The sequence below is a fragment of the Heloderma suspectum genome, chromosome 1, assembly GCF_057233095.1.
Source record: "Heloderma suspectum isolate Gila_16-S chromosome 1, 16-S_ref, whole genome shotgun sequence".
NCBI classification, from domain to species: Eukaryota; Metazoa; Chordata; class Lepidosauria; order Squamata; family Helodermatidae; genus Heloderma; species Heloderma suspectum.
In genome coordinates, this window is record NC_139458.1 from 67328233 (window position 1) to 67400321 (window position 72089).

At 44.2% G+C, this 72089-nt stretch overlaps 1 protein-coding gene and 1 long non-coding RNA gene across 3 annotated transcripts; one reads left to right on the forward strand and one right to left on the reverse strand.

Moving 5' to 3' along the window:
- Window positions 1-3652: 3652 nt before the first annotated feature.
- On the forward strand, window positions 3653-40060 carry LOC146357311 (uncharacterized). The gene is made up of 6 exons (XM_084845714.1): window positions 3653-3685; window positions 14528-14575; window positions 26218-26370; window positions 30147-30196; window positions 37781-37888; window positions 38913-40060. Exons 1-6 carry the CDS (start codon window positions 3653-3655, stop codon window positions 39064-39066), a joined length of 546 nt encoding a protein of 181 aa, XP_084701840.1. The 3' UTR covers window positions 39067-40060.
- A 20356-nt stretch (window positions 40061-60416) lies between these two features.
- On the reverse strand, window positions 60417-69074 carry LOC146357312 (uncharacterized). Of its 2 annotated transcripts, XR_014789284.1 has the most exons (5): window positions 68672-69074; window positions 68392-68498; window positions 67136-67230; window positions 63743-63914; window positions 60417-60802 (listed from the first exon to the last, which is right to left on the reverse strand). It is a non-coding gene; the product is annotated as an uncharacterized LOC146357312 (long non-coding RNA). The 2 variants fall into 2 exon arrangements; XR_014789285.1 differs by lacking the exon at window positions 68392-68498 and having other exon boundaries at window positions 60422-60802; window positions 68672-68986.
- Window positions 69075-72089: the final 3015 nt, after the last annotated feature.

Genomic DNA, 72089 nt, shown 5'->3' on the forward strand with positions numbered 1-72089 from the left:
CTTGGCAGGATTTTACACATGCCAGGACTCATTTTGGCTCAGTCCTGGCATATGTTTTCAATGCAAAGGCTCAACCTGGAATACAGGGAGTAAAAACAGCTAAAAATGCCCCCGAGGAAGATGTAGAGTGAATAACTTTCACTACTGAGTAACTAGAGAGTTCCCACACATTAAGGAATGGGGAGGGGGGAGGCTTTCTGATTAGAAGATGGTGCTTCAATACAGATTTGAGCCCCAGTATCTATTTTTCTAGAAATTAAGCAGTGATGGGAACAGGGAAGGAAAGGGTGGTCCATACCCATCAAGGGGTATAATTTAGGTTAGCAAACATCAGTCGCTGCTGCCCCAATTATATAGACAAGAAAGGGCTGGGGGGGGGGGGGAGAGAAAGAAAGAAAGAATGAATTGTGTCAGGGATATATGTATTTTTAGTTTTTAAGTATTAACCAGAAAGGCTTGTTAAGCATAACAGTTAAGAAAATAAGAAACTGTAATGTAGAGGAGAGGTTTCTTTTAAGCCTTTAGCAACACACAGGTACAAATCCTTTCAGCACAAGTTTCTTCATAAGCGTAGCAGGAAATACTGATTATGTCGAACCTATTTATGCCATTGGCCTCCACCACTTGTCACTCAAGTGATGGTACAAAATGAAAAAATGTATGCTTGAATCCTAATTTGGCTAATGGACAGGGAATGTAGAACCGTCATAAATGGAAAGCATTTAAAGTGAAAAACGTAGCGGTGAGGTATGACAGGAGTCAGTGTTAGGTTCCAGCATTGATATATTTACAGAAATATAATGTATGCAGTGGGATGGAGAGCAGAAGTTTCCAAGTTTGCAGATAACACTTAATTCAGCCAGCTTAGCAAATAATGAGACATCACAGAGCCAGAGAGAGAGAGAGATTTGAAATAAATGAAATGTTGAACTGACAGATGTCAGTTAAAAGTTTTAATTCTTTAATTTTAAGAGTGACAAGTCATCATGGCCAAACTTCAATTTTCTAAGAGTAATAATCATTTTGACAACTTTGAGAAACAATTATTTTCGAAAATAATTTATCTCATTATTAGAACTGCTATAGTAAAGCTACTCATGAAGTGGGAGATCCATCATCTCCTGTAGTTGTTTGTTTGTTCCTTTGTTTACTTGTTACTTCAACTCAGCCACTGGGGACTACTACTCATTTGACTGGGGAAGTGAGGCTTGAGGGGAAAGGATGTTTAACCCTTTCCTCCCATGCCATTTCTCCAACCTAAATTGGTCCTGCTCAAGTGGCTATTACCTCTGTAGGAGTACATCCCCATCACTAGTGAAAAGGAAGGGCTGCAGCTGAGTGGTACAGTACATGTTTTGCACACAAAAGATCCCAGGTTCAATTCATTTCATCTCATTTATTATATTTCTATTTCGGCTTCATAGCCAAAGCTCCCTGGGCAGTTCACAAAAATTGAAAAAACGTTAACATACATTAAAGTATAAAACCATTCGTGTAATGACATAGAACAAATAGCACACACAACAACACCACATATCTAAAACCATTTAAAACTATCAGCCAGAGACAATCAGACTCCTTATATGCTGCCAAATGCCTGAGAGAAGAAGGCAGTTTTAACCTGGTGCCAACAGTGCTGGTGCCAGGCAAGCCTCATCAGGGATATCATTCCACTAATGGGGGGCCACCACCAAGAAGGCCCTCTCCCTTGTTGCCACCCTCTGAGCCTCTCTTGGAGGAAACTCCCAGAGGAGGGCCTTAGATGCAGAGCATAGTGTATGGGTCAGTTCATGTTGGGAAAGGCATTCTGTCAGCTACTGTGGTCCCGAGTCATGTAAGGCAATCCCTGACATCTCCAGGAAAAGCTGGGAAAGACCCTGCCTGAAACCATGGAGAGCTGCTGCCAGTCAGTGTAGACAATATTGAACTTGATGGACCAATGGCCTGACCAAGTATAAGGCAGTTTTCTGTGGTCCTAGGAGCTGACTGGTGAAAGTACAATAAGAGGCTATTCATCAGTAATGTGGCTGCCTGCACAGGAAGCGATAAAAGGGGCAGAAACTGCAGACAGAAGCTAGTAATGAATGGCACAGTAACCTGTCCTCCACACTGAACAGGTTGGGGCTACAGCTGCATTTTTAAATGAATCACCACAAATCAGGTCTGGGGGGAAATGGAAGGTCAGCAAAGAAAACACTGTAACGGCAGTGGCAAGCAGCTGGCAATGACATTGTCTGGCTTCTCTGTAAAAAATAAATCAGTGAACGTACGATTGCAGCCTTAGAGCTATTTCACAATACTGAATGCCCTTCACGGTCTTGTACATAGGCAAAAGGTGAATGTGAACTGGGCTATTGGGACAGAATCCATAAGCCTCTATCATCATAGCTGCACCTTCCCCCCACCCCCCATTTGTAACTCGTGGTTTGCAAATACCTTTCTCCATGTGATCATGTACCCACAAACAGGGACTATGTGAAGGAAGCCAGTAGCATGAATTAAAATAACTCAGTCTTTGATGCAGTAGGGTGACCATCTGGGCTATCTTATAGCCTAATCCTTGGAACTATTTACAGTATTTGGGCAAACCCAATAAATAAAGGAGAACAGTTCCTGTTTGGGCCTTTCATCTCAGCCCGATGGCTCCATCCACCACCCTTATTCTACAAGATCACATGATAAGTAGGTACCTATGTTGAACAGCTGGGTGAAACATTCCACTGAAATACTAATAAGCAGTGTGAACCTTCACCCAGAACTCAAAATGAAACTGTGGACTTTTCTGTTTACATTTGAGAGATAAGCTGCTGCAAGCTTTTGCTTCCCTCAAGTCCTTATTTCATATTGTTCTCTACATTCACTTTATTTCAGAAAATGAAACTTCAAGATAGCTTCAAGGTCTTAGACTACGAGAATGCTGTTTTAAGATGAGCGCTGATTTGGATTGTGCGGGGATGATAAAAGTGAGGAGGGGCCGTAGCTCAGTGGTAGAGCCCGTGCTTTGCATGCAGAAGATCCCAGGTTCAATTTCCAGCATTTTCCGGTAAGGGTGGAAAAACATCAAGGAAGCTTCCTATGTTCCTAAGTGCGTCTGTTGAAATCTCCTCTTCTGAATAAAGATTAGAGGTACAAGAGCCCTGCCCTTCTTTGCATCTGGTCCCCTCAATACTCAACAAAAACCATTCTGTATGGAAGCAGGTTGTCCTTCTGCATTTCTCCTCTTTGCCCTCTCCCAATATACAGGTGTAGGAAGAAGCTCAAATGGCCATAGTAGCGTGAATGCCTGTTTAGGGATGGTGTTGGCACCCATTTCAGTCCAGGAGTCCAGTGGACTGCCCACACCCATGCCCCTGAGCTGTTCCTGCTAGCCCCTGCCCCTGCTCGACCCCCCTCCACGCTCGCCGAGCCTGCACTTACCCAAGCCCCATCCTCCTCCGCCACAATCGCCATGTTGTGAAAAAACATGGTGATCGCCATAATGCGCACATAGACTTATACACAAAATGGCCCTGTGAATCGCCCATATATGCAAGGTTACAGGCAGAAATGGGCTATTTATGCCTGTAATCTTGAGTATACGGGCGATTCATGGAGCCATTTTGCTTATAAGTCTATGTGCGCATTTTGGCAATCGCCATGTTTTTTTCACAGCATGGTGATCGTGGTAGAGGAGGATGGGGCCCGGGTAAGTGCAGGTGGCTCAGTGAGCAGGTGTGGGGCTCAAGCGCAGGTCTGGGAGGGTGCGAGCGAAGGCAGGGACTGGGCGGGTGCCCAGAGAACCCGGGGGGAGGGGATGTCCATCCCTATGCCTTTTATCAGCTGCAGCTGATAGGCCAGATGCAACCATATCTAGATGGAGATAGCTTGCTCATAGTTACTCATGCTCTGGTAACCTCCCATTTAGATTATTGCAATTAAAAATGGTTTGGAGACTGCAGCTGATCCAAAATAAGGCTGGACGATTATTACGTGGGACTGGGTTTTTTGACAGGGTGGCCATGTGTCCTACTTTACAGAGGACAGTCCTCTACTTGAAGGGCTGTCAGAAGAAAGTCATCTATTTGAAGGAGTCCTCTATTGAGGGCTGTCTGGTCCAAGTCCAGTTAAAAGATGAAACACCATAAGGAGAAAGAGTAGCAGGGGCTTTAAAGCTGCCCTTCCACCGTTAGCACCTGGACTGCAGACTGAGCAGACACGTAGGTCACCTGGTCACAGTCTTCCCCACTGAGGTGAATAGTGTATCTTTTTAAATTATTTCTGAATTTGTATATCCACATAGATATTAGCATAGGCAAATTTTATGCAAATGAATACCTTCTTTTGTCCTCTTTTTGGGTGATGTGTTTCCTCTTTTTTGTTTGATGCCTATGTGGCCACCCTACATTTTGAACGTATTTTGCCAGTGCTTTTATCGACTGCAATGGCTCTCAGTCCACTTCTGGGCCCAATTAAAAGTGCTGGTTCTAACCTTTACAGCCATTAGGGAGCAATGCTTTCAGAATAGGCAGCCTGTCTAATGCAGGGTGGGCGGAGCGTGGAGGGGATCTTCTCCGTGCTCCAGCTGCCCTGCATTTGCAGCTAGATGTCCAATTTTGGCCATCTAGCTACGGAACTCTGGAATGGGGGGGAGGCCGGATGACACATAGGAAGTGTTGTACCGGCACTTCTGCACTCCCCACCCCTGAGAACGCCCCCTTTTGCCCTACTCCGTGCTGCTCTTCCAAGCACGGAGTCGGGGGGACAATCCATGCCGCCTATGAGGGGGCAGGGAGGCAGTTTTCCTGGAACTGACCTTGGAGCGCGGGCTCCGACATCGGTTCCTGAAAACTGAACAATCCGCTGTCTAGTGGCCATAGGATTGCACCCTTAATGGCTTGGGACCAGGTTACCTGAAAGACTGCCTTCCCCTGTGTATACCTATTCGAAGCTTAAGGTCCTTGGAAGAGCCTTGATCTCAGTGCTCCTCCTGCCGAGTGAAGTGAGGCAGGTAGCTTCTAGCAAGAGGGTCTTTTTGGTGGTGGCTTGTTTGGTGCCTTCTTATGGTCTCTTTAGCTCCAGATGAAAAGATTTCTATTTGCATGGGCCTTTTAAACAATTGCATTTCAAAACAAAATGAAAATCAGGGCCCTCAGTCTTTGAGTTGTGTTTATTTTAGAATCTGAGCTGTTAACTGTTTTGAAATTTCCTCCACTAGAAAAGATTTTTTAAATGCTGCACTTTATTGCCTTTGGTTTTGCTTTTATTGTATTTTAATATTTTATTGTATTTTTATTTTTTATGTGAGCTGCTCAGAGAACATATGTTGATTGGCAGCCATACACACTCAATAAGCTCCATAAAAAATGTTAATCAAGTTCACGAAACTCCCTGGAAACTGACTAACCTCTAGAGACATCCTAAGCACTCTTACCAGGGAGTAAATTCCATTGAACTCAATGGGCCTTACTTCTAAGTAGCGATGCTGCAAAAACTCAAAATTAGGTGGTTCATTGGTAGAATTTAGAATTTATTATGTTTGTGATGCCTGTATGTGTATCAAGCTTGGACAGCTATCCAATTAACTGTAGTATTTTTGTTATTCAGACTGAGACTAGTTATAAGTGCCTGTCTGGCCTGCATGACTAAGGGAGCAATCCTATGGGGATGGGCGGTCATCTCCAAACTCGGAGGCGAGTGCCTATCCAATGCGCTTTGGAGTGGGGGCGGCGGCCAGATGACACATGGGAAGTATTGTACTGGTTGTCCCTGCCCCTCCCTGCCCCTGGGAACTCCCCCTTTCCTCCTGCTCCAGGCTGCTCTTACAAGCCCAGAGCCTGGGACAATCTGCACCGCCTATGAGGTGGCTGGGGAGGGGGCAGGGAGGCAGTTTTCTGGGACTCGACCTTAGAGTAAATGTGCTTAAGGTTGCTTTATTTTACTGTGATACCTGAGATGATCATAATGATGATTTCATTTATGTATTTATTACATTTCTATGCCACTTTTCAAACAAAGTGATTGAAACTGGTAACACAGTTATAAAAACATGCAATTTCTGTTACATGGCATATGTGTGTGTGTTTAAGTTAGTTAAAGCCATTTTGTAAAAGAAATTGCACTCTGGGAATCATTAGCATGAGGGAGACAAGTCTCGTGTCCATTAAAGGAATGTCATTGACACATTCTTTCATGTCAATTCCAAAGACCAAACTATGCTCTTACTTGCAGTGGTTCAGCGTCTTAGAGGAAAATGGACTGGAACTCATACTAGGCACAAGTCTATTGCCTCTCTCAATATCCGTGCCTCCCTGCTGTGCTGACCAGGGCAAACATTTAACCCGAAGAGTCAGAGATCAACGCAAACCTGCCCTGGCTTGACTCATGTGTACAACAATAGCAGCGTATTTTCAAAAGCCTTCCCCTTAACTACACATCTACAATGATAATTAACAGGCTGTTTTAAAGCTTCATTGAAATCCACACTGTGGCTAAGGAATGTCAGGCGCAAAGCAGCTGTGCTCAGGAATCTCAGACTTTGATTAGTATTTTACCGCATTTCATTCCTCTTTGTCTACGGTCTTATTCTCTCGACGCCAAATTCAAATGGATTGATTGACCTAGAAAAACACGCCTTGCTTGCACAGAGGGCACTTTCTCTAAGTAATGCAGTCTTCGAGCTAGCTCAGAGAGGCTCTCTTTTGATGGGAGGATCACATTTCTTTGACTTCTAAAGTGCTTGATACTACAGAAAAGACCTGAGGTGATCATGAACAGGAGTTTGTCTCTGTGTTTCTCAGTTCAGCAGAGGCAGGCTTGGCAGTTAAGACCCTGATTATGATTCTGTGGAAAGCTTAATGAGGCCCGCTGCTTCACTTCGCCAATTATCTTGGATTGGATAGTCCTCCAGTAGCTCATGGTCTGTATTCTAGTGATGGGTAAGAGGGATGAATAGAAGTGTCTATAGGACCTTGTGAGAGCAATGTTGGCTTCTCACAAAGACAGCAAAGAGGCTAGAACATATGATGGATGTTTGCCCTACTTTTAAAGATATTACAGCTAACAATTAGGTGGAATTCCCCATCACGCATTAATTTTGCAAAATAGGATCCCTATGGGGTGGAGGAATTGAATTATTGAAGTTGGCCATTGGGAGAAATGGACAGAAAAGTGTGATTGTTTATTTCCCCTTGCCTTGGATTTTTGATACTCAAGGGTTGAAATCCTAAACAATAGGGATTAAGCCCAAGTGAACACAGTATGAATTACTTCCATGTAAATGTGCAGATAATTGCACTGAAATATTGTAACAATTAATAATATTTTTGAATTACTATAGAGTGCCAAGTTCTGTGCAAAGTACTGCTCCATCCAGTCCACCTTAATTGGAGGCATCAACTTTAGCCTGGAAGAAAGATTTCTAAGGCCCATTTAATCATTGTCTACATATAGAAAATGATGAAATCTTTGTAAACCTGCCAGACAACTTTGGCTATGGGCCAGAACAGAAATGTAATAGATGATGATGATGATGTATTCATTGTTGCTTCTCTTTATAACCCTTACACCACTATACTTATCAAGTGGGAATGTGTTATGACTTCTTCTTCTGACACTTTGGTTTTGTTCCAGTTGCCCACCACTAAATCTATGGATCAGACTTAAAGAGAGACTGAGAAATATCTGGAGGATGTTTTGTAAATAATGGGTACATTCATATTGAATTGGTTGAAGCTTCTGGCTCTGATGCCTTGTCCTGACCATAAGCCCATGGGATAAAAGGCCTGCCTGAGAGTGGTTTAGTCAAGCAGGTAGGGTTAGAGTTGCAGGACCTTGGATAGCTCCAAGAAAACTTGTTCTAACAAGATTTGGAGCTGGACTGATGGCTTTTATCCCTCTTGCCTTTTATCCCTGGAAGACTATTCCTTCCAGGCTCTGCCCCCTCACTGAAAAGTAAAGAGTCTTAAAGGCCTACAGAGAGTCTGACTTGAAGGCTTCCATCATCTCTCAGCCAGCTCCCTTTATGTGTATTGCCTGAGCTGATGAGCAGGCATCAGGAAGCATGAGGACCCTGGTGTAAATGGGGCTGGTTCCTTGGAGAGGTGAAATCTCTGAGGATCCCATTTGGGGGCCTCTGGCTCAAGAGTAGGGGTGTACGGATTCCCCACCATCTGTTCTGGTGGGGAATCCATGGGGGAGAGGCGATCCATTCGTCCCCCCCAGAATCCTCCAGAGCAGCTCCGCTCCACAAGGATTCCGGGGGGTGGGAACCAGCTTGGGGGCCACTTACCTTCCCTCCTGCCAGCCAGAGCCGTTCGCCTCCTTCCTGTCCCTGCCGATTGCCATGTCTTTTCTTTAAAAAAAAAAGGCAATCGACAGGATGTGCCCATAGACTTAGACGCAAATAGAGTCATGAATCTTGCATATAAGCCTACGATAGACAGTCTCACAATGCAGTGGCATGGGGGTGGCTGTGGTAGGCTAGTGTCTTCATGACTGGTCTCTGAGGACCCCAGCTATGAAGACACTAAAATGGCACAGCTACCCCCACACCTCAGTCAGTGTGGAGGTGGAACCAACCAGCCTAAAGGACACCAAGATCTGCTACTTGTTGGGGCATGGCTGAGGCATAAAGATGAGCTTGTCTGGCTTCCAGCTAGGGATGTACGAAAGTCATTTACCATTTCGCGGATGTGCTTCGTGGTGGGGGGGGGAGGCGCTCTGTCCCTCCCCCCGGAATCCTCAACAGGGGGGAAGGCGCTCCGTCCCTCCCTCCGGAATCCTGCCCGGCTGGCTCCACTCTTCAGGGATTCCGCGGAGCCGCCAGCCGGCTCCACCCGCAGCCGGACATCCGGCCGCTGGGCAGTAGGGATGCAAATGGCGGCGGCCGTAGCCGCCACTGTTTGCATCCCTGTACTTAACTGTGATAGGCTACATAAATATTTACGTAGCCTACCACAGCAAAGTAAAAAAAAGTGTACGCAAATGGCGGTGGCTACGGCGGCCACCATTTGCGTTCGTTATTATTCGCCTTTCTAACCTACGTAAATATTTAACGTAAATATTTAAAAATGGCCGTCTTAGCCACCGCCATTTGCGTACGCTGCACCCAGCCAGGAGACCAGCTGCCATCGCCCCCGTGCCCCCCGCCGCCACACCTTCCGCCACCGCCGCACCTTCCGCTGCCGCCACACCTGCTGCTCCTGCCGCCGCCGCACCTTCTGCCACCCCCGCCGCCGCTGCACCTGCTGCCCCCACCGCCCCTGCCGCCCCCGCCGCCACTGCACCTGCTGCTCCCGCACCTTCCACCGCCCCCACCGTCGTACCTTCTGCCACCGAAGCCGCCGCCGCATCCGCTGCATCCGCCCCGGTAAGTGCGGTCCCGGGGGGTTCCGTGGGGTGGGCAGGGGGACAGGAGGCCGTTCCACCACGGATTCCGGGGGGCCAAATGCCAGTGCATTCGGCCTCACTGGAATCCGTGGTGGAATTCTCCGCCATCCCTACTTCCAGCCCTAGTATCACTCAGTGCTCTCTGTGGTGTTCCTGCCTCCCCGAGAAACCTGACAAGCCCAACCCTTGGTACACCCTGCCCTCGCAATTGATAGTGGAACCCTGTAAAGCAGACCTCACAAGTGCCTAACAATGATAAGCCCTTGCCATACCAGAGGCCAAACAGAACATGGTTTTCTTGGGATTAAAAACTTACACAGGCCTTAGGATCAGGAGTAGGGATGTTGGAGGAATCTGTCTGGGGGTTGGAGTTCGCTGAGCTTTTAGTAGCTTGGCCCCCTGGACTTCGGCTCACCTCCCCATGAGTTGGCCCGACTCGATTGCATCGAGTCAGGCCAGCTTGCAGGTTTTCAGTTTGTTTTTTTCATAAATAGAAAGTTGTGCAAATTGCTATTTACAAAAACAGAATGGGGGGGGGGTTCCCAGATTTCAGGAAAAAGCCTGCAGCTTGGCTCACAAATGCAAGCCGACCTGGGGATGCCAGGGAAATCTATTGAGCCCCCAAAGGCCTGGATTTCCCTGCAATGGATATCCCTAATCAGGAGTGTCTTTGTGAGGCAGGAGGAAGAGTGGGAAGAGGTCCAAGGAGGTAGGCAAGCTAAGGGCTCCTGTACTTTCAATATAGGGAATTTGGCAGATGCGATTTGTAATGTGGGGTGGGAAAAGCTGTCCCTGCTGCAATTCCCTCTTCTATACAACTGTGAAAAGTAAAAGGTGTTCAGGAAAGCCACTGATTTGAGATACTATGTATCAAATAAGACAGATTTTGAACACAAATTGTACTTACCAAGAACAATTTCCATCCACAAATGGGTTATCCTCTTGGACAGAGCCTGTGATTTATCATTCACAGCTCAGGGCATTATACATGGAACAATTAAACAAATTAATAATATAGGCATTAGAATAAGGGCATTATTGGAGAAATACCTAACAGGTGCATATTCATGCAGTACAGCCAGGACTTAAGCTGTCAGTGGTAATGTTTGAGTGCTCTCCAGCAGAGAGCACTGCATACACTTAAATAGGGAGAGATTTAAATTAATCTAGCATGACTGAAGTATAAGCGCCCCTCAAACCCATACAACTCTGTGTGTTGTTTAGGAAGAATTTCTGACACTCTACTTCTCAATGAATTGTGGTGCTTAATTATAAGGAAGAAAAAACTGGGCCCATTGGTTGCTTTTTCAAGTATGTGTGAAACCTGATTCTATTTTTCCCCATTTTTCATTTTCTTTAACATCACAGATGTCTACTTAGTCTGCTGTATGGTCTTTTTGTGAGACCCATAGCAAAGTATGTCAGGATTCTAAAGCTCAAATCCTAAACATACATACACATGGTAAACTCCCAAAAGAGGACAATACCATTTCATCAGGGATTATGTGGTGGATTTTCAGGCTTAGGTGCTGGAACAGTGAGTTTAATTCACTAACGCTAATCAGTTGTTGCAGAGTATATATGCTTTTGCAATGGGATCACACTATTTTAGTATATACCTCTACAATACTTCGATGGCTACCTTTTCACCATCTTTATTACCATATATCTCAACTGGTATGGGACAGCACGCTTATTCACAAGGATTAAGAAAAGCAGAGAAGTACTCAGGAAGGGCTCTGTCATGAGTACCGAAAACTGATGGAAAGAAGTGGAGATTTTTAAAAATGTGAATGTAGGACAAAGCACAACTGACAGATTTTTCCATCCCTACTTTGGAATACCCAAAGTGCACTTTTAAGGGGTAGTAACTGTACACCCCAATATGCTGAGTGATATCAAACACTGTGTGAACAGGTGAAAGGAACAAAAACATCCATCTTAGGGAGAATAACACACAAAAAGGCATGCATTAGGGAAATGTGCTTGGAAGAGGAAGCAGCAGCAGCAGAGGATATTAGGGGAAATTCTGTACAAAAATGCATACGATTTCATCTGCACAAAAATGCATAAAAATTGCCATACAGACAGAGTTGTAAACAAACCATTCACAAACTGACGCAGAAACAGGACAAACTTGTGCTTGAAGAAATGCAAACACTGTAGAAAGTGAAACTGAAATAGAAATCCCTCTTCATGAACCAGGCTATTGTAAACAGCAGATTTCCAGCTGAACAATACACAAATTACTGGCATTTGCAGGGTCCTCAGAGATCTCTTTTAAATGTGCCTGTGTCTTGAATTTCAAATCCTTGTCCACTTGACAAGAGGTGTTGTCGTGGAGGTACACCCTCAGAGCTGGCTGATCAGAGGGGGCACCTTCTGCCTACAGTCCTGCCAGCATCCTCCTAAGGCAAGGGCTGAAGGAAAGATCAGGATTATACCCCAGGCTCAAAGTGCTGCTGCAAGCCTAGTAGGCGCAGAACGCTGAGAACCAGGCTCAGTTAGTCTGAGGTTGTGCTAAGCAGGCACAGCAGGAGAAGCAGGGAAAGAGCCAAGCAAGATATAACACTGTTTGTTGTGTTTGGCTCAGCTCCACCCGGCTCTGCTTCCAGTGCTGAGCCTTCATCACCCAGCTACCCACAAGCAACAACAACTACGCAAACGCTGGGAGCCGTATCGAGTGGAGCTGAGCCAAGCACTTGGGATGAAACTGCGTCTCGCCCTCTTTCCTATTGCTTTTAGTCCTTTGTGTTGTATCCTACTTAATATTTTGCAGTAGCAGTACTGCCTTATGGCAGAATTATTCATGCTAGCACTACTGAGGGCCAAAACAGACATTTCTTTAAAGACGTAGCTAGGAGCAATGTCTTTCCCCTAATCTTCCCTCTAGAGTAGGTGTAGGGGCCCTGACCAGATTGGGACCCAAATATGGTGGGTAAGGGGGCTTTAATCCTCCACCCACCATTAGAGGCCCAGTCTGGATCAGGATCCCCATGCCTGCAATTTGTATTGCCAAATAGTGACCTTCGTGGATCATTATTTTGCTATAGAAATTGCAAGTGTGGGGAGGAAAAGGTTAAATCTCCCCTACCCTGTATTCTGTGGTCCCCATCCAGATCTGCCCCCTGCCCCTACTCTGGACTAAAAATAAAAAATGAATGTAAAAAAATGAATGTAAATTTAAAGTCATGTCTATTTTGGCCCTGAACTCAGGCAATTTTACAGCAGTTTGGCTGCACTTGGATTCACTAATATACACACTGCTTTCACACTGTAGTTCAGGGGCAAGGAACCTGAAGCCCTCCAGATGTTGTTGGGCTGCAACCCCCATCATCCCTGACCACTGGGTGCACTGGTTGGGGATGATGGATGTTGGAGACCAACAACATCTGGAGGATCACAGGTTCCCTAGCCCTGGAGTAGTTAGTGGCTTTATTTGTCCTCTCAAGGGCACAGCAAGTGAGCTGGGACCAAAGACAAGGTAGGATGAGATAGGTGTTTGTTATTTGATTGCACCAGTCTACATCTTGACCCAGATTTGGCAGACAGATTGGAACCACAAATAATTCCCAGTAGTTATACACAAAACGATATTTCAAATAGTCTCAAAAATACAGTAGGGGCTATTGCTTGGGCCTACGCATGCTCTATCATGCCACAATTGTCTGTGCCACGGCCTTTGCCTTACCTTGTGTAGAAGAGGGATCAGGCCAATCCAGGAAGAAGGGGAAAGGGGAGGAGTCATATAAGCCATCCATCACATCTCTCCCTGCCTAGCCATCCCCTTCTTACCCATTGAGAAGTAGAACTGTTGGAAAACAGCATCACAGTGTAAGAAGAAACTAAATTCATCCATGTCATCAAAACACCAGTTGCTGATCTGTGTCATTTTATCAACATAATTGTAGGATAGGGTGTTTCTCAGTATTCTCTTTCAGCAAATCTACATCCCCTGCACTATATGTAGATATTTCATTCTTCCTTCTCTGATCCCATTGAGCATGGCATTCACACAGATATCAGACAGGCATTATGGGATCCACACAAGTACTTTTCACAGGTAACATGGGATTGGTGGGGGGAGCAGTAGGATTGTGCCCCTAGCCCCCCTCCTGACCTCCATACATTCAGCTCAACATGTGCATAGATTCTAATTTCCTGACTATTAGAGTATTATGACAATGGAACCAATTACCTAGGGAGGTGGTGGGCTCTCCCACACTGGAGGCATTCAAGATGAAATTGGAAAGCCATCTGTCAGGGATGCTTTGACTTGGATTCCTGCATTGAGCAGGGGGTTGGACTCAATGGTCTTTTAGTCCCCTTCCAACCCTACTATTCTATGATTCTATAGGGCCCTGTCTGCAGATCCCTATAGGAAATGCAGGGGTACCAGTCACATGGAAAGAACCCTACCTGTTCTGCATATGTTTGTGCACACACATGATCTATGTGTACATTCAGATGGATGTGTGAGGGTTGGGAGCAGAGACAGCATGCATGTTCCCACTCTATCCTCCATGCATTCAATGAATGTGTGAAAAGTCCTACGGCAACCTTCTCCAACCTGGTGGCTTCCAGAGGTTTTGTACTACACCTCCTAGCATTCTTTATCATTGGTCATGCTAGCTGAGGCTGATGGGAGTCAAAGCCCAAAACGTCTGGAGGACATCAGTTTGGGGAGGTCTGTTCCGCAGTTTACTACTGAATAGTTGTGGGGACATGGGGGACTTGGAAGGCTACCTGAAGTGTGTGGCAGTCTGGATCCTGAATATAAAATCTCACAGTCTGCATGATACTGGCTACGCTGACTTACGTAGCCAGTACCCAATGCCTCGTGCAGGCATTCCTCATGCAATTCCTCATCCCCTTAGGGCTCCATTATCAGATATACCAGCATTCCATGTGCTCTGTGTATGTGTGTCTCCATCTCCATACCAATAAACCAGAGCTCCAACAGTGGGAGCAATGTTTGACCTGTGTTAATACAAATATATTATAGTCTATCACTTGGGGTGGGGGAGAAGGGAGGAGAAAGAGACTAAAAATGAAACTGGCACTGGGCTTTAGTTCCCATGCCATTATCTTAATAAAGGATTTTTTCTTTATTTTACTTTTGCAGATTTGTTTATTTTAATTCTCCTTCTTCTTTTTGCAGGTGCGATATGAGAACAGGAGCCTTGATCTACCTTTCAAGAGACAGCAGGTGGGTTGAGTTGTGCAATTTCCCACAAGTATTTTGGCAGCTCTCGGTGGTATTTCACCTCTGGCTCATCCTTGCTCTCTGCGAAGGACAGATAACACACACGCAAAGTCAGATATCTGCCAGCCAAGTCAGAGAGCAATGCAGACAGTCACGAGTCTGAATGGGCTTCTTCTCTAGGTTTCCCGGTAGCATTTTGATTCCATTTATGGCGTATGTTTCCTGTATGTTGCATAACTCTACAGCAGCCTTCCCCAACCTGGTGCTCTCCAGAGGTTTTGGACTACAGCTCCCATAATCCCTGGCCATGCAGGCAGAGGCTGATGGGACTCATAGTTCAAATCATCTGGAGGGCCCGAGGTTGGGAATGGCCACTCTGCAGGAGGAACAGGGTGTTGATAAACTACATAAAACCGCCATTGCTCAATATATACCCTTTAAAATTTGAGAAAGCCCCTACACCTTAGCAAGGCAACTTGTTAACAAGGAACCCAGACCAGATCAGCATATAACGAAACAGTTACAACCTCAGAAACAAATACCTCTTTACTTGGCGGCTGTCAGGAGAGCCATGGGGATATCAATCCATGAGCTCATAAAGCAGGAACTCTGAAACAGAGAATCAACAGAATCCCAGTCTTTCCTGTTTCCTGTCTAACAGGTCTCCTACAGGGAGCAACTGTTGCCCCAAACCGATTTCCTCCCAGCTTGCTGTAACCTAATTCCCCCTGCTCATTCTAGCTGTCATTGTAAGCTAATGGAGCAGGCCAGGCACTCCCAGGAGGGACTCCTTGAGCTTGGCTGTGCTCTGCTCTGCCAAACTAAATGTTGTAATAGATGCCGTTCCCAGTTCCTCTTACTCTGTTCAGTGAATCCCATGAATGCTTGGCTGAGCAACAAATTTGACCCCAATTACATGACTATGTTTCCCTGACAAATTAATGGCCAATGGACTATTTACCACCCCTTTGCCTTATTTGTTCTTTCAAAGGGCTGCCAGCAGCTTGCCAGGGGCCAAGCTGAATAGATGTAGATGCATTGATAGGCAGTCTCTCCTGGGGATCTTTACATTAATTCGTTCCCCAAGGTAATATGAGGAGCAAAGAGAACTATTTAAATATTCAAAGCCAACTTATTTTCTATGGGAGTTTGACTGAACATTTTACAGTCCATTGTCAGTTCAGCTTTGCTCTTTTTATTTATGTACTTTACTATACAGTATAATAAATACATTAGAAAACAGTACCTCTGTTTACAAAATAACACTGTTGGTATTTCTCTCTACCAGTGGAAGACCATTACCTATACCAGGGAAGGGCAACGGGTGGCCCTCCAGATGTTGTTGGACTGCAACTCTCATCAGCCCTAGACAGCATAGCCCTAGACAGCATAGTGAGGCATGCTGGGAGTTGCTGTCCATCAACATCTGGTGGGCCATGAGTTGCCCACCCTCAACCTATATGATGTAGTATCATAGAATCATAGAACAGTAGGGTTGGAAGGGACCTACAAGGCCACTGAGTCCAACCCCCTGCTCAGTGCAGGAATGTGATTGAAGGTATCACTTTTCCACCAGTTGTAAATGATAATTTAATTGTGGTTGTGGAAGATGAAACACCAATCGTGTGTCAATATGGAAGATTCCTTCTATTTCCTTTGCAGGTAGATCAATTATACATACAACATACACCACACACCACACACACACAGGACATCTTCATCTCCTGGATGAGCAAAGTAGGATAATGGATTCCCCTTCCCCATTTTAAGGAAGCTAACTCATTTTGCTGAGAAGGAAGCAGCTCCAAAGTAGCCACACATATACATTACGTTACAGTAGTGTAATCTGAAGGTTACCAGAAAATGGCCAAGCTGTCTCTGTCTAGGAGGTTCAGGTGGTGAAAGGCCCTCTGTGCCACTGATTCCACTTTAGCCTCCAGTGATGAAGCTGGATCTATCTGCATCCCCAGATCATGGAACTGTTCCTCTACAGGGAGTGCAGACAGGGTGAACACCACCACTCCTGTCAGACAAACCACACAGCAAGACACCCTCCACACATTCTTGTCAGGACTGACAAGATTAAAGTGCTGCACTCAATATGCCAACATATTTGGAACACTCAGCAGTGGCCACAAGACTGGAAAAGGTCAGTTTACATTCCAGTTCCAAAGAAGGGCAATGCCAAAGAGTGTTCAAACTACCGTACAATTGCGCTCATTTCACATGCAAGCAAGGTTATGCTCAAAATCCTACAAGCTAGGCTTCAGCAGTATGTGAACCAAGAACTACCGGAAGTACAAGCTGGGTTTCAAAGAGGCAGAGGAACTAGAGATCAAATCGCCAACATTCGCTGCATCATGGAGAAAGCAAGAGAATTCCAGAAAAACGTCTATTTCTGCTTCATTGACTATGCTAAAACCTTTGATTGTGAAACTCTGGCAAATTCTGAAAGAGATGGGAGTACCAGACCACCTTACCTGTCTCCTGAGAAACCTGTATGAGGGTCAAGAAGCAACAGTAAGAACCAGACATGGAACAACTGATTGGTTCAAAATTGGGAAAGGAGTACAACAAGGCTGTATTTTGTTGCCCTGCTTATTTAACTTATATACAGAGTACATCATGAGAAACGCCAGGTTGGATGAATCACAGGTCAGAATTAAGATTGCCGGGAGAATTATCAGCAACCTCGGATATGCAGACGATACCACCCTAATGGCAGAAAGTGAAGAGGATCTAAAGAGCCTCTTGTTGAGGGTGAAAGAGGAGAGTGCAAAAGCTGGTTTGAAACTCAACATTAAAAAAACGAAGATCATGGCATCTGGCCCCATCACTTCCTGGCATATAGAAGGGGAAGAAATGGAAGCAGTGACAGATTTTACTTTCTTGGGCTCCAGGATCACTGCAGATGGTGACTGTAGCCATGAAATTAAAAGACGCTTGCTCCTTGGGAGGAAAGCTATGGCACACCTAGACAGCATAGCAAGAAGCAGAGACATCACCTTGCCGACAAAGGTGCGTATAATCAAAGCTATGGTTTTCCCAGTAGTAACGTATGGCTGTGAGAGCTGGACTATAAGGAAGGCTGAGCGCTGAAGAATTGATGCTTTCAAACTGTGGTGCTGGAGAAGACTCTTACGAGTCCCCTGGACTGCAAGGAGGTCAAAGCAGTCAATCCTAAAGGAAATCAACCCTGAGTGCTCATTGCAAGGACAGATACTGAAGCTGAAGCTCAAATATTTTGGCCACCTAATGCAAAGAGAAAACTCCCTGGAAAAGACCCTGATGCTGGAAAAGATTGAAGGCAAAAGGAGAAGGGGATGGCAGAGGATGAGATGGCTAGATAGCATCACCGATGCAATGAATATGAACTTGAGCACACTCTGGGAGAGAACAGAGGACAGGAAGGCCTGGCGTGCTATGGCCCATGGGGTCATGAAGAGTCAGACATGACTTAAGGACTGAACAACAACATGCCAGTTTTATGCAAATTGACATCCTGTTTTGTCCTCTTTTTTGGTGATGCATTTCCTTTGTTTGGGCGATGGCCTCCCATTGAGGTACACATAAGGAAAGCAAACACTTAGCTTGAATAATGCTCCAGCCATGAGCACTCCATGGCCATTCACTATCTGCCTAGATGGCTGGATTACCCTCTTACTCACATAGGTGGTTTCCTCCAGGGCAGGATTATAGATACATGGGCAGGGTGGTACAGGAAGCTTTCGCTGCTATGTTTGTTTTGTACAAGGTCAGAGGATTTGTGCCTCAAGGGCTCTAACCTAAACACCATTTACCCAGACTAAATTAGTAATGGAGGGGGGGAAAGCATGGGTTATTATTATAGCGACAGGGTCAAACTAGATATTTTGAATCCTGTGCTTGGGATTCTCCTCTTTTTATAAAGTAACAGCAGTGGTGGTGGGGATTTAGAACAGGACCACAGTGTGTGTGTGGGGGGTTAATCCTTTCCCCTGTGCTGTTTTTCCTCTAAAACCCACCTCCTATTATTTGCCCCCAAAGCTGCTGATTGCTTTAAACAAGCTGCCCTCTGCAGCTGTTACTTTAAATAGAAGAGGAGAATCCCAAGCACAGGAAGGATGCCATTAAGTTCACATCTGGTTTGACCATGAGAGCTTGCAACAAAAATTTTGACTGACCACTCAATTAGGAGGGTTCAATAGGTATTATTGATCTGCAGAGACAACAGCTCTACTGATATATGACTTCTGCTGTACTGCACTTTGTAGAGCATATGGCCTTCACTTGTGGGGTGTGGCATGGACCGTGGATTGCTTGTTTAATATATTACCCTTCACTAACAAATTCCAGATCTGTGCTTTGTTGTGTATTTTATGTGACATGCTCCCTCAAGAACTACCAGTCCTAGAGTTCCTTGTGCATAGGCAGGAGGGAGGGCGACAGCACTGTAATAATCAGGTTCAGTGGGAGTCATAGTTGCTAGGAGGTTTTACAGGCCCAAAATACATGTGAGTAAGGGCACAACCCTATGCATGTTAGTTAAGACAGAAAAAAGCCCTACAACAAACAGCATTCTCTAGCCAGCATGGCTGGCTGGGGAATGCTGGGAGTTGTAGGACCTTTCATGTAAAAAAAAATGCATAGGATTGCGCCCTCAATGTCTAGTTCACACACACGCACGCACACACACACACACACACACACACTGTACTGCCATGTCAGGCCATAAATGTTAGGAAGCTAAACAAAGGGAAGTAAAGGAAGCTAAAGGACACTAATCAATCCACCAGTTCTACTAAAGGGCAAGAATGGTTAAACCACCTAGCTGTTTTGTCTATTGACTACTTGCAAAAGAAACTGACTTTAGGGAGATAATTCATGGTCTTTAAAAAAAAATAATAATCCAGAAAAATAAAGGTTTAAAGTGAATTGATCTATTATAAAATGTTTGCATTAGTCCATTAGAATAAAATTTAAAAAATAACTTTTAAAAAATCAAAACGTCGACAGGACAATGCCTTTATTAGGACTAATCAAAATCTGACAAAATAGTCCACAAGTTTTTTAGGACTATTCTTCAAGCTGGATGTTGTGTTACACAAAAATAGCAAAAAGGCCTGAGGGGTTGGGACATGGCAGAAATGCCCCAGTGTGGGACTTAGTGTGATTTCAACCATGTATAAAATGGAATTTCAGAATTAAAATACTTTTCTTGCTAAAGCCTGAGAGGATATGTATGAGATGGGGCAGTAGAGGCTGGTGGCTCTGATGCCAGTGGGGCAGTGAATCTGCTCCAGGTTTCAGTCAGAACCAGTCATGATTTACACCTTGGATAGCTCCTTTAGAGTTCCAACTGGTTCTGACTGAAACTCGAAATGGATTCACCACCCCACTGACATCAGAGCCAGCAGCCTCAACTGAGATGGGGTCATAGTATGTTTGTGGGAGGGACCCCTTGTTCCAAATTTTTGTCCTCTCACCCCAGTGATGCTTGGGCCCTGCTTAGGGAAGACACACACCCTCAGCTTTAGTTCCCCTTCTGCCACAGGGTGATGTAATGTTGACCTACTTTATAAGGTTGTTGTAAACATTACTACAAAGATAATGTCTGAGGAGCTCTTTGAACATTCTAAAGAGTTGTCTAAATGCAAAGTATGACATGCCAGGCAGTGGGGGGAAGCTGGATGTACACCATTTGCAGGGGAACATGGATGGGAGGGTGCTGTTGCACTCATGTCCTACTTGTGAGTTTCCTGTGAGCATCTGGTTGGCCATTGTGGGAAGAGAATGCTGGACTAGATGGAACCTTGGTCTGATCCAGCAGGGCTCGTCTTATGTTCTTGTGAATTTGACCACCCTCCCTGCTGAACAGCTGATTGGTGTGATTACTTCTCTTTGATGAAGAGTGCTGCCTGATTACAGCCCTGGATGCTGTGAGTATGCACATGGATCAAGGCCAATCTTTATTTCTATAGCCTATGAATAGAAGCCTTTCTTGTAGGGACAGTGTACGGGGGAAAAATAGTATCTCCTTTCTATTTAAAATATGTCAGTACCTTGTAATAGACTCTGTGTGTGTGTGTGTGTGTGTGCGCACGCGCGCGCATATGTGTGCTTTTGGTTCTGAAACAGACCTGAAATAGCTGTCTTTTGAGGGGATAAATAAACATTTTCCTCTGAGAACTGGGCTACAGTGAGGAATTCATGGGAGGGAAACAATTTGAGAATTAATTTATTATTTCAGTGAGCCTGGCACCTTTTAAAAAGCTAATTAATAGAAGCTGCATATGACTTCTGTTCCATGTTTAAGTGAATTTGCTTTTTGTAAGGCTGTTTATCCTGTAAACTCCAATGAAGCCTGCAACTTAGTTTAACAAATGACTTTCCTGCTTCATTTGTTTTGCTGTCCTTACATATTTTGAACACTGGCCCTCTGAGCTGAATGCTGGCAGGCTGCCATTTAATCATGCAAAACCCTCAAAACTTGTGAAGTAAATAATTGTAATGGTTTTTATCAATCCTCCTATTTTATAGCATGTTGAAACATTCAGAGGAATCTAAACTGAGTTTTTAAAAATTCAGAGGAAGCCAAACATACAGAAGATCCTGCTTAAGCCATGTTCAGTGATGACACCCGAGTTACTGGCAAGACTGGGTGACCATATCAGAGCAACTCATTTTCCTTGTGCTGCTAACAACATTTCAAAAAGCACACTTTCCTTAGCAAAAAGGTTGTAGCATGCTGGATTGATCTCATAGTCCCACTAAAATGATTACCATATGTTGCTGCTTGCATTGGTGCAAATCTGTCATTATCCTATGCTTAGTAGCAAAACAAACAACACATTATAAGGTATTAAAAATAATAACAAATGTAGCTACTGAAACAAGATGGAGTCCATAACAAATGTACAATGGCTCTACCCATTACAACATCTCTCCCAGATGATCCTTTTAGCAAACTGCACACATAGAAAGCATCACTCTGGACACATTGCCCAAACGAGAAGAGGCACTAAAACCCAGTGTTAGAAAAGCTTTACATACTGTAGGTCCTGAGTTCAGCCTGTGTCTCATATATATTGTTTATAGCATGAGTGAGGAACCTGTGGCTCTCCAGATGTTGTTGGATTCCCACTCCCATCAGCCCCAGCCAGCATAGCCAATGGTCAGGGATAGTGGGAGTTACAGTCCAAGAATGTGTGTTCTTATAAGGGGATTGGACAAATTCTTTGCGAAGAAGGCTATCAATGGCTACTAGTCTTGATGGCTATATGCTACATCCAGTATCAGAGCAGTGCACCTATGTATACCAGTTGCTGGCAAAATTGGGCAGGAGAGTGTTGTTGCACTCATGTCCTGCTTGTGGGTTTCATGTGGGCAGCTGGTTGGCCACTGTGTGAACAGAATGCTGGACTAGATGGACCCTTGGTCTGATCCAGCATGGCTGTTCTTAACATCTGGAGGGCTACAGGTTCCCCGCCCCTAGTTTAGAAATTCTGGGCTGCAGTGCAAGTATACAGTCAGGGCCAGAAATATTGGAACAAGGATAACTGCTTTGGCAGTTGGCCTCTGTACACCACCACACTGAAGTTGAAAAGAAACACACCCAGATGGGAGCCAAGTCAGGACTTTCAGCTGTAATTCAAGGGGTTTGACAAAAGTGGGGCACTACCCATTCAGGAAGTACAGCCAGTGGCATACACACACACCCATCATTGGTGGCTCATAAGTAATGGAATGAATGGCTGACAAGCAGCTGCATGGCCAGGTGTGGCCTGTTTCCTGGGTACCCCATGACCAATCAAGCAGAGAAAAGGCCTAGAGGTGGTTCTGAGTGTTACATCTGCATTTGGTAGCTGTTCACTGGAACTCCCAACATGAGGTCCAAAGAGGTGTCCATGCGAGTGAAGGAGGCCATCATTAGGCTGAGGAAACAAAATAAACCCATCAGAGTGATAGCAAAAACATTGGGAGTGGCCAATACAACAGTTTGGAACATCCTGAAAAAGAACGAATTAACTGGCAAGCTCAGCAACAGCAAAAGGCCTGGAAGACCACGGAAGTCAACTAGAGTGGATGACCGCAGAATTCTGCTCAGGGTGAAGAGGAACCCTTTCACAACATCTAGCCAGGTCAAGAATGCTCTTGAGGAGGTAAGCATGTCATTGTCAACATCTACAGTCAAGAGATGGCTTTATGAATGTAAACACAGAGGCTTCACAACAAGGTGCAAACCACTGGTAATACTCAAGAACAGAAAGGCCAGATTAGCCTTTGCCAGCAAACACCTAAAAAAGCCTACCTAGTTCTGGAATAAGATCCTTTGGACTGATGAAACCAAGATTAACTTGTACCAGAATGATGGGGAGAGAAAAGTATGGAGAAGAAAAGGAACAGCTCATGTTCCAAAGCATACCACATCATCTGTCAAACATGGTGGAGGCGGTGTTATGGCATGGGCATGTATGGCTGCCAATGGAACCGGGTCACTGGTGTTTATTGATGACCTGACTGCTGATAAAAGCAGCAGGATGAATTCTGAAGTGTAGAGGGCTATACTTTCTGCTCAGATTCAGCCGAATGCTGCCAAACTGATAGGACGCCACTTCATATTGCAGATGGATGATGACCCAAAACATACAGCAAAAGCTACCCAAGAGTTTCTGAAGGCAAAGAAGTGGGATGTTCTTCAATGGCCAAGTCAGTCACCTGATCTCCACCCAATAGAGCACGCTCTTCACTTACTGAAGGCAAGACTGAAGGCAGAAAGACCCACAAACAAGCAGCAGCTGAAGGCAGCTGCAGTAAAGGCCTGGCAAAGCATCTTGAGGGAGGAAACTCAGCATTTGGTCATGTCCATGGGTGCCAGACTTCAGGCAGTCATTGACTGCAAAGGATTTTCATCCGGGTATTAAAGGCGATCATTAAGTTTGAAATGATGTTGGTTTGTTCCATTACTTATGAGCCACCAACGATTGGGGGGGGGGGGTGTATATGCCACTGGCTGTACTTCCTGAATAGTTAGTGCCCCACTTTTGTCAAACCCCTTGAATTTCAGCTGAAAGTCCTGACTTCGCTCCCATCTGGGTGTGTTTCCTTTCAACTTCAATGTGGTGGTGTACAGAGGCCAACTGCCAAAACAGTTACCCTTGTTCCAATATTTCTGGCCCTGACTGTATATCCCTGTGTGAAGATGCTAGAAGCTGCTGTCCATCAAAGTAGGTAGCAGTGGCTCAGTGGACCAATGGCACAGAACAGCTCCTTATCCAACTATGCACCAGTGCACCCACCACAATACACTTTGGCTGGCTTTCACAAGTAGATCAAGAGAAGCCTGGTGCCATTTAGATATCCTCCTAGCCACATGGGATTTGCTTATTTGTGAGCAGCTCCTCCACGACCAAGAGAGCATTTCAATGACCCAACCACATGGGAAAGACTCCCATGATAGGCCACCACCCATGAAATGTCAATGAACTGTCTTCCTGCCATTTCCCATTTGAGAGCTGCTTATGGATATGCAGGTCCTAAGCAGCTGGGATAACATCAGGGAGGCAGTACATGAAGTTGCTCTCAGGCATGGAGGGTGGTCCTTTTATTTCTATGCCTTGTCTTGTTCAGCTCTAGAGTAACAAGGGAAGACAAATAAGAACAAATTCACCTCCTCTCCCAGTCCCTGCCCCACCCCCCAATGTGTTCAAAGTGAAACAGAATCACTTGAGTGTCAATTGGTGGACATTGAATGCATCCTGGATTTGAGGAAAGCGCGTTTTTAAAAGTGATTGTTGAGTAAAAGCACTCATTTAGATCCAAGTGATGCAAGAATGAGTTAGGGTGGCCAATTGTGCTTCACCAAAAAAGAAGCAACACAGCACCAAAAGAAGCCATCAATTTGCATAAAATTTGCCTGTGCTAATTTATTTGTATAAATGCAAATTTAGAAATAATTATCATTTAAATAGAAATGCAATTTCATAGTGGGGAAGGCTGTGACCAGGTGGCTTGTGTACCTGCCTGTTCAGTCTGCTGTCCTGGTGCTAACTGTTGAAGGGCCAACTTTGAGGCCCCTGCTGCTCTCCCTTCTGATGGTTCTTTGTCTTTAAACCAGACTTGGATAGGACAGACCTTCAAACAGGGGACTGTCCTCTGTGAAAGAGGACACACGGCCACCTTATAATGGGTGCAGCAAGAAATGAATGTGTAAAGCTTATTGTCAGTCCAGCTGGTTCAGTGCTACATGCTGAATGCCATGCTGAATGCAAGAAAGAGAGCCTCTAGCCCTACTCAGGAGGGCTGAAGGAGAGGGAGGAGAGGGAATTTTGTCGCATTTGTCGGCCTCTACTGGTACGGAGGGGGGCTGTCTCAGGAGGAGACTCACCTGCATCTGTGGTGGCTCTCTACATGAGTCAGAACCTTCCAAGGATACAGGAGGCTCTCCTCTTCAGAGAGTCCCCCTCCAAAAATAGAGGGCCCCGGAGAGGGGCCAGACTGGAGTGTTCCTTCTCCTCACATCCTTGCTCTTTTCAGGTACAGAACACCCGAATAGGGCTTTTGAGTGTCTTATATTGCCGTGACACCCAGAGAAGGTCATTGTTGGGAGCGGCAGTACCTGCCTGGGCAGCATTAATAAGAGCCTATACTGCAGCTGATAAATCAGTAGCATGACTCAGCAGTCCTGTCATTCTGCATTAGGTGTGCTACCTCCTGCAGTTGAGAGCATCATTTGAGGCACTCAGACTGGGCTTGTCCCAAATAACCATGCTTTAACTTTCTGGTATGTCTACCAACAATCAACCTCAGACACCCAGAAAGAGAAATATAGGAGTGTCCATGTCTAACTCAAGTCAATGACACAGGAAAAATCCCTGATTGGCCACTGGAAGTTTTGTAATTTTGGCACTTAAGAAGTGATTTTTGCAAAGCAAATCCTTTACATGAAGTTTAAGAACGTAAGAAGAAGCTTTTGGATCAGACCAAGAGTCCACCCTAGTCCCACATCCCATTTCCAACAGAGGCCTCTGGGAAACTGGGCATGAAAACATCTCCCCCCCCCCCAGTTTTGGGGACAGAAAAATGGGTTCATGGGACTAGAAGGGCTGCTTAAAACTCCTTAACAGTCACTGGCTAAGCATGCCAGCCCCGTCTCTTGTGTAGGAATTACAGGTAAATGGCCAGAATGGACAAGACGCTAAATCTTATTTGAGGATTCTGAAGGGGGGGGGGAGGGTGTGCCTTCCCCTCCCATCTAAGGATGCTGTAATCTAGGTAGGTGTGTCTGTAAATGGGAAAAAGGAAAACTGCACTTTGACTCTGGGAGACTGTGATTGAGACAGAAAGCAAGCGAGATCTGGGAATCTGATGTGGGACAGTGGATTTACTGCCTGATAGAACTGCTATACTATCTTCCTCCGCCTATACTCAACTTGTATATTTGTAAATAAATCCAGATATTACATAACACTCCAGTGGTCTCTCCTTCCAATGGAAACTAAGTCCAAGTAAGCAATGTCCCTGGAAATTCTCTCAGCTCAGGGACATGGGGAGTGGATTACTTTACACTATGATAGATTCAATTATATTTTTGGATAACAGCCTTCAGCTACAATGAGATTGATCAGGCTTTTAAATCTAAACATTTCTGTTTAACTGCAACATAGGAAGTTGCCTTTACTGAGCTACACAATTGGTCCATCGACAGTACTGTTGACACTGACTGGCAGCAGCTCCTCCAAGGTCGAAAGGCAGGAATCTTTCTAGCCCTGCCTGGAGAAGCCGATGATCGAACCCGGGACCTTCGGCATGCCAAGCAGGTACTCCGCCACTGACCTACCGCCGCTCTCACTCACTGGTTAGTGAGTGGATTGGGTTATTCAAGACCTTGAAAGAATATAGTATTATTTAATATATGTGATATATTGGTACAAGCTGAATTGTTTCGAACCGTGCAATTGATCTCCCAATTACCTAGGCCAGAGAAAATAATAAAATCATCTCATATATGCTTTGCAGACATTATCGTAGTACATCTTTGCGACTAGTAAATCCATATTGCTATTCCCATATTACAGATGTAGGACTGAGGCTGAGAGGCTGTTTGTGTGGCTAAAGTCATCTAGTGAGCCCAAACCAATGTTGAAATTTAAACCAGCAATGCCCATCACAAGCAGCTTAGTCTCGGATAGCCACTATATTATATTGCATTACGTGTAAACTGGCACATGGATTTACCAGCACTGAAGTCCATAGGGGGGGATAAAAATACAAATACTTCCAGAACTGCCCAATGGGTAATTCAACACTTCCATAATTTTAAAGCCTAAATTGTGTATAATGGAGTATTTTTCATATATGCTGAGCAAGTCTAGGACAGCCTTGCACAACCTGGTGCCCTCCAGATGTGTTGGACTACAACTCCCAACATCCCCAAGCCAATAGGGTCTAGGGCATCCATCGCCTAATGGAAAATCAGCTGCTATGGTTGGTGGGTTGTTCATAACAGAGAATTGTGCAGAGTGAGGCTATCTGGAATGCTCAAACTGTTATTACCCTGGAGCTCGTGGTCATTGTCAAATAATTCTGCTGGCGCAGTGAAGGATACCATTAGCAAATGGCATCTGTATTCTCTGCATTTTCCTGTAATGTAATAAATGTATGCAACTTGATTGATCTGTAATAATAATAATAAAAAGATTTTAAAAAAATAATCCCAAGACAAATCCTGTAATTGATTACAGATAAAACCAATACAAAGACCCAACATTCCATGCGTAGTCAGGGATAAGCAGAGGGTTACATAGTGGAAGATGTGTTGTGATCTTACATTCATATGTTTTTACTGCTAGTTATTTTAAAATGTGGTTACCCACCCTGAGCCTTCAGAGACAGGAGAAGTTAAACATCTAAATCAATTCATACATAAATTAAAGGTTTGTAGTAAAGTGAAGTCTGAACATTCTGGAAACATATATTTGTTTCAGAACTCCGATGTGTTGAAATTCTTTGTTTTCATCTTGCCAGATCTTTCCATTCCTAGGAATGGTTTTAGGCCCAAACCCTAAGGCTAGATTTGGTGTGCAGATGGGTGCTTTTTAATTAAAGAAATTGGCATCCTGTCGTAAAACTTGGCTTTTCACACAGTTAATCAATCTTATCTGGGCCCATTGGTACATCAAATAAACAAAAAATTGTCAGGCTTTGGGTGATGATACTAGAAGTACATCTTTTTTGGCCAGAATAAGAGTCTTCACATTCCTTGGATGTACTGCTGACTCTTATTGAGTTATGTTTGGGCGTCATTAACAGTCATTAAATTTGAAGGAACATCTTTGCAAGTCATGTGGTTTTATGATTGCTTCAAGGCTCAATATATTGATAAAAAATAACAACTCTAAATGTCTGGCCATGTGTTGGGTTGTAGTCCAGTGATGGATCTTTGTTATATCACTTGCACTTGCATTACCAACAGCCAGTGCTATCTGTCAACCAGGTGCCAGATGGTGTAGAGCAATTAACATTAAGTGAATTCCCCAAGGCCCAGTGTATAAACTTACTCTGGATGCTTGTTGGACATTAAACACAGCTGGGGTACACATCAGACACTTGTAGTTCAAAGACATCAGCTTTCGCAGGTGGGACAGAAGGACCCTGCCCAAAGATAAGCCTGTAATAGAATTAGCTAAGTGAAACTCCTCTCATTGGACATCCTCCCGCTCTGTGAATTATAGGGCTCACTCCCAGAAAGCACACAGCAATGCTGGCAAGAAAATGAACTGGAGAAAGTGCTCTTTGTTCTCCGAGTTGCAGCTGAACAGTTTGATAGGAGGGAAATATCACCTTGGTGGCGATACTTCTACATGAGCAGTAAACAAATATTCAGTACACTAGTCTCACAAGCCAAATGGAAAATGCTTTGCATTCTGCACATTGTCAAATAAATAAATTAATTAATAAATCAAGTTGCACCATATTGCAATTCAATTATTGCTATGGAAATGAAGTAGTATCCAGCTGGAGGCTGGAGAAAAATGTTTAGTGTTACTTGAGACTCACTTTTGTGCACCTGTTGCTAAATGTCTGGCATTGGGGGGCAAACTGGTTGATACCCATGGCTTGTGTGTTTGTGTGTGTACATCAGAGAAATCTGATGGGGGAGTGGCTTTGGGGGAGGTCATGTTTAACCCTTTCTCTGAGTTGTTTTCCCTATTTAAATGCTCCCCAAATTAGTATTTGCCTCAGAGAAAAATATGCAAGTGTCTGTTCAGTGCCAGATTGTTTTGCTTCATGGGGCAAATACCAAATTTGCAGGAAGGATTCAGATCCGGAAATGGATAAAAATCTCTTCCCTAATGCTGTTCACCTGATCTCAGTGGTGGCTAGTGATTCCAGTTCCAGTGGAGAGGTGATTCCATTCTGGGTTTTAGTTACAACCAGTCAAAGCTCTAAAGATACTATCCAAGGTGCTGAACACATTTCAGGGATAAGGTTAAGCACCTTGGATAGCACCTTAAGAGTTCTGGCTGGTGGGAACTAAAACCCAGAATGGAATCACTGCCCCTCTGAAACTGGAGTCACCAGCCTCCAACTGCCTGAACTGATTGAGGCATCTACATGATTTCTTTGAACTAAGACAAACATATACAGAGTGAGAGCAAGAATGAGATGGAAATCTGATCATGGATCTCCAAGTATTACATCGACCTTGGTCCCTAACTAACATGGTGGCAAACGTGTTAGTGTCAGGCCACCAATTTGGGTGGCTTTAAAAGGGAGTTGGACAAATTTCTGTAGGAAAAGGCTATCAATGGCTAGCTACTAGACTTTATGGCTTTGAGCTACCTCCAGTACCAGAGGCAGTGAGCCTATGTACACCAGTTGCTGGGGAACATGGGTGGGAGGGTGCTGTTGTGCTCATGCCCTGCTTGTGGGTTCCTGGTCGACAGCTGGTTGGCCACTGTGTGAACAGAATGCTGGACTAGATGGACCTTTGGTTTGATCCAGCTTGGCTCTTCTGATATTCTTATGAGTAGGGATGGAGTAGGTGCCCGATTCCGTCCAGGAATCTGGTAGAACCCCCCCTCACCTGCCCACACCACCAAGCCCCGCTCACTCGCACCCCCAAGCCCCGCTCACTCAGCCCCTGCCCCTGCTCGCCCCCTGCCCCCTCTTAGTGAGTGGCCTGCACTCACCCCGGTGGCCTCGTCAAGCTCCGCTGTCACCATTTTTTGCACCAAAATGCACACATTTGCATATATGCGGAAATGCGCATTTGCAAACACATGCATTTTTGCACAGACACAAATATGCACATTATTGCAATTACCATTTTATTTTTCAAAAAATGGTGTCCACAGAGCTCAATGAGGCCACCAGTGTGAATGCGGGCTGCTCACAGAGCACGGGAAGGGCTCGAGGGCAGTCAAGGGACTAGCAAGCAGGGACAGCGGCTGGGCAGGCGCCCGGAGAACCCAGACGGGGGTGAGTTCGCACAAGCCTACTTATGAGTCAACTCATTTATTACTTAAATGCTCTACTTGCTCAAAAAGGAACTGATATTTGTATTATTATTTATTATTTGTTTGTTTTTAAGGACATGCCAGAGAGAGAACATGGAAACTTTGACAATGTGATGAATTGCAGGTAAACTTTGATCACATGATGAATTCCATAGATGTTTTTAGTTTTATCATATGAAATAAGCTTCTGGTGATAGCATAAAGTGGCATGGCCATGCTGGGAATGATGGGAGTAACAGTCCAGCACATCTGGAAGGCACCGGGTTGGGGAAGGATGTCATAGAACTGGTTGTTGTAAATGTACCCATTTTTCCAAGTCAAGCAAAACATGCATCCAGTATCGAAAGGCAGGTTAATTTTCATTCTCCTTTCTCCCCTACCCACAGCTGAATCCTGCACAACTCACCCCCATGTTAAAACACACTCATGCACACACAGAAGCCTCCTAGCTTGGACAACCAGCCCCCCTGGCCCCCCTTTTAAAACTTGAACTGAAATGCATCTTGAGTCAAATCCATTTCTTTGAAGCCTTTTTCTAAGAAGATTCTTCAGCAGCATTATATTTGTTTAGGATAGTTAGTACCATTTGTGGCTAGACAACATCTTTTGCCACTTTGTTCTCAGCTTGGCAACGATCTGATGATTTATGTGCAAGGCCACCCACGGGAGAGCACGTGCATACTTCCACCGGGTCCAGCCACTCTCCAATTGCTGCAGCTGTGTCTCCCCCAACAGCTGCATCGCCCGCCTGTCCCATGTTGCAATACAGGTGATTTCCAGGGACATCCATTCCACAAGCCTGGCTCTGAGAAAGGACCCCGTCAGGGCCAGGCATTCAGGTCTGGGCAGCTCTCTGGAGAACTGCACTGGCTGCTTTCTACAGCCAACATGGCTCTTCAGAATCCACAGAAGGAGCCAGAGGGTGCCTGGTGGCTGCTCTGGAGAGCCCCATTCACTAGGGATGTCATGGAAATCCAATCCAAACCACACTGAATGGTTTGGATCAAGAATTTTTATTCCACTGGCAGGAACATCCCCCAGTGGAGTTCCATTCAGAATACTCGAGCTGGCAGAAAGGTGTGGAGAGGGGGAGATGGTTTCAACAGATTTCCCTCAACCTCTGCATCCCCCCAGCACCACCTCCCCTCCTGTTCCAGAGGGTCGGGAGCAGATCCAGACAAGATGGGGGAGGGGGGACAAAAGAGAATTAAAGGGAGGAGGGAATTGGCAAAAACAGCCTCCTCCCTCATTCAGCCAGCAGAAATGCTCCAGTGGATCAAAAGGCTTCTGCTGATGGAAGGAGCCCTGCCGTCTGCAGGAGGCTTTTGCTGGATGCAACCCCATGAGTTGGGCCAGATCAGCAGAGATGAATAATCTGTGCTGGCCTTTAGGAACATTATGTTCAAACACCAAAAAGCAAGAAAATACATTTCCTATCCTAAGTAAATATTATCCTAAGCTTTGTATGTGGCATATATGATTCAGGTGACTAGCATGGAGGCGTTAGCACTGGGTTGCAACATGTGGTAGTGCTAAATATCTACAGAAATATCTGTAAAAATTCCTACAGAACTGATAGGACACTTTTGTAGCAACTATGAAAACATGTAAACAAGTAAACGATTAGTCACCCATATTAATCCAGTGAAAACCCAGGCAGTTTTTAATCTGTGATGGAAAAGTTTATCTGGTTATGTAAGGGCAAAAAAAAAAAAACTTTGACCACATAATGAGAAGACAGGATACCCTGGAGAAGATGCTGATGCTAGGAAAAGTGGAAGGCAAAAGGAAGAGGGGCCGACCAAGGGCAAGATGGATGGATGACATTCTGGAGGTGACGGACTCGACCTTGGGGGAGCTGGGGGTGGCGACGGCCGACAGGAAGCTCTGGTGTGGGCTGGTCCATGAAGTCACAAAGAGTCGGAAGCGACTGAACGAATAAACAAAAAAGGGCAATATAATAATAACAACAACAACAGCAGCGGCAGCTTAAATTTGGGATTAAGGCATACGGTTATATGGATAATGGAAATGAAAAATTATTAGAGTTTGATTGTTAGAGTTTGATATCATGAGAAAGATCAAGTTAAATAACAGTTGTACTAAACCTCCACCCATAAATCAGAGCAACATTAAAATAGGATTTTTAAAATAGAAATGAAATGCAATTAAATTAAATTAATATAGCTCCTTAGGGAGGAAATGCATCTCTCCTCTTGATTTACGAATTCTGTCGTAAGGATGATTCAGAGCAAGCACGTCCGCAACTATGTTGTTATGTGAACTCTGAGGGGCAGGAGGAGTCAACAAATATTTTAATATGAATTGCTCTTGGCACTGACTGAATAGAACAGCCAGTTACTGCCTGCTGTGAAAGCATTCAAAAGAGCCTTACTGGACTGCATATTGTTGAATGGTTTATGCTTTAATATCTTTGTCCATTTAACAATGATTCTGTAGGACATTATTTCAACCTTGTTTTCACACATGGACATTAGAACCTTTCAGGCATTACAGGTGTGAAGGAGGTCCATGTGATGGCTGGGAATAAGGGTCACACTGCTGGCTCCATCTCTAGCATCACATGGCTGGACTAACGATAGGCAAATCAATAGGCATATGGTCAAGGAACACCTACTTTGAATGAGTTCAAATCTCCAGGGCCAGATGAACTGCATCCTAGAGTAATAAAGGAACTGGCAGAAGAACTCTCAGAACCTCTGTCTATTCTCTTTGAGAAATCATGGAGGACGGGGGAAGTGCCAGATGACTGGAGGAGGGCTAATGTTGTCCCTAACTTCAAAAAGGGTAAAGAGGAGGAACCTGGGAACTACAGACCACTCAGTCTGACATCAATCCCTGGGAAAATTCTGGAGCAGATGATAAAGCAATCCATCTGGAAGCACCTTGAAAACAATGTAGTGCTTACTCAAAGCCAACATGGATTTGTCAAAAACAAGTCCTGCCAGACAAATCTGATCTCATTTTTTGATCAAGTCACCTCCCTTGTGGACCGTGGGAATGCTGTAGATATCATATACCTCGACTTCAGCAAAGCTTTCAACAAAGTGCCCCATGATATCCTGTTGAGCAAACTACCTCAAAGTCGGCAAGATGAAACAACGATCTGGTGGATCCACAGTTTGCTACAGAATTGGACTCAAAGAGTGCTTATCAATGGGACCTTCTCAAACTGGGGAGAGGTAACAAGTGGGGTACCGCAGGGCTCAGTCCTGGGCCCAGTGCTCTTCAACATTTTTTTAATGACTTGGAGGAGGAGGTGCAGGGAATGCTGATCCAATTTGCAGATGACACAAAATTGGGCAGGATAGCTAATACCTTGGAAGACAGAAACAAAATTCAAAGTGATCTGGATAGACTGGAGCACTGGGCACAAAACAACAGAATGACATTTAATAGGGATAAATGCCAAGTTCTGCACCTAGGAAAAAGACACCAAATGCACAGTTACAAGATGGGGGATACGTGGCTCAACAACACTACAAGCGAGAAGGATCTTGGAATTGTTGTCGACCACAAGCTGAATATGAGCCAACAATGTGATGTGGCTGCAAAAAAGGCCAATGCTCTTTTGGGCTGCATTAATAGAAGCATAGCTTCCAAATCCTGGGAAGTACTAGTTCCCCTCTACTTAGCACTGGTTAGGCCTCATCTGGAGTACTGTGTCCAGTTCTGGGCACCACACTTGAAGAAGGGTGCAGACAAACTGGAGAGAGTTCAGAGGAAGGCATCAAAGATGATCAGGGGACTGGAAACAAAGCCCTATGAAGAGAGACTGAAAGAACTGGGCATGTTTAGGCTTGAGAAGACTGAGGGGAGATATGATAGCGCTCTTCAAGGACTTGAAAGGTTGTCACAGAGAGGAAGGCCAGGATCTCTTCTTGATCATCCCAGAGTGCAGGACATGGAATAATGGGCTCAAGTTACAGGAAGCCAGATTCCGGCTGAACATCAGGAAAAACTTCCTGACTGTTAGAGCAATATGACAATGGAACCAATTACCTAGGGAGGTAGTGGGCTCTCCCACACTGGAGTAGGGATGGCGGAGAATTTCTCCATGAATCTTCGGGAGGCCGAATGCCAACGCATTCGGCCCCCCGAAATTGGTGGGGAAATTTTCCGCCGGCCCCCCGCCCCCCCCAGGTTGGGACTTACCATGGCCGAATGTCCCTCTCAGCGGCGGGTCCCGACGGCAGTTCATCGGCGTTTCATCGGGGGCGGGGGCGGCGGCCGGTCTCCCGACTGGCTGCTGCCGCCGCCGCCATTGCAAAAAAAAAAAAGTAAAGTAAAAAAAAAAAAACCACACACCCGTGATAGGCTTAGGGAGGGACGAAAGTCACTTACCTGTCCTCGAAGCTTGTTCGCGGTGGAGGGGAGGCGCTTTGCTTCTCCCCCCGAAGTTCAGGCTGGGGGGGGAGGCTTCCCGCCTCGCCTGGCCGAAATTCAGGCCGGGGGGGAGGCTTCCCGCCTCGCCCGGCCGAAATTCAGGCCGGGGAGGAGGCGCCTCGCCTCGCCCGGCTGCGAACTCCAAAGTTAAAAAAAAAAAAAAACACCCCCGTGATAGGCTACGTGACGATTAATGTAGCCTATCACGGCTAGATCTGCAAAGTTAGCCGTGATAGGCTACGTTAATAGGCTACGCAAATAGCGTTGCCCTTATTTTCGCCGTAGTCTACGTAAATCTTTAAGTAGACTACAGCGACCAAATAAAGAACGGGAATGGCGGCTCCCTATGGGGGCCGCCATTATCCGTACGCATTTTTTTTTTTTAAAGTCACCCGTGATAGGCTACGTGACGATTTACGTAGCCTATCACGGCTGACTTTGCAAATCTAGCCATGATAGGCTACGTTAATCGTCACGTAGCCTATCACGGGGGTGTTTGTTTTTTTTTCTTTGATTGGAATGGCAGCAGCGGCAGCCGGTCAAAAGACCGGCTGCTGCTCCGGCCCGGATGAACACCCGCCGAACCGCCGGCCGGACCCGCCGCCGGGAGGGACATTCGGCAAAGGTAAGTCCCGTCCTGGGGGGGGTGCGGAGAATTTCTCCCCGAAACTTGTTCGGGGGGCCGAACACGTTGGTGCTCGGCCCCCCGAAGTTTCGGGGAGAAATTCTCCGCCATCCCTAGATAGGCTACATAACGATTTGCGTAGCCTATCACGGCTAGATTTCCAAAGTCAGCCATGATAGGCTATGTAAATCGTCGCGTAGCCTATCACGGGTGACTTTGAAAAAAAAAAGCGCGTACGCAAATGGCGGCGGCCCATGGGCGCCATTTGCGTTCCTTATTTTGGCATGTCTAGTCTACGTAAAGATTTATGTAGACTACGGCGAAAATAAGGGAACGCTATTTGCGTTGCCCTTATTTTCGCCTTAGTCTACGTAAATCTTTACGTAGACTAGACGTGTCAAAATAAGGAATGCAAATGGCGGCGCCCATGGGCCGCCGCCATTTGCGTACGCTTTTTTTTTTCAAAGTCACCCGTGATAGGCTACGTGACGATTTACGTAGCCTATCACGGCTGACTTTGGAAATCTAGCCGTGATAGGCTACGCAAATCGTTACGTAGCCTATCACGGGGGTGTGTGTTTTTTGTTTTACTTTTTTTTTCGCGGCCGGGTAGACGGGGCGCTTCTACCCGGCCTGAATTTCACCGGCGAGGAATGGGGCGCCTCCCCCCCCAGCCTGAATTTCGGCCGGGCGAGGCGGGGCGCCTCCCCCCCCTCGCCTGAACTTCAGGGGGAGAAGCAAAGCGCCTCCCCTCCACCGCGAAGCAAGCTTCGAGAACAGGTAAGGGACTTTGGTCCATCCCTACACTGGAGGCCTTCAAGACGAGGCTGGACAGCCATCTGTCAGGGATGCTCTGACTTGGATTCCTGCATTGAGCAGGGGGTTGGACTCGATGGCCTTGTAGGCCCCTTCCAACCCTACCATTCTATTCTATGATTCTAACCTCATCTCCAACATCTGCATGTTGAAAACATAGGAAGAGATATGCTGGATCAGACCAAGGGTCCATCCAATTCAGCATTCTGTTCACACAGTAGCCAAGGTAGGAAACCCACAAGTAGGACATGAGTGCAACAGTACTGTCTTGGTCATGTACCCCAGCAAATGGTGTACATAAGCATACTGCCTCTGATATTAGAGGCAGCATATAGCCATCAGGACTAGTAGCCACTGATAGATTTATCCTCCATGAATTTAAAGTCATTCAAAGTTGTGGCCATCACTACATCTTGGGAAAGTGAATTCCGTAATTTAACTCTGCACTGTGTGAAGACATACTGCCTTTTAAAAGTCCTGAATATCCTGCCAATCAGCTTCATGGGATGACCCCAGTTCTAGTATTATAAAAGGGAGAAAAATGTCTCCCTATCCACTTTCTCCACCCCATGTATAATTTTGCACACTTCCATCATGTCTCTCCTTACTCTTCTTTTTTCTAAGCTGAATGGTCCTAGATGTAGTAACCTTTCCTCATAGGCGAGTTGCTTCAGCGCCTTGATCATTTTAGTTTCCCTTTTCTGCACTTTTTTCAACTCTACTATCACCTTTTTGAGATGCAGTGACCAGAATTGTACAGAGCATTCAAAACATACTCGCACCATAGATTTGCACGATGTTGGCAGTTTTATTTTTGATTCAGTTCTGCTCTCCAGTCATCGGCTGTAACCTGTGAAGGGCACATGCATTTAACCTGTGAAGGGAGCTAATATTCTGTGACATGGTGGGCCAAAATAGATGAGATGCCAATGCCATCCATGCATTCACAACTAGCAATTGCATTAATTACTTTTTAAAAGTAGATAGCAGGTTGTGTGTGTATGTGGGGTGTGTGTGTTCCAGATCAGGAGCCTAGCATGGGGCTAGGGGGGGTCTTTAAATCTTTGACCCCCACTGAGGTCCCAATCCAGATTACCTCACGCACACCTGCTATTTACATTGGAAGAAAGCTTCCATTTGCATGGATGGCAGCTTTTCTTCAAATGGAAATAGCAGGCCCTGGGACCACATTGAGGAGCAAAGGGTTAAAACACAGTATCCCTACACCAGGGTCCCAAACCAGATCAGGTCTTCCACACCTGCCATTTTCTTTTTTAAAGTCATCCACAGAATTGCTAATTGTGTGAATGGCATCTCAGTTAGTTTGGCCTGTATTGCTTGGTTGTACAAGATTTGTTCATACATTTTTCTCATTCTCAGAATTAAAAATGATGGCTGAATTTACAGTCTATATAAACTAGGTGATGAGAGTTAATCAAATTATAAGTAATACCTGGCTTCTTATCACAAAAGAGCATACTGGTATTATCCTGGTAGCAAATTACGCTTTGCAGCCTGATCCAGTGCAAATTTACTCAGATATACATCCCTCTGAGTCCAGTGGGACTTATTCCCTGGTAAATGTACATAGGATTGTGGAGCTAGGCTGTAATCCTACATTCAGCTAGGCTGGGTAAATCCCACTTAGACTGTCACTGCATGCAGGATTGGAGTAATAGGCAAACCTTTTTTACATCACATGGGTTTGGTTTATTTCTCTGACCCCAAGGTTACAATGTATTCTTAATTTGTCCCCATAACAATTCTGTGGCGTAGGTTAGATATATTTAATCAGTATGTGTGCAAGACAAGATTTGCACAATCCCTTTGAGAGTGGTGAATCTGAATTTTTTATTGCAGATGTCTGACCAAGAGCAGAAAAGATCTTAGAAGACGTTTTCACTGGGTATCCAGATCCAGCCATGTGGGATGTGTCAGGGCGCATGTTATTCCTTGCTTTGTGCTGAGGTACAGCAGGTTGGGATGAAGCTTTATGGAAAACAGACCAAGACAAAAACAGTGCAGTCCCAATTCAAAGGGGCACCTTCCATCATTTTGATCCATGTCTATGTTATCTGCTCAAAGGTACTTAGGCCAAACAAAAAGGGATTCAAAGAAGGAAAAATACAGGGCTTTAACAACAGAGGAGACACCTCACAAATGCTCATATGGGGTCTGAGGGGCAACATGCTTTGCTCCTGACGTACATGCATTATTTGAGGCTTAAAGCTCTTACTGCCAGTATCTAAGCCTTTGGGGAGGCATTTCAATTTTTTAGAATGGAGAAAAGCCTGCACAAAAGATGGGGAAACCCCAAGTGACTGGTGGTAGGGGGAAGTGGGTGGAAATAAGGCAAGGGATTTATGGCCATCTGGGGAATCCCAGCAGGCCAGATTGGTACCCCAGGAGAGTTGGATTTGGCCCCGGGGTTTTCTGCTTTGATCGTGTGTAGAGAGCCCCTCACCTACAGTTCTACGAATGGAGATCTCTGTCCACACAATCGGGACTCCTGAGAAGTATGCTCAAGGGAGCAGCATGGTAACAGACAGGAGGAGATGGTGGGAGAACAGAGAAACAGGGAGCTGGGTAAAGGGAGAAGTGAAGCATTGTGGAGGAAATGGGAAAAGAAAAACGAGTACCAGAGCTGGAGTGGAAGACGAGGCTGGGGTGAAGAGAAAGAAGCAGAAACAGCAGGGACCGCTGCTATCGCCTCTGCAAGAATCGTTGTGTGCAGCTTCCTTGGGCTTAGGGTGGCATTGTTCATCCCTGACCAAAATACATGAAAATAAAATTGGAGCCTACTTTCCTTACTAATAATGAAACAAAGTACACAAACCACCTACCCCAGGGAACAGCCCCAAGAAGAACACCACTAGGAAAACAAAACAAGCCAACCCCCAAATCCAGTAGGACAACCCATTGCTACTTTCCATGTGGTATTTGTTACAGAAATAGTTCTGACCCAACTGTTTCTTCCTTTATTTTCTTCTAGCCTGACAGACTGTTCTGTGAAAAAGAAGAAGAAAGAATTAGTCACAGAGGTCAACAGTGAGTCATCTGCAAAGTCTATTTCAGTGACAGAATGCAGATCGTTCCTCACTCTGCTTCTTTTCATCAAGGGAGACATCTCTGGAATGTCAGGATGAAAATATGCAGGAGGTGGCCATTTCATTTCCAGCCATCTCTCTCCAGTGAATTTGTGCACTTCATCTTAATATAAACTCCTATCCCTTAACTCAGTTGAAAGGTAAGTGGCATACTTGGTCAGATCTGCTGAAATACTTAGCCAAATCCTTCTTCACATTTTAAACAGATGCATTTTAAAAACATAAAAACCCACCACACACCTCTTTGTCTTGCACACAATGCTCAGATTCATCTCAAAGGACTGGGCATTGATATTTTCTTGATCTTGATACCAACAAATTTAGATCCTTTGACACTTACGTCTTAATAAGTGCTGGACTACAGCCTGGATTCCTCAATGGGCTGGATAAGAGCCAAGAAATTTGAGCTGAATCCAGGCAAAAATTGAGGCACTATGGGTAGGTACTTCTCATCTCTGGGAATTAGGTGTATATCTGTTCAAGATGGGGCTGCACTGCCCGTAGGCAATTTTAAGGTAATGGTCATTTCAGGCATATCAAAGAGGCATAGCTAAAATGGCTGTCTGAACCAAAGTTTGCTTTTTACCTATTACTGTCAGGAAGCTTGACCTGGAGAAAAGGAAACTTTATGAGAAACATTCTTGCTCAATAAGATCCATGTCTCAGACAGGTCAAAACCACAAAGAACAAGTCAGGAAATTTCTACAGAACTGTACAAGTAAAAATATGATGGCATGCAAAAATGAAGAGGTTGAATTAAAAGAGTACTGTAGCCAATCACAGTACCATAAACAATGACATTACATGTCACGATCAAGTGTAAAATTATAAAAGTAAAGGGAAGATACTGGGTGAAGTTGCTCTCTTGTGGGAGTAATCACTGCTGGCGAAAAAACTACTGGTAATTTATGCACTGTGCTTTGTCTTGTTTTCTTTTCGTATTGAAACCTACGTCAACAAATACCATGGTATCTATTTCCTTCTGTAATTGTCTCAAATACATTTGCTTGTTGATAATAAATCTTTGAAACTTAGTCTCTGAGCATCTCTTTATAAAGTAACTATGTGGAGTATCAAATGACTGAGTACTTCTCAGCTTCAGAAAAACCACATCTCGTAGGCCCTGATATAGACAGGAAGTAGGAGGAGCCTGTCAAGATAAGAAGAGGTCACCTTAATTAGATTTATTATCCAAAAAAATTTTTCCTACACCTCTGAAAGGATAGAAATGTAACTTGTGGGTAGTCCTGGATCCAGCACTGTCACTTAAGGTTCAAGTGGCCTTGGTGGCATGGAGTGCCAGCTACCACCATTCATTAGCAATGCAGTTTTTAACATCTTTAAACTTCCCCTCATAAATGTTTTACTGCTTTCCCATTACGGTAGGGATTAAGAATTTTCCCAGTGTATTCTAATGTTGCTGAAAGTTGGTTTTCATTGTTTCTTAAAGTTTTGGGTCACTGTATGTCATACAGCTACAATATAAACTCTTGAAATAAATAACTGGAGCCACCAGCTATTTATTTATATAAATAAAATTCTGGGGCAACCAGCTGATCAGCATTAACCTTTCTAATTATTACCAGAGCTTTGTGAGTGATTCATGAATATAAAATGCCAGGGAGACCTGCAACAAAATGCTGCAGTGTGGAGTGCTCCTGTGCACTGCTCCAGTCAGCTGTGCCTGCCTCTATGATATTCCATTCCATTCTCCTTCCCATCGAATTTCCTGTCCCCCCACCAACAGTCAGTCAGCGTTCATAGGGACATAGGAAGTTGCTGTATCCTGAGTCAGACCACTGGTCTATCTGCCCAATACTGTTGACACTGACTAGCAGCAGCTCTTCCAGATTTCAGGCAGGATCCTTTCCCAAGCCTGCTGATACTTCCCACTTGTGCATGCCTTGTGCCACTGAAACAGAGGGAACATGCATGTTACATAGAATCATAGAATAGTAGGGTTGGAAGGGGCGTACAAAGCCATCGAGTCCAACCCCCTGCTCAATGCACTCAACCCCCTGCTCAAGGCTCAGTGTCACTCGTAACATGCAGAACAAGTAAAGGAACCATGAAAACAACCTTTCCAATATTTTCTCATAGCTTATAAACCAATTTATCAAGTAGGGCAAGAAGGAAGTAAAGCACAATAAATTAATCTATTGAATGATTAAAAGGAACATGAGCCAACACCTGTGTGTTGCCTTAAGATTAAAAAAAAAATATTTCTTTCCGTTGTCTATCACCTTCATATGGTTTCAAAAGAAATAAATGGTCCTTCAGAGCTCTTATGAAAAATTCACGCTGTAGCATTGTATGAATACATTGGACAATTTAGAATGACCTTACAGCATTCCACACTTCGAAACACTTACCAGAAATCCAGGTAAATTCATCAATGAACTTTAAGGCAGCTCAAAATCCTTTTATGGAATGAATTTGGGGACATTAAGCTATACATAGCAATTAACTTATGTCATGCTTTCAACTTTATTGAAGCTTGGACAGCGGAATTAGGAACATTAGGAGTAGGACTGATAGCGGTTCACCTTAGAACAGCCTTCCCCAACCTGGTGGTCTCCAGATGTTTTAGACTACAACTCCCAGCATTCCTGACTTTTGGCCATACTGACAGGGGCTGCTGAGAGTTGACATCCAAAACATCTGGAGGACACCACATTGGAGAAGATTGTCTTAGAACATAAGATGAACCATGCTGGATCAGGGCAAAGGCCTGTCTAGTCCAGCATTCTGTTCCCAAAATTGTCAACCAGATGCCTCTGGGAAGCTTGCAAGCAGGACATGGGCACAATATCACTCTCCTGGTCATATTTCTCAGCCGCTGGTGTACATAGGCATGCTGCCTCTGATACTGGAAGTAATATATAGCCATCATGACTAGTAGCCATTGATGATAGCCTTCTCCTCCATGAATTAGTCGAATTTTCTTTTAAAGTTATTCCGATTGGTGCCCATCACTACAGCTTGTGGTTAGTGAATACCATAGTTTAACTACTCACTGTATGAAGAAGTACTTCCTCTTATCTCTCCTGAATCTCCCACCACTCAGTTTCTTTGGATAACTGGTTCTAGCATTATATCCAGTTTCCACACACTATGGATAATTTTATACCCCTGTATCATGTCTCCCCTTACTCAACTTTTTCCCCCTTAAGGTAAAGAACGAACCCCAAATGTTGTAACCTTTCCTCCTAGGGGAGTTGCTCCAACCCCTTGATCATTTTGGTTGCCCTTTTCAGCACCTTTTTGAGCTCTACAATATCCTTTTTGAGATGCGATGATGAGAACTGTCCACAGTATTCTAACTGTGGTTGCACCATAGATTTGTATAAAGGTATCATATGACATTGGCAGTTTCAGTTTCAATTCCTTTCTTTCCTAACGATCCCCAACATGGAATTTGCCTTTTTCACAGCAGCCACACACTGGGCCAATGTTTCACCAAGTCATCATCCACCATAAGCCCAAGATCCCTTTCCTGATGAGCCACTGCCAACTCAGACCTCATCAGTGCACATGTGAAGTTAGGATTGTTTCGCCCCAAAGTGCATCACTTTACACTTGCTGACACTGAACCACACTTCCCATGTTAAAGCTCATTCCCCCAGAATGGAGAGATCCTTTTGGAGCTCTTCACTGTCCCTTTTTTTGTTTCAATCATTCTAACAATCCTGTTCATGCCTACTCAGAAGCAAGTCCTATTCAGTTCAATGGAACTAACTTACTCCGAGGCAAGCATGTATAGGATTGCACAATAAATTAACAGCATTGGTGGTTTCATTTAATACCCATGCCCCAAATTGTTTTATTAACTTCATACATTTTAGAAAATACAGCCAGGAACCTGCTTCAGGAAAGCTTTGCCTTATTCTGCTCTGGCTGAGATGAGGAAACTATAATTTATGACATTCAAGCTAATACAAAAGAATCCATAGTAAAGGCAGAAGGAGTGCTGAAATAATTGGAGCAACAGTTGTTGATAACTGAATAAACAATTCCATGCTTTCCAAATAGTGGCTGGAAAATATTGTAAATATACGTACAGCTGGCATTGGTCTAAGACAAGATTGCTGTTATTGACTATCAGGAATCAATTTGATAAGGATAAAACTGTGCATAAGTCTGCTGAAGGCTGAAAGTGTTGGCTTGAAGTTATCAGATGAGCTTGCATCTCTGCAGTTTTGCTGCTTGAGTTGAACAGTTTTACTGAATCCTGGCAGAATCCATGCATTTTTTCTAGTCAAACATGTCAATATTAGCAAAGTGCAATGAACACCGAGTCTCATCATTTTCCAGGGAAAGTCATTCCCCTGGTATGTGGTGTTTATATTACTTCTCTCAACAACAACAAGAAACCTAAAGGTTATTCATCTCTGGACTGAAACAAGACCTTGTACTCAACCCGTTGGCATTTTTGTTTTATCTCTGTTTAATCTGTAGTAGCATGATAACTCTTGGGCAGTTTGAAATTCCCCAAAGCACAGAGGCTACTTTAGATGTAAATGGTCTGGAAAAATTATTATTGTACAAATAAATCACAAAACTGCAAATGAGAACACTTGAGAAGTCAGACTAATTTCTGTTACAGCAATAAACAATTGAGCTTCTGCAAGTAAATTAGCCACCTCACTTATCTAACCATCTGTCTTAGCACAGAGACAGGACTGTAGAACACATATGACAAGATGGAGCAGAAAGCCCATTGGAGTTGAGAAGGAAGTAGCGAAGACTAGGCATAGTCTTATACAGCACAATCCTATACACGTCTAGTCAGAAGAAGGTACCACTGAGCTGAATAGAGATGACTTCAGGGTAAGTGGGTACAGGATTGCAGCTTTTGAGAAATAATGCTGAGTGGTCTGAGTTTGTGCCCAAATAACACTTGATTTAGAGGAGATTTTATCCTGTGCTAAATATCTGGCTGGTTCCTACATTTGGGGTGGGAAATATCCAACATAAAAAGGGGCCCTACAAGTGTTTATGTCCCATTTTGAGAAACTCAGTCTGTTAATCAGGGCATTTCCTACTGTGCTTTTTGGAAGATTGCAGAGGGCAGATCATCTAAGCAGACTCATATCTCACATGTGCACAAACAAAATGTCCCCCTCCCCCTGCCATCCAACTGGATAGGCACTTCAGAGGGGTCTTTTTGCCTTCCTCTATAGGCTGGGGCCTGCCTTGTTTGCTCAAATCATCTGGAGTTAAACTTTTAAAATTAACAGTTTATTCCTAATCTGCATTTGTATGAGAAGTGACGATGGTTCAGTTTTCAGAAATTGCTATGTTTGAATCTCCCCTCTGGAATTCTAACTTCTCCAGATCTCCTAAGGTGACCATGAACACTTTCTTATGACAACAAAACTGTGGGATTCATTTGTGTCAGGATACCTAAAGTAACCCTTCTTCGGCTGGAGTGTAGTGAAACATGTTTACCCAGGGCAGCCCCTCCCATAAGGCAGAGTGAGGCAGATGCCTCAGACAGCTGATTTTGGTTGTTATGAAAGGGAAGAAAATTGTTTAGTTCTCAAATGTACTGTTGTATTTTTACTGCCAGGGTGAGGAAGAGTTTCTTGTGGGATTTTCTGCCTCAGGTGACAAAATAATTTGACTGGCATTGGACACTATGCACCTTGGCTTGGAGGGAATGGACCACCTTTTGCGGCTCTGCCTCAGGCAGCAAAATGTCTTGGGCTGGCCCTGTTTACTAGTCACTAATGCTTCAGGATCTTATCAGAGGATAATTAGCTCTTTCTCTGTCTTACGAATGGCAAAGCTAGAGTAGGAGTGCTTTTGCCTTATCCATCACGTACCCTCAAGCATGTTGACTGATCTCCATATTCCCACCCACCCTACTTCCATTAACCCCCACCCTGACACACATTACTCTCCCACCCATTTGCTTACAGACTTGCTACTAATTTCAGCACTTCTTCTGCTCCATTTCTAAGTCACTGTATACATGAAAAAGATAACAACCTAGGTCATGCTTGTAATTCTGTACTTCACCCAATAAAATCTTCGAGTTGATTGTGCTCTTGGGGATTCTGAAAACAGAAGGCGCCATAATAAATCCCCAGACCTTCCTTCAACAAATTTTGGTGTAATGTTTGGCTCTCATGGAGATCAAAATAAAGGCCACATCCGGTCTGAGTAGTGGAACTTTTGGCACTTACACTGCTTTGACACCTTGATAAAGAATCCGATGTAAGAGATGTTCCATAGCTAGAAGCCTCCGTTATTCAAAAACAGTATATCTCTGTATATTAGATGATTGGGACAAGCAATGGTGGAAACTGATGAGCACTTCTGAGCTACACAGAGGTATCTGGCTGGGTGCTGTTGTGCCCTAGGTTTGATTCAGCAAAGCAATTTTTAGGGGCATGCCAAAAATGACTATGAAAAGGAAACACAAAAGACCAAGAAGGGATATTAAGAGGAATGGTTATAATAGCCATTTATGTATGTATGTATGTATTCCCCTCCATAGCCAAAACAGACTCTCAGAGTAGCTTACAATCAATCAGTAACAATTGGTGGAATAGCCTCAGTACCAAACTAACTGAACACTTGAAAGAATCACAGCTTGGATAAAGAACACGAGATGAGTTATTTTAAGTGGCAGTGGTAAGAAACACTGAAAGTGAGCATTATATTCATTTGGTAAATTTTCTAGGATTATGAAAATGGGAAAGGAAACCTCAGTCTCCTTTCAATCTAGAGAAGATTTAGTTTTGCTCAGACAATCTGCATAGCATTTTCAGCCAAACAATGAGAGTACAGCAGAAAGATCAGCCTAGATACAGCAATCTGAAACAGCAGACTGGTTCACACAAGGTGGGTTGTGGCATGTGCTGGTGACCATCTTGAATATTTAAGCTGCAACTGCAACTTTTTGTGTGGTCCAAACACGGGGACTGTGGGTTATGCAAAGGTTAAACAGGATTAAAACAGGCCATGGGTTCTGTGAGGGTTGTTTAACCCTCACATAACCCCATGGTTCCCGGGTTTGGATGACCCAATAAGCAGATGCCATGCCTCGTTTTGGCTTAAATAAGCCAGAATGAGCAGCGGCAATTGTGTGAACCCAGTCAATAAGTAGATTATGAAGCAGAATTTCAATATTTTGTTTCTGTACCTCATATCAATAGCAAGCAAGCTAAATACTATTGATCTGTTGGCTGAAGTGCTATGATGTCACATGATGTGCCACTCATGAAAATTCTAACAAGTAAGAGAGAAGGCTCAATCACCGTTCCCTGTGGTCAGTAGTGAACTTGGGTGGTCAGGAGCTTGTCAGTTTGGAAATGAAACAGCCCCACCCCAAAACTGAAACAAGGCCACTCACATACTTGGAGAGCTCCTGTAAGCAGAAGTATGTAAATTTCTACATTAAAATATATATAATCCAGAAGAAAAAAACCTGACAGGAACCTGTGAGCTTACAGAATGCTGATGGCACCTGAACCTATGGATATAGAGAGAAGAGGATCTAAAGTAACCAAAAGTGAGGCAGTCTGTGACTCTATCAGTTAAGTCTATGGTTGAGAGAAGTTGAGATACCAAAAATTGCAGTGGAAATTGAAAGCAAAACAAAACAAACGGGGAAAAGGGAAGGCAGAGGGAGAGAGGAAATTGGCACTCAACCCTGACAGTATCTGGGGAAGGGATGCCTGCTGTAACATTATAAAAGCCTGCTCTACACTATACCAGGAGATTTTAGCAGAAAGGAAAGGGGGCTCTGTTCCCGCAGTCCAGGACTGTGTGCCTCCATCACCTGCTATAGAGTTATAAAATGCTCAGATTTCACGCTAGCACTCTGTCGCTATAATGAAGCAAGGAAAGATCTTGGAGGGTGGGAACGTACCCTTTCCCCTCCCACTCCTGAAACACATACATCCACCACCACCACAACCACCCCATTGCAAGCTTGAACAGCACTGCAAAACCGTTGCTTTCAGGCTAACAGTCACCCTGGATAGAAGCATTCCTCTTACCGGATGGAGAGGCACTGCAACATTGTGTTGCAGATGCTACGTGTGGAATGCTGTCAGTGAATGGGCGGTGAGAGAAATGCAATATCAGGGCTGGCTTGCAGACCGCCATGTCCACACGATGTGCAAAGGTAGCTTTTCTGTGTTCTCTATGCTGAAAAAGCAATGGCAACAAGGATTACACACATGTGCACGTGGTCTAAAGATTAATTTGTTCTTTAGGTTTGTTTGTTTGTTTGTTTCTATACCACCCCAAAGCTGAAGCTCTCTGGGCGGTTCACAAAAATTAAAACCAAAAAGCACACAGTAAAACAATATAAAATATAAAAGCATTAAAACCACAGTATAACAATACAACCAGAATGAAACCAGAATGAAACCTAGCAGCAATGCAGAGATTTAAAATACAGATTTAAAACAGCAAAGGTAAAAGACTAGAAAGCTAAAATGCTAAAATACCTAGGAAAATAAAAACATCTTCACCTGGCGCTGGAAGGAATACAATGTAGGTGCCAGACGAACCTCACTAGGGAGCTCATTCCACAGCCAGTGTGTCACAGCAGAAAAGGCCCTCTTCCTAGTAGCCACCCGCCTCACTTCCTTTGGCAGGGGCTCCTGGAGAAAGACGGCTGAGGACGATCTTAAGGTCCAGGCAGGCACATACGGGAGGAGGCAATCCTTCAGATAACAGCTTGGGGTCAGGTAAAGGGCTTTGAATGTAAATACCAGCACTTTGAATAGGGCCCGGGAATGGACTGGCAGCCAGTGCAGCTGGAAAAGTACTGGTGTAATATGAGCTCGTTGGCCAATCCCTGTTAACAACGTTGCTGCCCTATATTGAACTAGCTGAAGTTTCCAGACCGTTTTCAAAGGCAGCCCCATGTATAACACATTGCAGTAATATAGACAAGAAGTTATCAGAGCATGGATAACTGTAACTAGGCTATCTCTGTCCAGATAAAGGATGGACGAAAGTCCCTTACCTGCTCCCGCAGCTTGCTTCGCGGTGGGGGGGAGGTGCTTCGGTTCTCCCCCGAAGTTCTTGGCAGGGGGGGAGGCGCCCCGCCCCTCCCGGCCGAAATTCAGGCCGGGGAGGAGGCGCCCCATCCCTCCCCGCCAAAATTCAGGCCGGGGGGGAGCGCCCCATTTCCCCGGCCGCGAAATAAAAAAAGTAAATTGAAAAAAAAAAACGTGATAGGCTATGCAACGATTTACGTAGCCTATCACGGCTAGATTTTCAAAGTCAGCCGTGATAGGCTACGTAAATCGTTACGTAGCCTATCACAGTTTTGTTTTGTTTTTTTATGGGGAAATGGTGGCGGCGGCAGCCGGTCAGAAGACCAGCCACTGCCCCTGCCCCCGCCAAAACGCCGCTGAACCGCCGCCAGGACCCGCCGCCGAGAGGGACATTCGACAGAGGTAAGTCCCATCCGGGGGGGGGCGGAGAATTTCCCCAACAATTTCGGGGGGCCGAATGCGTTGGCATTCAGCCTCCTGGAGATTCGTGGAGAAATTCTCTGCCATCCCTAGTCCAGATAAGGGTGTAGTTGGTATACCAGCCGAAGCTGATAGAAAGTGCTCTGTGCCACTGAGTTCACTTGTGCCTCAAGTGACAGTTCTGGGTCCAAGAGCACCCCCAAACTACACACCTGATCCTTTAGGAGGAGCGCAACCCCCTCCAGAACAGGTTGAATATCACCTAGCCGGGCAGACAAACTACCCACTAACAGTACCCCCGTCTTGTCTGGATTGAGTTTCAGTTTATTGGCCCTCATCCAGTCCATTACCGTGCCCAGGCCCTGATTCAGAACAGCTACTGCCTCACGTGGGTTTGATGAGAAAGAGAGGTAGAGCTGGGTGTCATCCTCATATTGATGGGACCTCAGCCCACACCTCCGGATAACCTCCGCCAGCGGTTTCATGTAGATGTTTCATGGTTTCATGGGGGATAAAATAGAGCCCTGTGGAACCCATGGCATAATTGCTATGGCACAGAGCAATAATCCCCCAGCACCACCTTCTGGAATCGGCCATCCAAGTAGGAGCAGAACCTCCAACTCCCAACCCAGACAACCTATCCAGAAGGATACCATGGTTGATGGTATCGAAAGCCGCTGAGAGGTCCAGGAGAATCAACAGGGTCTCACCCCCCCTGTCCCTCTCCCGGCAGAGGTCATCCCACAGGGCAACCAAGGCAGTTTCCGTTCCAAAACCAGGCCTGAAGCCCAACTGAAATTGATCTAGATAATCCATTTCATTCAAGAGTGCCTGGAGCTGTCCTGTAGTCACCCAGTCAAGCACCTTGCCCAGGAAGGGGATGATGGCCACTGGCCTTTGTTAATTTATAAGCCAGTCTGGGTCAGGTTAGGCTTTTTCAGGAGTGGTCTGATTACCACCTCTTTTAAAGAGGCTGGCACCACTCCCTCTCTCAAGGAGGAATTTACAACCTCCTGGACCCAGCCAGATATCCCCTCCTTGTTTAATGTAATAAGCCATGAAGGAAAAGGGTCAAGCACACAAGTTGATTGGACTTGGCCAAGCAGTTAGTAGGTGAAATAGCAAGGGTCACTCAGGGTGCAGAGCTAATTAACAGCTCTGGATCCATCAGAGAGCCTTGGGTACAAACAGGGGTCCACAAAGGGGGGGGGATGCTGCCTAGCATCCAGGTGGAGCCAAATAAGCTTCCTTTTAGCTGTGTGTGTGTGTGTGTGTGTGTGTAAAATGATTAGTATGTTCTGTAGTAGTAGTGGTTTCATTCTGCTAGATGCCTCGCCTGATTTGCTCTGCTGTCTTTGATTCTGGCTACTTAGCCTGGCTATTGTTTATGACTCAGTAAAGTTTGCCAAGCCATTTACTTTCTGGATTCAGTCTGCTTTATTCTGCCATTTATGCTAACATTACAACACCAATCATTATATGATTCTCCTATCAAATAAGGCGTAGCAAACTGGCACAGATATCTGTGCAATGCAGGAGAATCATATAGTGATTCATAAAGGGATGTCACAGGAGTCCGAGAGGGGTGTGGAGTCTGGTGGACTCCATCCACCCACTGCTCGGCTCCTGTACTTTAGTCCGTGGACCACCGCAGTTGCCCACCTTGGTGCACACTGAGGTGGGCAAGCACAGCAGTCCCCACTAGACCATTTACACCTGTAATCTTGAGTAAATGGCCATTTTACAGCCTCCATTTGCATAAAAAAAATTTTTACACAAAATGGCAGCTTGCTGAGGGATCAGATAGTCATGCGCCTGCGGACCACCTGAACAAGGGCAGCCAGCTGGCAGGGGTCCGGCTAGCAGTGTGCGAGATGGATTTGGGTGAGTCTGTCTATCCCTAGATCCACATCAATCTTTGATATGTGGCAACATGAAAAAGCCATCATATAGGTGCCATATCTAGCTTTCTTCATGTGATTTTATGTATGTATGTATGTATGTATTACATTTCTATATCTCCCAATAGCCAGAGCCCTCTGGGCATTTCACAACAATTAAAACCACAAAATGCATAATAAAATACAATATAAAATGTAGAAGCTTAAAACTACGATATAAAAGAACAAAAGAAAAGAAAACCTAGCAGCAATGCAGACTTAAAATACAATAACAGATTTAAAACAACAGAGCTAAAAGACTAAAATGCTTGGTGTAAACCCATCCTCTATTTCCTTGGGGGGAAACCTTACACAGAGCCTAGGGACAGAAGAGAATCTGTTTTCTTGATGGGGAAACAGTAGAACAAGCAGGGCCATATTTTACATATTGTATCTAAATAATAGACCAAATCTTGGCTGCAGCTCCCTCATTTATTACAGATCTTGAATTCATTCTTTCAGATGTGTGGAATAAGTCAGAAGTCTTAATGCACTTAAAATAGTAAAAAAAAAAAAAAGGATAAGTAGCAACTCCTCTTTTATGTACATATATTAAAGTAATAGTTTATTACTTTAATGATACCACTGGATCTTTCCCTAAGAGCTGTAGCTGGAAAATTGGTAAATGGAGATAAGAGTGCAGGCTTCATTCATAATTTTTTATGGTACTAGCTGTTGCTACAGCACCATCTGTGTACATTACCATACCCAGTTATGCAGGCAAAAATAGACAGATCACTGCTCCAAAGAGCTTACAGTCTAAAAGAGAAAAGAGGGGAAACAACAGAGCAAGGAAGGGAAAGACATCTGCTGAACTGTTTGTGCAAAAGAGGAAGGCCAGAGTTTCGAGAAAGTTGTCTTAATCAATGTTTCCATTACTGTCCACTGAACAGGACCATGCCTGCGATAGAGAAGATATAGAGCACAGTCCTGCAATGGAGTGGAAAATGTTTATTCCGTACTGTTTGGTTAATTTACTTTAAATGGAAACCCCTTTCAGTAAGCTAGTGGTGTGATGTCCACTGAATTCAGAGGTAAAAGGAAAATTGTGTTCTTAGAATCAGGCGTAAAATGCGCCAAGCTGACAGACACATCACAATATGAGGACCACAGACTAGGGATGTCGCAGACTCCTGACTGGGTCCAGAAGTCCCTCGCCCCCCCCAGCCCACAACTCCTGGACCGTGCCCGCCAAGTCCCTGCCCTCGCTCACGCCCACTCGCACCCTCCCAGACTCACCCTGATCCGTCTGGCAAGCGCCCACCATTTTGCCGCCTCTTTTTTTTTTTTTTTTTTACAAAAAACAGAGCTTTAAAAATGTGCATATGTAAATATCGCAGTTTGGGGCTGGGAAAGATTAATATGCGCAATATCAGAAGCATTATGCCTCTAGTGTTGGATATATTAAGCTTTCTCAGCCTTAAACTGTGCATATTTAAATATGCACATTTTTTAAGCTTTTTTTGTAAAAAAAAAAAAAAGGCAGCAAAATGGCAGGTGCTTGCCAGATGGGCCCAGGCGACTTGCTGGGCTCATGAGGGTTCGAGTGCAGGTCTGGGGGGCGAGCAGGGGCAGCGCTTTAGTGGTGCCTGGAGAACCCAGGCTGGGGTGGGTTCGCACATCCTTACCACAGCCATTTCTTTGTACCAAAGGATGGACATAAGCCCTGTTCTGCCGCTCACCCCCATGTGATTACAATGGTACTGCCATCACTCATCCTCCATGAAGGGTTAGCTTCTGTAGCAGAGTCTGTTCTGCTTTAGAACCCAGATCATGCAGATCTCTAAATCATGTGAGGAGCCTACATAAGTAGAGGAAGCCCCCTGCTGGAGACTTGCCCTCTAATGCATGGAGATTGATAGAACTGATCAAAGGAAACATGGCGGAGGGCAGGGGCACTGCTAGGTTCTTAAAAGATCTAGGGCACAGGCCCTTAACACAAATTTGCATACACACACACACACATACACATATACACATACATGAGTCTAAGGAAAAAAGGAAAGGTTCCTCCTCTGCAAGCACCGGGTCATTGCTGACCCCTAGAGGGACGCCACTTACGCTGGTGTTTTCATGGCAGACTATAACAGGGTGGTTTGCCATTGCCTTCCCCAGTCGTAACTACCTTTCCCCCAGCAAGCTGGGTACTCATTTTACCGACCTCGGAAGGATGGAAGGCTGAGTTGACCTGAGCTGGCTACCCGTGACCCAGCTTCCGCTGGGATCGAACTCAGGTCGTCTGGAGAGTTTCGATTGCAATACTGCTGCCTACCACTCTTCACCACATGAGGCTGTGTATACATATATACACATACATGAGTCTAAGCACACATCTAATGTGTGTGTGTGGTGTGGTGTGTGCATGCAGTGTGCCTGCCTGTGTGTATAGATTACATACATACATACATACAGTAAGAAGTGTGCACTGACCACCCCACCCCACTTTAACTCAGACCCTGTTTCAGCATTTTGAAAAACATCCTGCTTCTGCTCTGGCCAATTTGTAGTCAGACCACTTCAACTCAGCACCAAAACCTAAGTCAATGTTTGGAAAAATGAATCTTTATGCTTCCTGTTGACTACTATGGGAAATTAGAAAAAAAAACTGTAACTTTTTTCTCTTGGTCAGAAATGGATGATAATTTCAGGCATAGTAGGCCCCTAGAAGGGGATTATACCTGTCAGGAGGTTGCCCCTGCTGCCTTCTGAAATCCTCAGGTAGCCAGAATCAACACACAGACAATAGGGCTCTTTTCCAAGGCTTTACTTCCATTCAACCTAATGAGGCTTACAGATGCTAATTGCTTGCTCCTACAAGTGAGATTTAAAAGAGCTGCCTACTCGGGGCTTCTAGCCTTAGGAATCGGTTGATCTCCATTTGGAGGGTAAGGCGGGAAACCTCTGAACTTATGGGCTAGGAGGAGAGAGTCCACCCCTCTCCTGTGGGGCATCGGGGCGCCGTTGTCACGCCAAGTGGGCTGAGCGCCTCCTCTCAGCGCCCGCCATCTCTTGCTTGACACTGCGCCAGTGCCTAGCATCCAGAAACTGCTGTTGCGCCTCCGTCTCCCTGCCAGGGTCACTATCACTCTCAGGAATGTGTACCGGGAGGGGCTCTCCCTCCGGCTGTGCCTCTGAATAAACCTCTCCCATGGTTTCTATCTCTTCCTCAGAATCAGAATTGCTTTGGGGCTCCCTGGGCTCTGATCCAACCCTGACAACACCTGCTCAATGTCAGAAAAATAGGTGCAGGGTTTATGTTTTGATTTCCTTTTAAAGGGAACTGCCAATAACATTTTAATTCCTTGGAAGAATTGGATAAAAAAATTTCAGGATTTATTGCTCTATCAGAGAAGATCATGTCTGTCAAATTTCAGAATGATAGCCACAAGGGTTTTTGTGCAAGGGTGGCCTTGACATTTTGAGGCCTCCAAAAGAGGACATACCTATCTCCCTATGTTCCTTGTGGACCATTGTTCTTAAAATTACAAACACCCTAGAGGTGTCCCTAAGAAACCAGCAAAGTTTCAGAAGAATAGGTACAGCAGTTCATGTGGAAGGGGAGTTGTCCAATTTGGGGGAGGGAGTGATTTGCTTTCCCTTCCATTCACCTCTTCCCCAATAGTTTTTGGGTATATTTGTATGGAAATGCACAGGACATTGGAGGTGTCCCCCAGGCAAGAAACCTGCAAAGTTTCTGAAGGATATACATGCATGCAAATTTAGAATGACTAGAATTTATTTACATTTCACCAAAGTTAGCAACAGGGGAACATGGGTGGGAAGGTGATACAGCACTCATGTCCTGCTTGTGGGTTTTCCCATGGGCATGTGGTTGGCCACTGTTTGAACAGAATGCTGGACTAGATGGCCCTTGGTCTGATGCAGCATGGCTCTTCTTATGTTCTTAAATATAGAGTGCCTCTGAGCATGTGCAGAATGATTTCTTTCACCACTGCGAACTTAGATTCTCCCACTACCAATTCTATTCCCCTCCATGCAACCATCCCTCCTCATCCTACCACCCTCCAGCAACTCTTCATGAAAACAGATGTCTTGTTTCGTGCAACTCCTCTCTTCCTCCTTATTATGCACAAGCTCTCATTGTATCTTCCTCCTCATAACTTCATTTGTGCCAAGACTTCACCAGGATTCAGCCAATGAGTCAGTTTTCAAAACTAGGGCTAAGTTATGGAGAAACTCTGAGTATGTACTGAGTATCTTTCCCTCACCAGTGAAGCTAGAGTTCATGCAAAACAAACCCCAAAGCCACAAATGACAAAACATGCATAGGACTGAGCTGAAAAGGTAGTCAACTCAATTCATTAGATGGAATTGGGTAGGCACTGTGTTAAGCTTGCAGTACCATGCTCACAACTCAGGACTTATTTCTGAGTAAACATGCAGAACATCAAGGTGCAAACCTCCCTGCAAAAGTAACTTGTGCTGGAATCCTATGTGCACTTTCCATAGGATTGCATAAATAAGCAATATTTATATCCCCTCCACTTAAGAAACAAACCAAAAACTCGTATTTTTTAATTAAAGCTTTCTGTTCATAGGAACATAGGAAGCTGCCTTATCATGAGTCAGACCCTGGGCCCATCTAGCGCAGAACTGTTGACACTGACTGGCAGCAGTGGCTCTCCAGGGTTTCAGGCAGGATTCTTTCCTAGCCCTACCTGGAGGTGCTGGGGATTGAACCTGGGACCTTCTGCATGCCAAGCGTGTGCTCCGCCACTGAGCTACAGCCCTTCCTATTGCTGGATAATGGCAACTGACAAACAAAACAGCCCCAGATTTGTTTCTCTGCAACCATGTGAACCCACTCTTCTCAAAGACTTGAGTGAGGAGGAGGAGAAAACCCATCCCTCTTGTCTGTTTGCATAAAGTCAAATACAGTTCAGAACTTCTCTTGCCTGCCGAAGAGAAGTTTCTTTAAGAACTCCCCAGTATATACTCTGGGTGGAATAAAGAAGAGAGAGAGAGAGAGAGAGAGAGAGAGAGAGAGAGAGAAAGAAAGAAAGAAAGAAAGAAAGGGAGGGAAGAAGAAAAGAAGAATCGTGATTGGAAATGTGCACGGGGGTGGGAGGTAGAGAAAATTCCCTAAGCCAAGTGGCTCCTTTCATAGAGGTAGTACTTCAGAGAAATTTAGGAGGCTGTGGGGGGTTTGTAACGATTGCACGTACTTAAATGAACTTTATGAGGTGAGGAGGCTGAGGGTGTTTTCTAGTTTTTTTTAAACTGTAGAACCTATTTAAAAGCCCCAGCAGTTTCTCGATCATGACCCCACATAGTCCTAACCCTCCCTTTGGGATTGAGTCCTACAGCTATTTAGGAGAAATTAAAGTGGAGGGGGGGAAAGAAGTTTGTGGAGGCTGATTGGATCTTTTGCTGTACTGAAGCTACTAAATTTCTGCATAATCCTAGGGGTGGACGAAAGTCCCTTACCTTTCGCCGAAGCTTGTTCGCGGTGGGGGGGAGGCGCTTCGCTGCTCCCCCCGCAAAGTTCAGGCCGGGGGGGGGAGGCTTCCTGCCTCGCCCCGGCCGAAATTCAGGCTGGGGGGGAGGCTTCCCGCCTCACCCCGGCCGAAATTCAGGCCGGGGAGGAGGCTTCCCGCCTCGCCCGGCCGCGAACTCGAAAGTTTAAAAAAAAAAAAAACGCCCCCTGATAGGCTACGTGACGATTAACGTAGCCTATCACGGCTAGATTTGCAAAGTCAGCCATGATAGGCTACGTCAATCGTCACGTAGCCTATCACGGGTGACTTAAAAAAAAGCGCGTACGCTAATGGCGGCCCCCATAGGGAGCCGCCATTCGCGTTCCTTATTTGGTCGCTGTAGTCTACGTAAAGATTTACGTAGACTACGGCGAAAATAAGGGCAATGCAAATAGCGTTGCCCTTATTTTTGCTGTAGTCTACGTAAATCTTTACGTAGACTACAGCGACCAAATAAGGAACGCAAATGGCAGCTCCCTATGGGGGCCGCCATTATCCGTACGCGCTTTTTTTTTTTTAAAGTCACCCGTGATAGGCTACGTGACGATTGACGTAGCCTATCACGGCTGACTTTGCAAATCTAGCCGTGATAGGCTACGTTAATCGTCATGTAGCCTATCAGGGGTCGTTTTTCTTTTTTCTTTTATTGCAATGGCGGCGGCAGCCGGTCGAAAGACTGGCTGCCGCTCCCGCCCCGCTCGAACACCTGCCAAACCGCCGGCCAGACCCGCCGCCGGGAGGGACATTCGGCGAAGGTAAGTCCCGTCCCGGGGGGGTTCAGAGGATTTCTCCCCGAAACTTGTTCGGGGGGCCGAACACGTTGGCGCTCGGCCCCCCGAAGTTTCGGGGAGAAATTCTCCGCCATCCCTACATAATCCAAAGGTTCCAGTTTGGGGCAGTAAAATCAGATGGTGTGTGAAATACCAGTATTTCACATGGAGGTCTTTCTTCCCTTCCTTCTCCCTCTTCAAAATTTCATTGCAGGCAAGCTCCCCAAAGTGGGCATGTAAGAGCAGAAAAGTAGGGGGAGAGAGGTTTTTTGCACCTCAAAAAAACCCTACGCCAGAGATTAGGGACAGTGACCTCCTAATGGTCACCTTAAACAACGTCTGATTAGGATCCCTAATCCCCTGTGTGGCTTGACAGTTTTTACTTTTGTTTTAGACTTTGAGAAAAGGAAGCTTTACGCATGGCTAGCGCAAAATCCACTGGACCTAACTTGTCTGAAATTTGGTAGGTTCAGTCAGCTTCATAGGGCCTGCCAGGTCCCCAAATTCCATGAATTTATGTGGAAGCACAAAAAAATTATAGCTCTTTACTTTGACAGATTTTCTTGGAAAAAGTAAATTTTACCTGTGGCTAGCACAAAAGCCACTGAATCTAACTGTCTGAACTTTGGCAGGCTCAGTCATCTCTATAGGGGCTGCCAGGTCCCCAAATTCCATGCATCTATGTGGAAGCACCAAAAAAAAGCTCTTTGCTTTGACACATTTTCTTGAAAATAGCAAACTTTACCTGTGACTAGCACAAAAGCTACTGGACCTAACTGCCTGAACTTTGGCAGGCTCAGTCAGCTCTATGGGGGCTGACAGATCCCCAAATTCCATGCACATATGTGGAAGCACAAAAAAATTATAGCTCTTTGCTTCGATAGATTTTCGTGAAAATAGCAAATTGTACCTGCAACTAGCACAAAAGCCACTGGACCTAACTGCCTGAAATTTGGCGTATTCAATCAGCTCCATGGGGGCTACCAAGCCTCCAAATTTCATGTATTTGTCATACACACTAAAAAAGTTACGGCTGTTTTTGTTTTCCAATGCAAGTCTATGGGAAAACGTTTATTATTTATTTATTTATTTATTTATTTATTGCATTTATACCCCGCCTTTCTTCCTCTCGCAAGGAACCCAAGGCGGCTTACATTATCCTCCTCCTCTCCATTTCATCATCACAACAACAACCCTGTGAGGTGGGTTGGGCTGAGAGTCTGTGGCTGGCCCAAAGTCACCCAGTGAGCTTCCATGGCCGAGTGGGGACTAGAACCCGGATCTCCCAGCTCCTAGTCCAACACTCTCGCCACTACACCACACTGGCTCTCTTAAAAAATGGCAATAAGGAAAGCTCAAAAGATCCAGGGCACAGCTCAAAAAAACATCCGGGGCCCATGCCCAGGTAGGCCTTTACCTAACAACGCCCCTGGTGGAGGGGGTGAGGCCAAGAAGCACACTCCTGCTCTCCTCAAACAATTCTAATGTGCATGCGTGCGCCTGAAGAGGGCTACAGTGTTCTGAGGAAGTAATACATTTCTTCGCTTTTTGTTGTTACTTTAGATATTTGGTATTTTGTACTACTCCATTACATAACCATAAAATAAAACACTGTTTCAAAAACAAGTATCTAGAAACAGCTCTGGGAAAATTAAGCTTATATTATATACAGTGAATGTAAGTTAAACAAGGAAATTACAAAATAAGCTTAGCTGGTCAAACTAATCCTTCAAAATCTTCAGACATATATGGAAGATTTATAAGTTGTGTACTTGTGGAACTGCCTGTCTATTGCTAGCTCCCTTGACAAGAATGTCCTGCTGGTATGCATCAGCAGATCAAACAAAAACAGAGTGACACAGTCACATTAAATTTTTACAGCTCTTTGAAGAACAAATCCTGCAGATAAAACATATTTTTCTTCTAAATAAAATTAGTTATGTAAAGTAAATTAAATGTAAAAAATAAATATAATAATTTGCCTCCTTAAAAAAAAAGATGGAGATGTTTTTTTCTGGCAGTTCCAATATTACTTTATCTTCCTATCCTGGAAGTTGTCAACAAGTCAGGATATGCTGATTTCCTGCTTTACAATCTCATAACTACATTTCTCATATTAACATATCATCATATTAATTTATTACATCAACACTGTAAAGTAATCCCTATAAATTATATAGCTATGTTTTACTTTGGATCAAGTGACTGAAAGTTAGTGTACACTTTGCGGGTGGGGGGCTCTTTCCTTTAAAGCGTGTCATGGCCTGTCTCTGAAATACACAAATGGAAAAATAATGTTGTCAGGAGTCCATTGTCTCCTCTATTGTCCTATCATGGATACTTTTTGAAGATCAAATGGCTGAACAGCATTTCATGTAGCCCACCAGGCCAATGCGAAAGTTATCCGTTTGATCTTGAGCAAGATTTTGCCCATGGAAAACCACATTTTCATCTATCTCTGAAATCAATGGGAGCTATGTAAGAGTTCTAGTAGTGTTCTTGTACAATTTCTATTCATTTCAGTGAGCCTTTCATAGAGCCTTTCATAGAAGAACTCCCTTTTTAAATTTATTCTTTTATCATGAGCTACCCTAAGAGCCTTGCTGAAAAGTAACTTGGAAATGTTCTAAATCAGGTGTGACTCTTTCTGCAGCCCGTTATGTGTCCCTCACCCCTCTGCCAATGAAAAGCCCACCACCATTGCAAGTGCTGCCCTGGAACATCAGGTTCCAGCCAGTCCACCGAACAGTCTCCTGACAGGAGCCCAATGCTGCATGACAAAAGAGTGCATCAGGTTCAGGTATCATCCCTGTGTGCCCTCTTTCCTTGGAGAATCACTGCGATGATGAGGGTGAGCTGAAATGTTCCTCCCCGCTGCAGCAATCTTCAGCAGCATCACTGTGATGGGGAGGGGGCTTTAACCTTTAACCTCATGGGTGAGTGGCCATAGCTCAGTGGTAGAGCACCTGCTTTGCATGCAGAAGGTCCCAGGTTCAATCCTTGCCATCTCCAGGTAGGGTAGGAAAAATCCCTGGCTGAAACCCTGGAGAGCCATTGCCAGTCAGTATCGGCAATACTGGACTAGATAGCCCCATGGTCTGATTCAGTATAAGGCAGCTTCCTATGTTCCTTGCCCGCACTCCAGTGATACTACTTAATATTACCCTCCAGAAATCTACAATACATTTGGGAGGGGTATGAGAAAGAGTGAGCCCGTGCAAGCGTCCCTGGCCACCCACTGGACATCCCATGCAGCCCTTAACCCAAGCTAAGTTGCCCACCCCTATTCTAAATGCAAGAAAGGAATTATTGGAAGTGATCATACAATCAAAGTTAATTGACAATCTTTGTTTTTATGGATTTTATGGAGTATGTTTTTATGGATTTTTACTGTATCCACTTCGTGTGGTTTTTATTTTGTATGCTGGCTTGAGAGGTTACCACCATTAAAGGCCGCCTAGAAATACTTTTAGATAGATAGAAAGTTTAACAGTTTTACAGTGCAATCCTATACATGTCTACTCAAAAGTAAGTCCCACTTAGTTGAGTGGGGCTTCCCCTCAAGAAACTGAGTACAGGATTACAGTCTTAAAGCCTTTAATTACATCTCTACATAGGAAGGCAATGAGTTCAGAGATAACCCATTTATCTAAAAATGTGTAACAAGTTCTGCTTCAGAAATGCCATCACATGTATGAATATTCTCTAACATTATATAATGAAACCAATCAAGGTGATGTACCGTATCAGGGATAACTGTTTTTATTTCCATAGAACCACAGTTGCTTTCCAATGAATATACACAGCCTTTCCACATTTCCTTCTGTGGGCTTGAGCTTAGGGCCAACAAGTTACACAGTTCTGTTATTTTTTAATAATTCACTTCCTTACTCACTTTGCCCATAGCTCTGGGATGCCAATGCACACGCAGAGCCCAGTTTACAGGAGCACAAAGGGCTACACACAACATTCACCATAAGGTTGCTCAATACTACAGCAAATGCGATTCGTTTCTAAAAATGAAAAATACTGAAACTTAAGTCTCCATAAAAGCTGCCCTGCCTTTGGACCTGGAAGCCCAGCCTTCTTAATCCCAGATAGGTGAGGGCCAGCTGTGGTTCCTGGGGAGGAAAAAAGAGATGACAATAATAATCCTCAAGGGATTGCTGTGGTGGTTTATTGGGTTTCCCCATCTATTACAGCCAAACTGAAAGTGCCAGTCTCTTCCAGAAAGAAAATACCTCCCAGTGGATTGCTCTCTAATCAGCCTCACTAATGCCAAATCTCGATACAGCCATGACCTATAACTTCCTCTTGTGGGTGATATACATTTAGGGATAGACAGAGGAATTCACGGTCGCCTCTGACAGCTCTTTGACTTTTTTCTACTCAATTAAAATGTAGGGACATATAAAGTCCCTTAGGCCATATTAAATACAAAGTGAAGATAACCTGATATTGACAAAATTATTCCCCAAGAGCTCCTCACTTCCTCTTAACCATTCTTCATTTTAAAAGCAGCCAGGGAGGAACAGGAAGTTGCTCAACAGATGGATTACAGCCCAATTACACTCAAAGCTGCCTTATACATCAGACCCATTGGTCCAGCAAGTTCAGTATCGTGCACTCTAGCCTTCCCCAAGCTGGTGTAGGGTCGCCACTTATGCATCGCCAAAATGCATCACCCAAACAGAAGACAAAGGGGGCACTGATTTGCATACAATTTGTATATGCTAATATGAACGTAGAGGTGCAAATTTAGAAATAATTATTGTATTTTAAATAGATATACTATTCACCCTAGTTGAACAGTATATCCATATCTATTCAATGAGGGAGACTGTGACCAAGTAACCTGTGTGCCTGCTCAGTCTGCTGTCCAGGTGCTGCTAACTGTTGAAGGGCAACTTTGACCCCTGCTGCTCTCCCTTCTGATGGTTTTTCATCTTTAAACCAAACTTGGACTAGACAGCCTTTCAAATACATGATGCCTGTCTTCTGTAAAGTAGGGCATGTGGCCACCTTAATGTGGTGCCATCCAGATGTGTAGGACTGCAACTCCCATCATCCTCAATCATGGTCATGCTGCCTAGGGATGAGAGGAATTGTAGTCCAACACACTAGAAGGCACCGGTTGGGGAAAGGTGGTCTGCTTTGATGGTCAGTTGCTCTCCAGAGTCTTAGGTGCCTTTCCAACACTGCTACCTAAAGCCTTTTTTTAGTTGAAAACACTATGGCTGGATCGAACCTGGGACTTGTTGCATGGAATGCATGCACTTTGCCTCTAAGCTGTAGTCCTTCTCCTCGTATAGACCAGCCTACCACTGAAAAGCCTCTTGGCAATAAGGTCATTCTGAAGAGTGGGTTGATTTTTGCCCTGCTCCAGCTGTTTTCAGACCTACAGGGTCTTTGCTATGCCTATTGATGTCAATGTTGGATACTGTGTCTCCATTTATCTGAATGGGCCGAGGCGCTGCAGTCCTGAAAATGATGATGGGGTGCAGAAAGCAACTTGATGGCCCTTGGACAAGGGATTTCAGCGGTGAGTTGGCTTTTATGGGCTTGGATATCCAGCTCACCACTTGATGTTGATGACTGGGTAACTGAACTCTTAGAATTGGAATCCTGAGGAGGTATAACAGTCATAGAAAGGAATATATTAATATTCACTCATTGACATATGGAATACTTTTCTGGAGTGCTTTGCCCCAAAGCAATATCCTGGCCACCTACTTGGCTGCAGAGGCTGCCTATATTACTCAGAAATAGAAAAATTTCACAGCTACCTGGCATAGCTGGAAATTAACATGTTGATATTCACAGGCCTGAGATTGAAAATATAATGGAGGGGGGCAAACAAAGATATTTCTGAAGGTGACCAAAGAAGCCAAATTTGCCACTGGGATAGTTCAAACTATGAATTCTCCTGGCTTGAAAAACTTCACTCCATTTTGAGACAGACCTTTTCAAATTTAGATCCATCTCAAAATGCGATTTGTCCCCCATCCCTACCACTAATCAGCACTCCTTACCAGCTCCACCCCACCCCACACACACACACACACACACACACCCCCAAGCAAAAAATAACTGTGAAGGCTGTTGGAGTTAAGCCCAGCAGTTATGCTTGCTAACCACTTGGAAATGATACTCCTGAATCGGGAGAAGACGAAACCATAAATTCCATGCTCCCCAGCTATCATTTCTGCTGGGGAGAATAAGATTGATATTTTCTTCACCTGCTGATTCAATTGGCTTTCTCATAACTAACAAATTGAATCAATATTGTTAATTATGAGGACACAGATACAATATATCTGCTTCTTTTTATTGATTCAAAATCTGTTTCTGATCATAATAAGTCATATAAAATTTCCCATTTGGAGTAGTGGGGAAGTCTCTCCCAGGCATACTGTTCTTCTGCAAAACATTTGATTAGTTAACTCCATTTTGCAGGTTATAGGCATGAACCAATAGGCATGAACCTACAGCCATAAACCTACCAAAGCTGAGAACATTTAAGTCCCATTATTTCATCAATGAGATAGCTGACCACGTTAACAACTCCTATATATGTCTACTCAGAAGTAGGTTCTATTGAGTTCAGTGGAGCTTACACCAAGGTAAGTGAGTATAGAACTGCTGCTTAACAATTTCCTGTTGAAATACTTGAGCTGGTTCACACGATCACCGCAGCCTACCATGGCTTCTTATATATCATCCAAACCTGGTGAGAATGGCTTGTTGGAGTAATTAACAAACCACCCCATAATCCTATAACAGGCCATGGGTTCTCGGCGATTTGTTATCTACCCCAGCAAGCCACCCTCACTGGGTTCAAATGTCACAACAACATGCACCCGGCAAGGGTAATTAGGGATATGAGCTGGTATATGACCAGCACATGCAGGGGTGATTAACAAGCCACCGTAGCTTATTAACCACCCTCATGTTGTACGAACTGGGCCAATGGGATTTAATCCCTAGATTTGGTGGGATTGTAATTATACACAAAAATATATGAGCATCATGCAGAATAACAGCTGTAAAAACATACATACCTATGCAATTAAACAATGAAAGATGTTGTTCCTTCCGAAATTCATAGACCGTGAGTCAACATGTTTCAGGATGCCACACATTTTACCAGCATATGGTAGACATCTCTATCATTGTGGCCACGGAGGGTATTGCTAGTAAATTATGGCTTAGAAATAAACTGGACAATTTAAACTGTCAACAGACCAAACAAAAAAACAGAGAGAAAAAGAGAGCTATAAAGAGCAGCATAAACATCAAAAAGATTCATGGCTTTGAAACAGAGTTCTTCCTAATGAGATGACAAAAACATACTCTTTGCATATTTTGGTCGAATAGGTTTTGATATTCCACTTAAATCATGTACATATCTAATTTTCATTCCTCATTTAATGAATTCATGTGCTATTCTATTTCCTATATGGTTAGTAAACATGCCAAAACTGACGCTGTAGGAAGTCTTGAAGATTTTCACATCCAAGACATATTTTCACAAGGGGAGGAGAGTTGGATTCTAAATTTGGCTTCTTCATTTCAGAAGATACCAAAGGACATTTGGATCAGATCCTTTCCAAGTTGGGGAGTTTACCACAAAAGATCAACAGACAAATAGAGAAGTGTAGTCATATTTTTGGAGACCTGGGCTTTGATCCACCTAAAAGCAAAAAGGTAACGACTTTAGCAGTTTTAACTCAAATGCTGTTGGAAAGACGTATGCAAACTATTTCCTATTAGAAATATTTTCTTGTTGGCTAAACTTCTCCAGATTTTATTGAAAGAGGAGGGAATTGGGCTGTTCATTTATACTAAAAAAAGGCCATTCTACAAAATCAATAGACTGATTCTGAGATATTGCTTCATAAAGTGTGGTATGCCACATTTTATGGAGCAATAATATAGAACATCTTCTTTTGAAATATCTATTAATTCAGTACTAGTTCATCATAAATCTTCCTTCATACTAGTCACTTGAACTTTTGATCCAGATATATGACTGGAACAGTACCGAAGCTCAGGAATGAATGAACGACCACCCAGGCCCAGCCCTGCCCTTGGGTGGAGCGAGACAACTTCCTCAGGTGGCAAAGCAGTAGCCCCCTGGCTGTTCCCCTCTGTTAGAATTGTGTATGCCTCACCTGGGCCCCCTAAACTAGCCTGTTGCCTCACGTGCAGTGGAGGATGCTGTCCCGTTGCTTGCACTGAAGTAAGGCTCAACTGCCAATCCAGTTGGCTTCTGAACATGGAATGAGAGGGGGCACCATCTTGACCTTCACCTTAGGCAGCAAAATGTCTTGGGCTGGCCCTGTGACCTCCACAGACGATAGCCAAAGATATCATTTGCATGTTATCATGAGGCAGGTCAGAGCTGCACTTGGTTGCAGCAGAAAATGCTGAGAAAGTCTGGAAGTCAACATCAGGGTCAGATAGCTAAGGCCAGATGATCATCAAGTGAGAAATACAATGCTGGAAGTCAAACGTACAGGTCAACCCAGTCCACAGAAGCAGTCAAACCATAGCACAATGGGGGTTATGGATACGAGCAGAAGCAAATACTGTAGTCAAGAAGTGGGGCTGGCTGGTGCAACACAGTGGCTAAGAGACTGAGACACAAATCAGGGGGTCCCTGGTTTGAATCTTAGCTCTGCAATGAACTCACTAGGTGGGTAAGCCACTTTCTCTCAACCTCTGTCTGTACCATCTGCAATATGGGGGATAATAATACTAATTTACAGGGATGCTGTGAAAGGATTACAGTTAGATAATGCACATGAAGCACTGAGCACTTGAAAGCATTATATAACTCTTCAGTATTAATAGTATGTCGCAGGACAGGAAGGCCTGGCGTGCTATGGTCCATGGGGTCACGAAGAGTCGACACGACTGAACGACTGAACAACAACAACAAACTGGCTGTGACAATATTATAATAATAGTATGCAAATTGCCTCTGGATGTATTGGCTATAACGAAAGGGGGACGGGAATCATGCAGGGAGGGAGGGAGAGGAAAACATTTTAAATCTGAATATCAAGGATCTTCCTATACTTTTCATTGTAACACCAACTGGAAATGTTAGAGTATCAACACCAATTTGGAAATTTAAGAATATCTTAACGATCTTCCTATTACCAGTGATACTTTTCATTGGAACACCAACTGGACATTTTTCAGTGGCTTCATATGACCATTTGTTACAACATGCACAACAATCTGGTAAAACAATATTGTGTGTCTCCTGCTTGCACCTGTTAATGGTATCACCCCTTAGCAATCTTGCTCGAGGAGGTTCAGTGGCTCCCTGTCTGGGGGCTGTGGGTGAGTCTGCAGGCTCCTTACTTAACTCATCACAGTGGAAACTGTTATGACTCTGATCATATTAAACAGTTTGATTTGGGGACGGTGATCTCTACCAAATGGTACCAGTTTCACTTTCAGCCGTATACCTTATTACATAATTAACAGTCCCCTTTTTGGAGGGGTCAGAAAGGGAGTATGCCCCAATAAAGTCAGTCAGACTGGACAGTCGGAAATTATATGCACTGTTCCCTTAACAGATGCAGCTTATTTCATCCTTGTACCTTATGACATAATTATTGGGCGGAGGAGCTGGTTTGCGGGGCTGTCACCCCCTTGACCCTCCAGCAGTTATGCAGTTTTGGAGAGGCCACAACTTTTGTAAGATGTCAAGACAGTCAAACCTTTTTGTACCTTGTGACAGAAGTATTTTGACACAGTCTTTTAAATACACCTTCATTTAATTGTAGAAGCTATTGTAACTTTGAAGCCACGTTCTCCCCAGAGTCAGCTCTGCTGCTAACTATGTGACATGGCCCTTGCCTTGAAAGTCTATCAAGTTACATAATTCATCTAGCACATTCCTGACCGTTTCTGTTTTTAATGAGCTAGGCCGGATTCAAACCCAGTGGCCTTCTTTAGCATTCCTGTGGCTTTCAGTCACTTACACTATTTAGTTAGGAGTGCGTGTTTTGTGTTAACTTGTGTCTCCATTTCTACACTGTTAAACAGCATAGCAGGAAGGGAAGATGCTGTAATGGTTTTTTAATGATCTTTTGTAAAACTTTAATTTACACATGGTGGCATGTCGTGAGCAACTTTCCTGCACACATTTTAAAATACGTTTTCCATGATATTGCTGTAACCTTGAACCCGTCAGACTAACTGTTGCTGTTTGAAAAAGCTCAGACATTTCAAGAGCCATGTGATATACTGGATTCTCTTCTCCCCCCTATACTTCTGTTAACGTCTCTCAGTTATTTTGCCAAATGTCTGCTAAAAACCTAGCCAGCACCTGTCTTTTCTGATTAGTTTTTTAAAAGAAAGAGAGATAGAGAATGCAGGTAGACGTGAAGACATCTGATCTGGATTTTTTTGAGGGTAACCAATGAATTTGATACCTGTGAGAAGCTGGTCATGTTGGTATTATCTGCAGGTGGCTTTTGCAGTATCAGCACATTGCTAATATTACTGGAGGTTTCTGTTTTGCTTTTTGCTGAAGAAAAGAAATACATTAACAAGGTCTGTATGAGACAAAGGGGATGGGACACAATAGATCAGTGAAGTTAATCCTCTGTCCTGTCCATCTTATATTCCAAAGGTAATTAATATCACTTGCATTTGCTAAAGCACTTTGCCATTTGTAGGTCTGGATAGACAAAAATCTTCTTTTGCCTCTTTGTTATAAGCACCAATATTCATGCAGCTATAAAATTCTTTAAACTCACTCTGAAGCCTTAATTGTAAATAAGCAGAATTCAAAGGAAATAAGTAGAATTCAAAAGATAACAGGTAAATGCAAACATCTGGCTTCCTGTTCTAATGTTTTTGGTGGCCAGAAAGCCCTTACACTTAATTGACCCCATCACAAAGCAAACTGTACCGGGTATTTCTAACACAGGGTGCTTGCAATGCACCATGACATGGTAGAACAGAGCAGTTGTGCAAACTGACCTAATGCTGTTTTCATACACAATCTTTTAACTCGTTAAGTCCTTTAATGCTCTGTTAAAATGCTCTCTTAGCAATTACACCTGGTATGTTGACAAAACACTTGCAAATAATATTTACAAACTATTAGGAAAGAATTGCAGTCTGCACCATGACCTATGGGGAGAGAATGATTTGCTACATTTCTTGGCTGAGGAGAGGGTGAGGGCATGAAGCATTATTATAAAGAAATCTCTAGATGGTTCAAGTTTGTTTACTGAACCATGCAAATATGCTAATATATGTCCATCTCAAAAGATCTCTTTCAGGGATACTTATACTGCATATTGAATATAAGAAAAATATTAAACTAGGCATGATTGCCTTGCACTCAAGCTGCCATTGGTAAGTGGCAGCAGCTGAGGTAAATGGGGGCTGATGTGCTTATCAGCCAGCAAAGGAGTAGTGGGCACCATTAGTACAGTGTGTAACCAATATTATCCCTTCTCTCAGTCTGTTTTCTATGCATGCTAAACCAAGGATTAGAATACCGGATTTCTAGAGACACTTGCAGCAAAGGTATCTGTTCAACAGCAAATAACCTCTACCAGTCTTTTACATAATAAAATGTTTAATCAGATAGATTGTTTCAAATTTAAGTACCATAACGTATAGTAATTGATAAGTCAAATAAGTCCAAATAAGTCCAAAATCAAATTTTAAATACCATCTACTGAAGTCAGTCTTTCCTTTGCAGCTGTCTCTTTCTGTTGCAACTCTCTCTGCTGCTTTATCTTGCTTCTTTATGATGACAGGCTGGACCTTTGTTGCAGTCTAAACAAAGATTTTTAGAGCAACCTTCTTGAGAAAATGGCGACCAGCCATTTTCAGACATAAATGAGACTTTCAAGCCCTTTAAAACACACAAACACGGCCAGAACAAACTCATAATATTTCAAATCTTCAACACATTGACTTTTAAAGTTGAGAAGGGTCAAACTACCAACCTGCTCCAAGGGTTTCAGGGCTGTACAGACAGGCATTAGCTAGGCCCACCTTCTCTTTTAGCCACCAAGTCCTAACTGCACAGATGGTGGAGTCTACTTTCCTTTTTCCTCCTCGTTCCCTGCCCATTATGATGGGTCCCCCTCACTTCAGTTCTGTACTGAGCATATGCTGACATGTCCATAATTCTTAAACAAAGTAGTGTAAAGCCCATGCCTCCATGGGCACTAGTAGACTTGCTCCTTTCCTGCTTTTTTGCCCCTCAGTCCCCTCACCAGAGGGGCTCATGAATAATGCAAATGTGGCTCATGCATAGTGAACCCCCCCTCCAAAATTTGCATGCAGCACATCCCTGACCCCTCCCTCGCACACCCTGATTGGCCACTTCTGTCCCCCTCCCCCTCCCCCTCCCCACTGATGGTGACAGCTAAACTGCATGGCTGCAATGAGGGCCTCTCTTCGCACCACACTGATTGGCCGAGCAGGGCTGTCCATCATCCCACTGGCAGAGGGGCTACCCTGCCTGTTTGGCACAGAGGAAATTAATTACTATTAAAGCTCGAGCTTTGAACTTTTTTGAACATTCAAAATTTTCTACACGTCTAACACTGCTCAAGCTTCACTTTAAAAGAAAAATGAGCAAAAATCTGTCTGGTAGGTCTTTAGCAATAAGTTTTACATTACAGTATTCTTATATATTTATGTATTCATTCATTTTATTACATTTCTATAGTGCCCAATAGCCAAAGCTCTCTGGGTGGTTCACAAATATACATATGTTGGTTACACAGTGCAACTACTGTGATACTTCCTGCGCAGAGGCTTTTAGGAACCTGCAAAAGCTGATTATATTAACCACCCACTTGCTAAATAGAAGAGGTTCATACCTGCTGAGACCACAATAGGCCTACAACAGGAGTGGGGAACCTGTGGCCCTCCAGAGGTTGTTGGACTTCAACTACCATTAGCCTTGCCTGTTGGCCATGCTGGCTGGGGCTGATAGGAGTTGGAGTCCAACAACATCTGGAAGGACACAGGTTCCCCACCCATGGCCTACAGTGTCTGCATTGCCTTCAATGTTTCTTTAAGGTGGTATGATTAAGGATAGCTGAATTTGACAAGGATGAGAAAAAAGAGTGTGGAATGGACGTGAATTTATAAAGACTGTAAGCCTGTGGGCTGGGGTGGTTGTGAATTTCCTTTGTTGGAAAGCATGTAGATTGTGCTACATAATAAATTATGAGGAAGCCATTTACATGGGTTTGGTGGAAAGGGGGGGACACCAGATGATGAGGGAAAAGAATTAGGGAGGGATAAGGTGGGTGGGAAAGTCAACAACGGGTCCCCTCTTAAGAGAAACTACATGCCTAGTTCCATTCTGGAATACGTCCAATTTTTACATATGTTCCAAATCCATAATTATGTCTTCTTAATCAAGTTATCTTTTACCATACATTCCTTGTCTTCTTCCAGAAGAGGCACACAGAGCCAAAAACTTCACTGCACAGAGATGATTCTCTATAGTCCCTTAAAAAGCTTCACATTTTAAACATTCCATCAGCTTTGCTGGACCCAAGGCTACCCCTGATCCATTTAAGTTGATATTTAGAATGCTCATGCTTGGCAAATGTGGGGTCCAGTACATCTGCTTTATGTTGCAGATGCAGTGCACAAGGGACCTTTCTGTTGCATATAATCTGGCTGTTAGGCCTGGCAACTGTGAGGCAAGCCAGCAGGCTCGGGCAGGGCTAAAAGGCAGCCTCAACCTATGATTGAGCAACACGTTGCTGAGACTGATGAGGCAGGTCAGAGTCTGAAGTTATATATGGCCAGATTGGGTCTTATTGGCTCCTAAGGTCACCTGATCCTGCTGTGCTGAAACGCATCAGCACACCCTCCAGCCATATGCAGCAGTGGTACTCAGGAGCAGCAGAGATCAGGCCAATATTTCCATCTACCTGCAAGATCCCTCTGTGGAGCAGGAAGTCATGAACCCACTTTGAAACCCTCAACACCTCACATTAACCACCTTTGGGGAGAAGCTTAAAAACAATTTTAAAAAACCTACATCAGCAGTGGGAAGAAGGAAGAATAATGCACAGGCAATACACAGGGCTGAGTGAAGCTGGGTTTGGCCATGATTTCTATTGCAAGAACAGTTTGGCATTAAAAAGGGCAGAAATCAAGGTTCATAACCCCAGCCCAACTATGCAAAAGTATCCCAACTTCATCTGTCCGTTCAACTTTACTCTTTGTCAAGGCTAGATTCCAGTTTGAAGAATGTGACTCATTTTGTTCAACTTCCTGCAAAGAATAGCTTTTCTTCAGGGACCTTAGCTGTCCAACCCATGTGGATTTTAATTGTTAGCCAAACATAAATTCTGCCCATGTATCTCTAAACGCCTTCTGTAAATCTGGATGTTCTCCTGAATTCTTTATTTGCATGCTCTCTCAAGATTTGAAGTCTGTGGTGGTGCGCTAATTGCAAATGAAGAAGTAACATAATCAAATTTGTGTCTATGCAGCTTTAGTAGTAATCTCTATTTCTCTCAAGTGTAGCTGTGAGATCATCCTCTTTCGAAGTGGCTGAGAAAGCAGGAGAAAAGTTTTATTTGTTCATGTGTTCGCTTGTGTATTTATTTATTTAAAATATGTATATACTACCCTCCTGCAACCCTTCCAGGGCAGTTTACAACAACAAGATAAACAACAAAAACAAAATAAAATAGAACCAATTACAGCCTGTTTAGAAAATACATTTAAAAGCCTGAGAGAATAGAAATGTATTGGTATGGTGCTGAAAGGTAATAATGTTGACAGCAGGCAGGCCTCTCTGGGGAGAGAATTCCACAAACAGGATACCACCACTGAGAAGACTGTCTCTCTGGTCACAGCTCACCTTACCTTGGGGGACTTAACAGGAGAGCCTCCAAATGGTTGTGTGAATGGACTCTGAATCTTGGTCTTTAAAGGAAATCAGAAGAAACTACAAGAGAATGAGGAAAATGCCGGTAACATTTTCTCTTTCAAACAAGAGGTGCCTTCCGTAGGGAGGTCAAGACAACTGTGTTTCTCTGAGACTATCACAGAGTTATATAATAGGAAAATCTGGGTATAGTAGTGGACTGATTACTTGGTTAATCAGCAGAATGAAGCAAGTATGAATAAATTTTAGATCTGTTGACTAGACATTTATTACATTGTAAAAGCTGATCTCAAAACCATATGCATTTAAATAAAGATTGTCTGGACCAACCTGTTCAAAAGCAAAGCGACTGTACATCCCTGGACTATTTTATAACTTTTTCAGCAGCCCAATCCTACCTGTGTATATGCAGAAGAAAGTGCCACCGAATTCAATAGGATGTAGGGATAGCGGAACGGACTACCACCTGCCACCCCCCGAAATCCCCCCCGGAC

Bases quoted from the DNA above. Each gene is read 5' to 3' on its own strand.
- LOC146357311 (XM_084845714.1), top strand. From the start codon at position 3,653: ATGGTGATCGTGGTAGAGGAGGATGGGGCCCGG. The intron at 14,576-26,217 runs GTGGGTTGAGTT...ACTGCAACATAG, and splicing joins TACCTTTCAAGAGACAGCAG to GAAGTTGCCTTTACTGAGCT. The intron at 26,371-30,146 runs GTACTCCGCCAC...TTTGTTTTTAAG, and splicing joins ACCTTCGGCATGCCAAGCAG to GACATGCCAGAGAGAGAACA.